The sequence below is a fragment of the Mesoplodon mirus genome (assembly GCF_964341445.2).
Source record: "Mesoplodon mirus genome assembly, chromosome: 12".
Taxonomy (NCBI): Eukaryota; Metazoa; Chordata; class Mammalia; order Artiodactyla; family Ziphiidae; genus Mesoplodon; species Mesoplodon mirus.
In genome coordinates, this window is record NC_138988.1 from 85,130,974 (window position 1) to 85,199,201 (window position 68,228).

At 42.1% G+C, this 68,228-nt stretch overlaps 1 long non-coding RNA gene and 1 pseudogene across 3 annotated transcripts; both read left to right on the plus strand.

The window, feature by feature from the left end:
• Positions 1–257: 257 nt before the first annotated feature.
• LOC309814127 lies at positions 258–16,075 on the plus strand. Of its 2 annotated transcripts, XR_014295623.1 has the most exons (5): positions 258–512; positions 891–983; positions 9,165–10,205; positions 10,539–10,611; positions 12,785–16,075. It is a non-coding gene; the product is annotated as an uncharacterized lncRNA (long non-coding RNA). The 2 variants fall into 2 exon arrangements; XR_014295624.1 differs by lacking the exon at positions 891–983.
• Positions 16,076–41,149: 25,074 nt separating this feature from the next.
• Positions 41,150–44,192, plus strand: LOC309813654 (POM121-like protein 2; annotated as a pseudogene). The gene has a single exon. The product of its transcript is annotated as a POM121-like protein 2 (transcript).
• Positions 44,193–68,228: the final 24,036 nt, after the last annotated feature.

Here is a 68,228-nt window from a genome sequence, read left to right on the forward strand (position 1 = left end):
TACGCAGGCGTTATTCTCTGCCAAGAAGACGAAGACATGGGAGGATAAACAAAACTGGATTGCTAGTAGGAAGACAGGCGGACTTAGAGTGCCAAGCTTGACCCTTGGTTTCTAGATCCAGATCAAAAACCGCTTCCTTGAGCGCTGGGACCAATCTGGCTGTTTCCATGGAGACGGCGGGAGGGGCTGGTTGCACAGGATTCCCGGCGCCTCTGTTGCGTCATTTCCCACCGCCAGCCCTTGGCTCCGTCGCCCCAGCCCGCGTTAGTTGGGAGGGTGAGTGTCTAGTGGGATCCTGAATAGTGTGTTCCGGAGTATTGGCTGACAGTACCCTTTGCCCTTTCGGAAAAGCTTTCTATGGAGATGCCCCATTGTCGGTTGTGAGGCTGCGGCACCACAACGCTCCGGACAGAGTCGTGGGAGTGTCTGGATGGATAGCTACGTATCCTGGCAACCGCCTGGCCTCCAGGTGAAGTCTCGAGTGCTATCGCCAATGCTGGGGTTTGTTCCAGGCAAGTGTGCACACCAAGGCCTTTCTTTAGCACTTGTCTGCCTTTTCCGTTCTGTTTTTCCTCGTAGGTTTCCCCATTGTGGGATCTGTGTTGCTCCCTGTTCAAGAGATCGGTTGGGACACACTCAGGATGACTGTTTCTGCCAGAGTGATTTTGGGGACTCATGCTTTTTCTTTAATAACAACGCCATGCACCTACTTTACATCCTTAAAATGGGCTTTATAAAAATCATTTGGCCATTCTTGTTACCTCCCGGAGTAAGTAGGACTTGGGGATGAAGGCTGCAGTATCCTTTCTCGAGCTGCAGAGTGAGGGTCCTCTCCATAGAGATTCATTTTTTTGTGTTGGACACTTCTCATTGTTTCTTTTAATCTCCAGGTCCCAGAGCCATAGAAATAAAGTGCTTCTTCATAGTGAAAGCATTTTTTCCCCAAATGGAATAGAAATCAGAGAGCAACACATATAGAAAGGGCAAGTATTTGTTTCGTGAAGCTTTTGTGTATTCAAGTGTGTGTAACGGGTTATAAAACGTATTACTGTGTGGTCAAAAGTAGACACTGACTTACAACGAACTATATGCCATATAGGAGGACAGAGGAGACACGTGAGACACAGAGAACTCCCTTTGTCAGGAGATAACCTTTGACTCGAGATTTTCAGATGGACAAAGTCCTCTGATGCTAAGGAATGCTCTGAATAGACTGCCGGGAAAGATTAGCATTTAGAAGGTGGCACAGTATCTGAGAATCAGAGAAGCTGTAGTGACTAGTGTTTTTCAAACTTTGGGACCATTGTGAGTTATGAAATCGATCCAGTGGCTTGCAAACAGCGTTTTAAAAAAGAAAGAAAGAAATAGAATAGCAAATATGTATACCAGAGTAGCTTATACACACAATAAGAGTAACAGCAAACATGTATAGTAGGAATAATTATTGTTTTGTGAAATTTTGGCTCAGACACACACCATACACACATAGAGGCAAGTTTGTAGTAGTTGCAAAGTAAAGTGTATTTCTGAATGGAAAGAAAGTACTTCACTAGTAGATGATTAAACTGAAATGCTTGAGGGTTATAGATGAGAATAAAGGGAAAGATGCTAGTATTCTCAGAATGAGTAAAACACAGCCATTTCAAGGATTGTGGTAGAAGTGAGGGACTCTGAAACTGAGATTCAAGGAAAGAAAAGTAACTCTGTCCTTAGGGATTGAAGATAGATACTGTTGGCTTGTGCTGGTAAGAGTGTATCATACTTTATTTCTTTTTCAACTCTTCTGTGTCGGTCACTCAGCCACTAAACCAGGAAAGGGAAAAAAAACTTAGAAGAATGTTAGAGATAATCATATATAATTTATAGGATTATTTTCCTTCTTTCTCCCCCCTCGCTTCTTTCTCTTTTTGCCCCCTTTGGCAGTATGTCTTAGGAGAAGGAAATTATCCTCCTTATTAACCTTATATTTTTAAAAAGTTATGGAAAGATCCAACCACACAAAAGTTTAGAACTTTGCACAATTAACCCCTTAATTTAAGTTGGTATGATGACTTTGGAAATAAGTTTGGTATTAACTAAGTTGAAGATATATATGTTATGAGCCCACAATTCCCTTCCCAGGTAAATTCTCAACAGTGACACATACACAAGTATCCTAAATCATGTACATGAATGTTCATAGCTGAATAATTTATAGTAGCAAAAACTGAAAATAACTCAAATATCCAAAAAAAAGGTACAATGGATAAATAAATTGTGGTATTGAATACTACATCCACCTTTTTGTGTTTTTTAACATGGACATTTTTAAAGAGTGAAGGTCAGTTGCTTTGTAGAATGTTCACAATTAAGATTTGGCTAGTTATTTTCTTATGATTAGATTATGATTAAGCATTGTTGGCATGAGTACCACATATGTATCTCCCATTGCATCACATCAGAAGGTACATTATGTCACTTTGTCCCACTATTGGTTAAGTTTGATCACTTAGGTTAAGGCGGTGTCTGCATAATGTTAAGGTACATTTCTCCCCTCTTATCAATATTTTTACGTCCTCAAACATTCTTTTAAAAATTCAACATGTTATATGCATTACTGTCATCATTCTTTTGATTCTCGAATTATCCAAATTTTTGCTAATGGGAAGACCTTTAAGTCAGCTTCTGTGTCTTTTTGCTGTATTTTCAGAGACCTTCCTTGTTTCCTGGCATAACTGCCTTTCTGCTCACTATGTATTCCCCACCTGAGACTTGGATCAACTACTTCTTCAGGGAGGCCCCTCCACTTTTTTTCAGTTTGTTTGTTTGAATTAGTCCCAAATGAGGTGCACACATTGTGCTTAAGTCTTTCTCTTTTTAAAAGATAAACTTTTAATTCTAAATATTTTTAGATCTATTTAAATTTAAATCTACAGAAAAGTTGTAAAGATAGTATAGAGAGTTCCTGAATACCCCTGATCTAGTTTCCCCTATTGTTAACATCTTATACTACTATGGTATTTTTATCGCAATTAAGAAACCAACACTGGTACATTACTATTAACTAAACACTACACTTTATTAGGATGTCACTGTTTTCCCCTCATGTTCTTTTTCTGTTCCAAGATTCTTTCCAGGATACCATGTTACATTTACATGTCATGTTTCCCTAGTCTCCTTTGATCTATGCATTTTCCTCAGGCTTTCCTTGTTTTTTTGTTTTTTTTTTCCTTGTTTTTTGGGCCTCTCACTGTTGTGGCCTCTCCCGTTGCGGAGCACAGGCTCCAGACGCACAGGCTCAGCAGCCATGGCTCACGGGCCCAGCCGCTCCGTGGCATGTGGGATCTTCCTGGACCGGGGCACGAACCCATGTCCCCTGCATCAGCAGGCGGACTCTCAACCACTGCGCCACCAGGGAAGCCCCTTTCCTTGTTTTTGATGACCTTGACCTGGTCAGGTATTTTGTGGAATGCCCCTCAATTGGGATTTTTCTAATTTTTTTTTCTCATGATTAGACTGGGGTTATAGGTTTAGGTACGAAAGACCACAGAAGAGAAGTCCCAATCTCATCACATCAAGGATACATCTCATATCAAGGATACATACTATTAACATGACTTATCACTGATGATATTATTCTTGATCACCTGACTGAGGTATTATTTACCAGGTTTCCCCACTGTAAAGTTACCTCTCCTTCCATATTCTATTCTTTGAAGCAAGTCACTAAGCATAGCCCATAGAAGGAGTGGGAGGAGGGGAAATTTACCTCCCCATCCTGCAGGGGAGAGTAGCTATATAAATTATTTGGAATTCTCTGTAAGGGAGATTAGTTTTTTATCCCCTATTTATTTATTCAATTATTTATATCAATATGGATCCATTGATATTTATTTTATACTTTATGTTATAATACAATAGCACACTATTTTATTGCTCAAATTATTTCAGCTTTGGCCATTGGGTGCTCTTAGGTTGGGTCCTATGTCCCTTTGACATTCCCCCTACCCATTTCCCCATTATTTTTTTTTAAGCATTTTCTTACTTTCTGTCAATACAAGATGCTCCAGGTTCATCTTGTATTTTCTCTGTCCCAGTCCTGGAGTCAACAATATAGGGTGTGCTCATTGTCACTGACGTGTCACTGCTTCTGGGCTCTCTCAGCTGCCAGTGTTAGACTATACTATATATGTATACTAACCAATATATCCATACATATCTATAATTATTTCTGTATCCATCCATATCTATATTAAGCTAAAGGTGAATACATGCTGATGTCTCTGACTCTAATCCAATACCACGTGTATCATTTTAACCTTCCCTCTAGCTTATTTGTAACTTCCCTGCCCAATAGTGAGAAACCTGGCACTCACAGTCTACCATCCATTTGCTTATCTTTTCAACTCCAGTGTACATGTACAGCTGTTGCAGAATTTGTTTCTCATATTCCCAAGAGAAACAAATATACCAACTAGAGTGCTGTGTGAAGTTAGTTCCTTTTGTCTGAGTCTTACAGTTTCCAGTCATTTCCAAAGATACTTAAATCATTCCCTTTATTCTCCATCCTCCTTAGTGAGGTCATGTCATACATTTGTAACACAATTAGAATCTTTTTTCACATCTTACAATCTATCCTAAGATCCCCCAATCTCCTGGTTGGGTTTTTAAAAATTCTAATTTATTAAAGTTCATTCTTTATGTTGTAAAGTTGTTGGTTTTAAAAACTGCATAGTTTTGTATATCCAAACTACAATATGATACAGGTTAGTTCCATCATCCTGAAAAATCTTCTGTGCTTCCCCTAGTCAAATACCTTCCCCTCCCCAAACTACTGGCAACCACTGATCTGTTTTCCATCCCTCTAGTTTTGCCTTTCTAATAGAACGTCATGAATGGAATCATGTAGTATGTAGCCTTTTCACTTTGCTTCTTTCACTTAGCAAAAAGGATTTAAGATTCATCCATGTTGTGTGAATTAATCTCTCATTCCTTTTTATTGTTGGATAGTATTGGATTCACAGTAGTTGGACATACACCATTTGTTTATTCATTTACCTGTTGAAGGACATCTTGATTGCTTTGAATTTTTGAAGATTATGCATAAAGCATTTATAAACATTTGCATGCAAGTTTTTGTGTGGGTTATGCCTCTCTTGTTTTATTGGGGTAAAATTCACATAACATAAAATTTAACCATTTAAGTGTATAATTCAGTTGTTTTTAGTATATTCACAATGTTGTGCAACCATCACAGCTATCTAATTCCAGAACATTTTCATCACCCCAAAGAAGCTTTGTACACACTGAGCAGTCACTCCTCATTCCACCCTTTCCCCAGCCCCTGACAAACACTGTTCTCTTTTGTCTATGAATTTGCCTATTCTGAACATTTCACATAAATAGAGTCATACAATATGTGGCTGTTTGTGTTTGGCTTCTTTCACTTTCAAGGTTCACACATGTAACATTTATTAGCACTTCATTTCTTTTTAAGGCTGAATAATGTTCCATTGTGTGTATATACCACATTTTGTTTATCCATTAATCTGTTGATGGGCATTTGAATTTTTCCCACTTTTTCCTATTATGAATAATGCCGCTATGGAAATTCATGTATAAGACTTTGTGTGAATGTGTTTTTGTTTATTTGTTTGCTTTTTTGTTTTTCAGTTTTCTTGGATTTATGCCTAAGAGTAGAACTGCTGGATCATATGGTACCTCTATATTTAAATTTTCAAGGAAATGTCAAACTTTTCCACAGCAGCTGCACCATTTTACATTTCCACCAGCAATGTGTAAGGGTTCCATTTCTCAACATCCTTATCAATATTTGTTGAAAATCAAATTGTTTTGAGTATAGTTGTCCTAGTGGGTGTGAAATGGTATCTTGTGGTTTTTATTCACATTTGCCTAATGACTAATGGTATTGAGCATTATTTTGTATGCTTATTGGCTATCTCCATGTCTTCCTTGACAATATGACTATTCAGATCCATTGCCTGTTTTAAAAATTGGGTTGTGTTTTTGTTGCTGGGTTGTAAGAGTTCTTTGTGTATTCTATATACTAGACCCTTGTCAGATATATTATTTGCAGATATTTTCACCCATTATGTGGGTTGTTTTCACTCTTTTCATAGTGTCCTTTGATCCACAAATTTTTAAATTTTGATGAAGTCCAACTTATCTATTTTTTTTTCTTTTGTTACTTGTGCTTTTGGTGCCATATTTAAGACAATTGCCTGATCCAGTGTCCCAAAGATTTATAGTTACATTTCCTTTTAAGAGTTTTAGTTCTTATATTTAGGTCTTTGATCAATTTTGAGTTAATTTTTGAACATGTGGGCATAGGGGTCCAAATTCATTCTTTTTGATGTGAATTTGTTGAAAAAATGATTCCCCAAAGTGACTCCCCATTGAATGGTCTTGAAGCCCTTGTCGAAAATCAATTGACCATAGTCACATAGGTTTATTGACTCTCACTTCTGTTCCACTGACTTGTGCTCATAGCACACTATTTTGATTAATGTAGCTGTGTAGTAAGTTTTGAAATCGGGAAATGTCAGTCTTATTTTGTTCTTTTCAAGATTGCTTTCCCTATTTGGTGTCCCTTGCAATTCCATATGAATTTTAGGATCAGCTTGTCCATATCTGCAAAGAAGGCAGCTAAGATTTTGAATCACTGAGTCTGTAGATCATTCAGGGAATATTGCCTTTAAAACAATATTAAGTGTTCCAGTGCATAAGCACCAGATATTTTCCCATTTACTTTGATCTTTTTTTTTCTTTTCTTTCTTTCTTTATTTTTGGCCGCATTGGGTCTTCGTTGCTGCTCAGGGGCTTTTCTCTAGTTGCGGCAAGTGGGGGCTACTCTTTGTTGAGGTGCGTGGTTTTCTCCTTGCAGTGGCTTCTCTTGTCGCAGAGCACAGGCTCTAGGCACACAGGCTTCAGTGCACACAGGCTTCAGTAGTTGTGGCACGCGGGCTCAGTAGTTGTGGCTCGCGGGCTCTAGAGTGCAGGCTCAGTAGTTGCGGCACGCGGGCTTAGTTGCTCCACGGCATGTGGGGTCTTCCCTGACTAGGGTTCGAACCAGTGTCTCCTGCATTGGCAGGTGGATTCTTTTTTTTTTTTTTTTTTTTTTTTTTTTTTGGTGGTACGCGGGCCTCTCACTGTTGTGGCCTCTCCCGTTGCGGAGCACAGGCTCCGGACGCGCAAGGCTCAGCGGCCATGGCTCACGGACCCAACCACTCCGCGGCATGTGGGATCTTCCCAGACCGGGACACGAACCCGTGTCCCCTGCATTGGCAGGCGGACTCTCAACCACTGCGCCACCAGGGAAGCCCGCAGGTGGATTCTTAACCACTGCGCCACCAGGGAAGCCCTACTTTGATCTTCTTTAATTTCTTTCAATAGTGTTTTATAGCTTTCATTGTAAACTTTGTGTACTTCTCTGGTTAAATTTATTCCTAAGTATTTTTTCTTTTTCATTCTATTATAAATAGAATTGTTTTCTCAATATTATTTTTGGATCATTCCTTGTTAGTATATAGAAATACAATGGAGTTTTGCAAATTGATCTTTCAATTTTATCTTATCCTGCAATTTTGTTGAACTCCTTTGTTGGAATAGTTTGTGTGTGTGTGTGTGTTGTGTGTGTGTGGATTCTTTAGATATAAGATTGTGTCATCTGTGAATAGAGATAGTTTTACTTGCTCCTTTCCAATCTGGATGCTTTTTTTTTTTTTTCCCTTTCTTTCTGAATTGCCTTGGCTAGAGCTTCCAGTACAGTGTTGAATAGAAGTGGCAAGAATGGACATCCTTGTCTTGTTTCTGATCTTAGGGGGGAAAGCTTTCTGTCTTTCACTGTTAAGCATGATGTTAGTTTTTGTTTTTTTTTCATAGATGCCCTTAATTAGGCTGAGGAAGTTCCCTTTTTTCCCTAGTTTGTTGTGTTTATATATATATATATATATATATATATATATATATATATATATATTCATTCATTCATTCATTCATTCATTCCTGAAAGGGTGTTGGATTTTTGTCAAATGCTTTTTCTACATCTATTAAGATGAACTAGTGGTTTTCCCCCTTCATTCTGTTAATAAGGTATATTACACTGATTTTTTATGTTGAATCATCCCGCATTCCTGGGATAAATTTCACTTGGCTGTGGTATATAATATTTTAAATATGCTACTGAATTCAAGTTACTAGTACTTTGTTGAAGATTTTGACATCTGGATTCATAAGGGATATTGTTAGGTAGTTTTGATTTTTTTGTGATGTCTTTTTCTGTCTTTAGTATTAGGGTAATATTGGCCTCATACAATGAATTAGTAAGTGTTCAGTCTTCTTATATTTTCTTTGAGTCATTCCTCCATGAACCCACCTGACAGGTAAAAACAAAAAAACCACAATTCTTTGTGGATGAGGTCTATTCTCTTCCCTCTGGTACTAGTACCTGTGCTGAAAATGGGGGCTATTATCTTCAAGGCCACTGCCAAACTAGGGAGTGTAGAATGGGACCAGTTAAAATGCCATGAAGCTCACTGTTCTTACTAAGATTCAGATGATTTTCCTTGATTATTAAGCATTCCAATGGCTGCTGCAAGTTTTGCTTAATTTCTAGAATTTTAAAACAGTTGATTCTGACAGTTTTTTCCAGAATTCCAATTGTTGCTTTTGTGGAGGGACAGACTTTTGGATTTCTTTACTCTGCCATTTTCTCACAATCTCCTTTCTTTTTTTCCCCATGCCATTTTGTTTGTTTGTTTTTTGTTGCTGTTGTTGTTGAAGAAACAGGGTCATTCATCATGTAGAATTTCCTACGTTTTGGATTTGGATAATTACATATTAGTGGTATCAATTAACAATTCTTTTTTAAACAATTCTATCTTCTGTAATCTCTACAAGCTGGTGGTTATATCTAAGGACTATATTTAGATTTAGATTCAATTTTCTGACAAGAATACTGATACCTGTGGCTTTGTCCTTCTTTTTTCAGGAGGCATATGATGGCTTGATGTCCCACTGTTTTGCTCGTCAATCTGATTTATATATAATAAAGGTTCCTGTCGACCTTCCCCCTAATAGTTTAACATCTTTTAAAAGTTTGGAATCCTGGTGTCCTCTACAGAGTACTGTTCAGTAAATGTTTGCAGTTGTGTTTCTGCCCACAGGTTTTCTGGATAGAGGCCTCAGCTTGGAACTTCACAGGTTGAAAGTACAGCTCAAATGCCTGAGATGGAGGTGAGCCTCCAAAGAAATTGCATCTTTGAAGAGAATTTGCAGTCTGAAGAGAAGCTTTAGCTTCCAGCTCCTTTCAGACATCTTCTGAACCCCTGTGTGGAGGAGAAGCTAGTTGTGCAGGATCAGTCAACAGACAAACTTGACCCAGAGGTCTTTAGAGCATTGGCACTGGCGAGATCAAAGAAATGGTGAAATTACTTGTGCTGAAACAGTTTCAGATCCTCCTGAACAAGGAGTTTAAAATTTGTCTCAGAACTCTGAAAATAATGAAGACTGTGTCTCTGGAGGATTTAACCCAAATGAGGAAGAAATAAGTATGGCTTATAGAAAAATTGTACTAATGGAATAAGCTTAGAAGAAGGCAGTCTGCAAAGTAAAAGTAGGAAACATAAGTTTTCCGTACCCATCTTTAGGCACAGAGTCAATCCTAGGTAATTTTATTTTCTATTACTGCACAAACTTTCCAACAAGAGTAAAAAGGGCAAAAATCAGCTAGAATCTTATAACACATCAAGTGTATTTTCCATGTTTCTTTCAACTCCCTGCCTAGATAAATGCATACTTTTTACTCAATTATAATTGTAGAATAGTCACAATAATTGTTTCAGACATTTTCATTCTATCACAAGCATTTTATATGTTGGCTGTGTAGTTTTCATAATTATTTTGATGGAGGTGGGCTGTTCCCTCGAGATGCCATTTTAATACTTTGTAAATTTTATTTCTTTTTATGGCATATTTAGATTGTTTTGAATTTTTGATATTTTAATGCTTTCTGCAGGGATCATCTTTTAACCTATGATTTGTTTTTGTTTTTAAAAGATTCTGTTTTTCAAAAAATGATTCTCTTATAACCAGTTATTAAGAGTACTATTACTGCATCAAAATGCTGCATGATTCTGTGGTATGAGGGGTCAAATTACTTTCCAAAAAGGATATAACACTTTATACTACATGAACACCTTACTGAGGTAAAGTTTCTCCTTAATATTTTCATCTTCCTGTTTGTGTCTGATTGTCACCTCCTAGTGTTCCCTGCCCAGGCATCCTATGTCCTCATGCTTCCCTCTCTGTTCCTGCCCCTGATAGCATCCAGATAACTGTTACCTGCAACCCACTCTAATAACAGAGATAGGAATTCCTTTCTCTGAAACTTAGGAATTGGGAGTTGTACCTGTCCTTTGCTTCTTTTGATAGCTTTCTTTGGAGAGAAGGTAGGGGCCACATCTGTTGTTCTGAGGGACTTGCTGGTCAGTAGTTTGTCTTCAGGACTCCATGTTCTTTTGACATCTCTGTCTTCCCAGGATTCTTCCTTCCCTCAAAATGGAGCCCAAAGGAGAGAGGCTGGCTACCATGCATCTAACTGCAGGACACCAGGTAAATATGAGTTTATTCCCATCAGAAATGCCATTCCAGTGTTCAGAGCATTAACACATTTTATCCTCTCACCTTAAAATTTATGTTCCCATATATATATTTCTGAAATCAAATCTAAAGTTATTTGACTTATTTTAGTAAATGGCAGGTTCTGTAGAAAAAGCTCCTTCTCAACAGTACCATTCTCTAGTAATCAGCTCTTCAAGTCATTGGTTTAGTTATCCATCCATTAAACATTTTGTGTTAGATTCCTGTTGCTGCATAACAAATTACCACACATTTGGCAGCTGAAAACAACACCCATTTATTATCTCACATTTTTGTAGGTCAGAAGTCAGAACAGGGCTCAACTGGGTTCTCTGTTCAGGGTTTAATACAGGCTGAAATCAGGATGTCAGCTGGAACCACAATCTCATCTGAGGCTTGAGATCCTCCTCTAAGCTCATTTAGTTTGATAGCAGAATTCAGTTCCTTATGTGTAGGACCCATTTTCTTGTTGACTGTTGGCTGGGCATTGTTCTCAGCAACTAGAGCTGTCCTTTGGTCCTAGCCACATGGCCCTATCACAGTGAGGTAGCTTGCTTCTTCACAGCCAGAAGGAGAATCTGTCCAGTCTGCTACCATAGAGTCTTATATAGTGTAACCTAATTAAGGAAATGACTACCCCACCATAGTCACAGGAGCTATGCATACTCAAAGGGAGGAGATTATACAGAGTTAATACCACAGGAGTGGGAATCTTGGAGCTATCTTAGAATTCTACTCAATGAAATATATGCAGAAGTGTCAGGTGGCAGCTTCTGGGAAACTTTCTGAAGAAATGGCTGATCTTTGCCCTTCTTTATCCCTTCTGTTCTCCTTATAATCTTGGAGTATGAGGTCAAGTTTATATATGATGGACAAGTAAGATGGAAGAGCCTGGGTCCCTGACACTTTGGAATGCCATGATTGCCCTCACCACCTACCTAGACTCGTGTGGTCCATGGTTATAAAATCCCACTGTGTGCAAAACAGTGTCACCTTGAGATTGTAGACAACAGATTGGGAGAACGTAGATGGCTGTGATGAGGAGAGACTGCCAGCCATGAAATTAGTCAGGAGACTCACATAATTTAGGCACGAAGACCTAGATTTTAAGCTCAGATGCCTTCCCACAGTTATTATACATATGCATGTTTCAAATGGGCTAGGGATTGGGGGAAAGAGAGCCTCCTTACCAAATAAAAAGAAACCCTGAAAATTTCTAAACTAATTAGCCAACTGTCTTCAAGCTTGAAACTTAGGTGGTCCTACAGAGCAGGAACAGATGCAGCATATCTCACTGTGGCTCACCACATTCCCCAGAATCCCCCAACAAAAGCCAGGTACCTGAAGATGACATTGTTTTGCACATGGTGTACCACATAATTTTATAGTAGGGGCATTTGTCACTATTCAGGAAGCCTGCTACTTTCATTTAAAGAAATGTTTACTCAGGGGGCTTCCCTGCTGGCGCAGTGGTTAAGAGTCTGCCTGCCGATGCAGGGGACACGGGTTCGTGCCTTGGTCTGGGAAGATCCCACATGCCGCGGAGCGGCTGGGCCTGTGAGCCATGGCCGCTGATCCTGTGCGTCCGGAGCCTGTGCTCCGCAATGTGAGAGGCCCGCGTACCACAAAAAAAAAAAAAAAAAAAAAAAAAATGTTTACTCAGATTGGGCTTTCCTGATTCTGGTATTGAAAACACCAGCAGGAAGTGATATTCTCACTCGACTGTAAAAAGTGAAATAAGTGCCCAAACATCTCTGAGTAATTGCTTTGCCTCCAGCTTTCCAGTATTCTCTCCCCCACCCCCCTACCCCCAACCCCAGTCATTTCCCTGCAAATGGCATGACCATTTTCCTTTTTTCTGGTCCATCTGTCTAACTTCTGATGATGCTTCCCACTGGATCACATCCTTTCCTTCTCTCACATTTTGAATTATGTATATAGATTGATGTGGCCCCCTTTCATACCATTCTTGTCCTATGTATATCTTTCTTCCTTCCTCATCCCTCTGTGATGTTAATTGCAAAGACATATTTCCGAGTGTAAGAGCCATATATATCTGTGGACATATTTTCATGATACCACTTCACCTTCACCAGTTTCCTGTCACTCAGCACAAGACACATGCATTTAAAAAATTTTCTTTCAGGCTGAGAAAATAATCTGGAGACCAAAAAGTCTATTGAAGTGGGAAGTGGGAAGTCCTTCATCCAGGATGTTTCTGAATAAGACCGCTTTGGGAGCAATAATGAAAAGACCTACCAAAGATGGTCCCTGAAACCTAGACTTGAGAGAAGATGGGGAATGTAAAGGATAGGTTGGAGAGCCAAGAGAGGGAGACCAGCAGAGTATAGGATCAAATGTCAGTTGCCAGCAAGAAAATACTCAACAAAGAGAGGGGCCAGGCAAAAAGAAAATTTGCAAGAGTATATCCTATTATACAACAAAAATTCCTATAGGAAAGAGACCATATAAGTGTGATATGACTGAAGGTATTTTCAAACAGAATACAGAACTAATGAAACATAAAATGTTCAGTGTAGAGAAACAATACAAATGTAAGGAATGTGGGAAAACTTTCAGTTACTATTTTTTTCTTAATAATCATCCAAAGAGTCACCCTTTATCTTCTCATTTTGGAGAGAAATCTTCTGAATGTAATAGTTGGAAAATCTTCAGTGAGAATGTAACCTTTACTCAGCATGAGAAAATCCGCAGTGGAGAGAAACCCTTCAAATGCAATGACTGTGTGAAAACTTGCAGCAAGAGTTCTCTTATTAAACATCAGAGAGTGACTCCTCTGGTGGGCCAGTGGTAAAGAATCTGCCTTACAATGCAGGGGATGCAGGTTCCATCCCTGGTCAGGGAACTAAGATCCCACATGCCCCGGGGCAACTAAGCCTGTGTGCCACAACTACTAAGCTCTTGCGCCTCAACTAGGTCCCACATGCCGCAAACTACTGAGCCCATGCAGTCTGGAACCTGCGTGCCACAACTACGGAGCCCATGTGCCCTGGAGCCTGCATGCCACAACTAAAGAAGAGAAAACCCGTACACTACAACTAGGGAGAAGCCCACGCACTGCAATGAAAGATCCCGCATGCCTCAGTGAAGATCCCGTATGCCACAACTAAGACCCAACACAGCCAAAAATAAATAAAATAAATAATAAATAAATAAGTCTTTAAAAAAAAAAACCCATACATCAGAGAACTCACACTGGTGAGAAACCCTATGAACATGATGAGTGTGGGAAGTCCTTCATCCAGAGCTCATCACTTACTAAACATAAAAGAATACACACTGGAGAGAAACCCTCTGAGTGCAAAGTTACAATGTAAGAAAGCCTTCTGGAATTGGTCAGCTCTTATTCAGCATCACAAATACACACTGGAGAGAAACCATATGAATGTAATGAGTGTGGGAAAGGCTTTGGCCAAAGATCATCCCTGACTCATTATCAGAGGACTCATAATGGAGAAAGTGTCTTTAAATGTGTTGATTGTGGGAAGCCTTGCAGAGCCTCAGAAGTTACTAAAGAACTCACACTGGAGAGAACCCGTACAGGTGTAATGCATGTGAGAGAGCCTTCAGCCAGAGTTCACACCTTACCATACATCAAGTAACCCACACCAGAGAGAAGCTTTATGAATGTGGGAAAGCCTTTAGCCAGAGTGCAGATCTTGCCAAACATCAGAAAACTCATACTGGAGAGGGACTCTGTACATGTAGCCAGTGTGGGAAAGCCTTCAGCCAGAGTTCACACCTTACCACACATCAGACAATACATACTGGAGAGAAACCCTATGAATGTGGTAAATGTGGTAGTCTTTAGCCAGAATGCAAGTCTCACCAAACACCAAAAGAATGCTCACTGGAGAAAGACCCTGTGAATGTAGTGAGTGTGAAAAGCCTTCAGCCATAGTTCAGTTCTTTTAAGCATCTGCCAACTCACACTGCCTAGAAATTTCGTGAATGTGATGAGTACTAATGGCTTCTGGTAAATATCAGTCATCACCAGATATCAAAGATTTTAACATAAGGAAAGTTTATGTAAGATTTGACATTTCATGAAAGGTCAGCAAGTTAATATTCTGAGCAAGAGAGCACTAAATAAATTTTGTGAGATATTATACTTGAGGACAGATATTGGTGGTTCTGATATTCCTTAGCAGCTTTTTCTTAGGGCTTTGTACAGTGACTCTGTAGTAAATGCTTGTATCATTAATAGATTTTTGGTCAGATTTGTTGTACTCCCATCCTCAGAAACTTTTTTAGGCTTTTAAAAATAGGAATGCCCCAACTGGAAATAGAATCACCCAAATAAAATTGAGAAACTGCTTTTAATTAGGAAGAGCATCTCAAATTCTGTATCTACAATTTCTATTCAGAGAAGCCAGGAATCCAGGTATCTATCACATGGGTCTTCTCCACCATAACAGAGACAATACCAGAGGACCTGCAGGAGCAAGAGGATACCTTTTAAATAACTGATCCCTTTAACAGAGCAATTCCGTCACTATGCTTCTCTTTACCTTCTCATCCCCAACACCACGAGGTTTTATCTAAGGAAAGACGCATGGACAGAGAGTGATTTTCAAGATTTATTTCACAAAAATAGATTCTACAGGATGTAAGCATGTACTCTTTGAAGTCTATCTTCTCCCCTTTGAACATACCAGTGAACAAGTAGAAGATTGGGAAAAACAAAGATGCTAAATCTCCAAGCCTATTTCTTATTACTTTGCACTTGTATTACAAAGCACCATGTCATTTTAAGAGATTCGGCCTTAGGTAGAAAGGTAAGATGATAATAAATCAGATTTCCCCTGAAATACCCACAACATAGAAGAATAAAACCAGAAATCACCTAAACATGATGGAACTGGGAGACTTGGTTTACTCCTGTTCCTTCTCAGAACTGGTCTGCTTCCTCCTTAAACTTTATTTCTATTTAGTTTTAGTTGACTGTTAATCAGTGTAAGTTCAAATACAAGTTAAAATATACTCTAGATTGTATGGCATTGCAACAATTACAATACAGCCAAACATTGACAACAGAAATAGCTTCAATATATTGTACAAAAATTATTTCTCTAAATCTTTAGGTCAATATTCAGTGATAATAAATGGAAAATACAAGTTAAACTTCAATTAACTTCAATTTAAGCTATCCATTGATGGGTTAATGACATTGTGGTTATTTTGGTACAGTTCTAACAACTGGTATTTTGGGCGGTTTGAGTATGTAAAAGTCAATAATGCTAGTTTTCATTTGCAAAATCAGTTAACAAATCTAAGACATAACTTCAAATAAAGTACTATATAAAATTCTCATTATAGAATCTATGATTCAACTGTATTTTTAATTTAAAAAATTCTGATTTCATATATTTAATGGGAAATTGTTAAAATGTTATATACAGGGATACTGACTGCAAAAGGGGCACTAGGGAACTTTCTGTAGAGAGAGATGGAGGTGGTGGCTACTCAAGTGTATACATTTGTCAAGTCATTTACCTGTATACTTAAGAATTATACATCAACAAATATTTGAAAAATTTTAATTTTAATAGCCCATTCAATAATTTCTGTTGTTTCTCTTTCAGGTAATATATTTTTTCTTTAAGATCTGTAACATTCTTAAAAAGTTTGTAAAACTGGGTCTTTATTTAAATTTGAAAATCTACAGGATCCAGATTCAAGTTCAGCAACATTCATTTCTCTTTTTCTCTCTACACACATGCACACATATATGTATATACATATTTCCATCTCTTGCTGCATCATTGAATATCATAAAATTTAATCATGCCCATTTTATTTTGACAATGATTTTCTAGTTTTTAATTTTCCCAGATAGTATTCCTTGTATTTTTCTTAGTTTGCTTTATTTGAATGTCCATGGCAGTTTTTACTGAGGTCCTAGATACTTAATTATGACATTTGACTCCCTCTTAACTGTTCCCAATTTCCTTGAGATGCTCCTGTGTCATTTGCTAGGCTGTGTTCTCAGCAACATTACATTACTAACTCATTTAATCATCACAACTGCCTTAGGAACCACTAAGGAACAATCTTCAAAATGTACTACAGGAGAACGCCATACCTTGTGAGGCTCTCAAATTCTGTCCATTCTTAATTAAAAGATATGAGAGACTTGCTTAGATATACGAATCTAGAAATGTAGAGAGCCAATCCCCTAAATCCACTGATGGTGGTTTTCTCAGGCTTGTCCATTTAGGAAGGAACTGAAGACATTTTAAGTGATGCAGACAAAACAACACTTATTCAGCACCAGGCAGTGTGCTTTTCTGTGCATTACTGATTTCTCACAATAACCGATATGCTTCTCAGTGTGAGGCCCCTTAACATTCATCACTGCTAGAATGAACAACAAAAAACATCAAGGCCATACCTTACCAAGGGATGGCACCTAATTTATTTTCCATTTTAAATATGAAGGTATTGGATCTCAGAGATATTGTCATGCATGGATAAATAGTATACAGAAGTCTATACAAAATCAGGCAGATGAGCTAGATTGTACACACAAACATACATATCCAGAAAGTACAGTGACGTAGAGTAGGAAAAGAACTGGACTGGGGTTAGGTAAGGACTCTAATCATAGTTTTGCCATTTGCTATTTGTGAAACGTTAAGCAGGTAACATCTTGGGGCTGTTTCTTTGCATTTGGAAAGTAGTTGGGCGCAAAACACAGCAATTAAGAATATGAGTTCTTGTAGCCAAGCCATATGGGTGACTTTGGGTGAGTTACTTAGCCTCTCTGAATCTGTTTCCTCATCTGTAATCTGTAAAATGAGGAAACAGATTACGTAAATCATTAATTATTTGATTACAATGTGCCAGTCTCTGAGCTTATGTTTTGAAGTAAAATGTGTTAAAATAAATCTGATAAGGACTACCAGAGATAGACTTATAGTCCAACAAAATTACATTTATTCACTTGCTACCACAAGGTCACCAGCAGAACCATGGAGCATCTCACGAAGGATGAACCAGGGTTATTGTAGCATTTTAACAGGCTCATTGCAAGGCAGGTTTGGATTAAAAAATGGACTCCGGGCCCTCTCTCTTTAGAAATCTCAAAGTTATGGTAAAGGCGATATGTTGTGTCTGAAAATGCTGTATCTGAAGCTCTGTACCTGGTTTGGAAGTAGAGATTGTATTTCTTTCAAAGAGGGCTCTGATCTTCCAGGCAAGAGTGAGACGTTCATTTTTCCTGATAGAATGTAAAATAGTTTGACAGTCTGTGATTTTAGCAAGCAACATTTCTCAGTCTTTTTTTTTTTTTAAGTGGGAGTAGCAAGGCAAAGATGGGGATGTCGCATTAGTAAGAAAGCAGTATTTAAAGAGGACCATTATGACACTTTACAGCTACAGTATGATTTGGGGGAAAGATTGTTTGCTATTAACTTTGCAGCAGGTTTTATCAGTGTCATCTGAGTCTGGTTAATGGCAGGGCTGATTTTTGCTTTTTCAGATGAGATAATATAAAGTGTAAGAGTGCCTGGCACACAGTATGTGCTTAATAATCACTGGCTATTGTTATTATAAAATAAAGGAGACTGCTTTTCCTATGACACTATAATTTTTAATTAGTGGTTTAATGTAAATCGTAAGAAGATAATAGGAACCTGTCTTTGTCCTTTGCTTACTAGAGAACAGTGAATGCTGTAATTTGGAAGAACTTTGTTTCATGCAAATTATTCACGTAAATCCCAGTGATCGTGGAGGTGTCACATAAATCAGGACCATACTGGGAAACCTCCAGGCAAGCGATGCTCTCCAGTGGCCACGCCTAGTTCTGCCCAATTAGGATTACAGGGGTCGAATCTAGCCACGCCCCTGCCCCTGAATCAGAGCTGCCGCAGTCTTGCTGGGAAATGTACTCCTTGGAGGGAGAACGGGTTCAAGGGACGGCTAGAGGCGCGCAAGCGTAGATCTGGGACGGGGGAACACTGTCGGTGCTCCCCGCTGCGAGCTGTCTGGGGTTCCCCTAGCTCGGGACAAGTGGGTCAAGCCTCGCAGAGTCTGAAGCTCCGCTGGGGGTAGGCCTTGCTCTTTCAGAAGTGGGGGCGGAGGTTCACCTTTTTACCTGTGGCTGTCGCTAACCCTTGAAGGGCCCCGGGGGAAACCAGGACGCTCCCTCTAGGCCATCGGACTTGCGGTGTGTCTCCGCGGAAACTCGAGCCAGCTCGGGGGCCGTGCAAGATCGGGGTTTCAGGAGCCCCGGGGTTGCGATGGCTTCTGGGCGTTGGAGCCTGGCGCTAAGGGGACCATCCAGAGAGTGACAGCAGCTGGCGGGCGCTGGTGATAAAATACTAGGCCCTGCCTGGCCTCCAGATGTCAGAAAGAGGTAGGTGCGCGAGAGGGAGGGGCAGAGGCGAATTCTCTAAGAGCCTCAAACTGGATAAGAGAAAGCCCCCTAGCCCGGACCAGGGACTCGTCTGGTGGAGGCCCAGGGTCACTAAGGAAACAGAACCAACGATAATACAGAGAACAGAGCCTTTGTGATGTCACAGCAGCCAGAGCACTGCAAGGTGGAGGCGACGACTTTGCATTAAAAGAGAGGTAAGAAATCGATGAGATCGAGTGTGAGAGTGATCTGGAGACTGAATTTGAGGAAAGATAACCTTCCTTTTCCTCACCTTGATGGGTGAGAGGAGAACACAGGGGCAGGAGCTTTGTGTGAGAAGGTGGGAAGAAAATTTCCGGGCCTGTGTGGTGGGGTCTGTATGAGAGGGGATGCTTGAAGCCTCGACCAAAATAAAATCACTCCTTGTGTTGCCTCGAGTGACCCCATTTTTCCACGCCAGTCTTTTATCCATCATGGCACAGAGAAGACGGCCTGCTTTAGTTAGTTTTGTAATTATCATATAGTAAAATCGATCTGAGAGGGGTGCATGGTTCTAACATAAATATAGGTTCCTGTAACCACCACCACAATCAGGAGCACTTTCACTCCAAACCCTTCCTTGTGCTCTCCCTTATTTTCACACTCTTCCTCCACCATTAACCCCTGGAAGTCACTGATTATTCACCATCTCTGTAGTTTTATCTTTTCCAGAATGTCTTGAATGGAATCATACATTACGTAACATTTTGAGACTGGCTTCCGTCATTCAGCACAATGCCTTTTAGGTTCATCCATCTTGTGTGTGTCAGTTCCTTCTTGTTGCTCAGTAATATTCCACTGAATAGATATGCCACAGTTTTGGTTTTTTTAAAATCCATTCACCTGTTGATGGACATTTGAATTTTTCCAGTTTTTGGTAATTATGAATGATGCTGCCCTAAGTGTTCATGTACAGGTTTTTGTGTGAAAATAGTTTTCATTAAGCCTGGTGTTTGAAGGCAAACAAGTCTGAATTTGAATCTAGCTTTGAGACGTATTGACTGTATGGTGACTTTGCACAAGTTATTTAACTTTGATGAGTACTTTCATCAGGGTGTTGTGAGGTTAAATGATGCAATATATGTCAGTGGCTCTCAACTCTTCTAGACTGAACAGTCCCTTTTTATAAAAAATATTTTGTAATGCTTTCATTTCTATCCTGAAATAAAGTTTATTAAATTAGTAAAATTAACCTACATACTTTTAAAAGCTATATAGTGCTCCAACTCTAAAATAGAGGAGAAATAAAAAAGGAACACACTGCATCTCAGGCCGATAAAATATCCAAATGTTAAGTAAAATTCAGAAAAAGTACCTTGATTTAGACTGTAGTTACCTTTACAGAAAAATCATTGTATATTAGCACTGAAAAAACAAACAAAAAACTCTGTAGTCGTGTGTAAAAAAGAGTTAGGTTCTAGGCTCTGCTAATTGTCAACAGATTTACACCCATGTGAATGTCCTGCAGGACATTTGAAAATTGTATGGGACTATCCTATGCTGAAGGGCATCTAGCATCCTGGCTCTTACACATTAAATGCTAGTAGGGGCCCTTTCCTCCAGTCATTATAAGGGCCAGTTCCTGCTCATTGAGATCCTGAATTATGTGAAATATTCAGTATATTTACTAGCTCATGGCAGCTGCAAGCAGCAACGTTCTGAACCTCCAAGAGGAAATTCTCATTGCTTGGTAATTTGGGGACTGGCTCAACAATTTCACCTTCTTCTAAACCAGTGCTTCTCAAACTTGAGTGTGCATCAGAATCACCGGGAGGATTTGTTAAAACACAGATTACTAAGACCATTGCCAGTTTTTATTCAGTAGGTCTGGGATGGGACTTAAGAATTTGCATTTCTGGCAAGTTCCAAAGTGATTTCCAGACTGCTGGTCTAGGGACCACATTTTGAGAAGCAGTGTTCCAAACCTCTCCCTTCAAATGTTCAAATTTAGTGGCCCTTTAAATTTTTTTAATCTTGCTTAATCCTACAAAATTCTATAAGACAAGGGGAGCAGATACTGTTAACCCTATTATTTTGTTACTGAAGAAACCAAGACTCAAATTGACTTGCTTAATACTTTTACAGCATTTTACTCAGATATTAGAATCCAGGGTCCTTTATCCCCAGCTGAGTGTTTTTTTCCATTAAATAACACTGCCTGTGATAATAAAGCCAGTATGTCCTATACTGTAAGAATTTAACAAGCAAGTTCTCCCATAGCCTTGAAGAATAAGGGAGATGGCATTCCAGTTGTCCCTCAGTATCCACAAGGGATTGGTTCTAGGACCCCCTTGTATACCAAAATCTTGGTATACTCAAGTATCTTCTGTAAAATTGTTCAGTACAGTTGGCCCTCAGTAACCGTGGATTCTGCACACATGGATTAAACTAACCTCAGATCCCGGGGGCTGGCTGTATTTTACACCACATAATGATCCATTCCTTATTTCTTACACTCTCCTAGCTTACTACTCTCTCCAGGTACACTGGCCTCCCATTCTTCCCATAGCATCCTGAAGTTATTCCCACCTCAGGATTCTGATGCAGAGATCTTGTACTTGCTGTTCTCTGGGTCTGTCCTCAGATATCTTCATGGCTCACTCCCTCTTTTTACTCAGGTCTGATCAAATGTTTCCTCCCATAAAAATTTTCCTTGGCCATCCTATCTACAATAAAGATCCTCTTTATTCCTTATCCCCTTACCTTACTCTTTTGATAGCATTTTTCACTACCTGAGCTTGTATATGTATCTTTATCTATCTATGTATCTATCTATCTATCTGTCTATTTATGCTGCCCCTTTTTTGTGTGTGAACATAAGTTTTCAATTCATTTGAGTAAATATCAAGGAGCACAATTACTGGATCATACGGTAAGGGTATGTTTAGTTTTGTAAGAAACTGTCAAACTGTCTTCCAAAGTGGCTGTACGTTTTGCATTCCCACCAGCAGTGAATGGAGTTTCTATTACTCCACATCTTCCCCAGAATTTGTTTTTGTAAGTGTTCCAGATTTTGGCAATTCTGGTAGATGTGTAGTGTTATCTATTTGTTTTAATTTGCATTTCCCTGATGACATACCATGGTGGAACATTTTTCATATGCTTATTTGCCATTTGTGTATCTTTGGGGAGGTGTCTGTTAAAATCTTGTGTCCATTTTTTTAACAGAGTTGTCTTCTTATTGCTGAGTTCTGAGTTCTTTGTATATTTTGGATAACAGTCTTTTATTAGATGTGTCTTTTGAAAATATTTTCTTCTAGTCTGTGGCTTGTCTTCTAATTCTCTTCATATTGTCTTTTGCAGAGCAGATGTTTTTAATTTTAATGAAGTCCAGCTTAATAATTATTTCTTTCATGGATCATTTTGTATCTAAAAAGGCATCATCATACCCAATATTATCTAGGTTTTCTCCAATGTTACCTCATAAGAGTTTTATAGTTTTGTATTTTACATTTGTGTCTATGATCCATTCTGAGTTTTTGTGAAGGATGTAAAGTCTGTGTCTAGGTTAATTTTTTTTTCATGTGGCTATCCAGTTGTTCCAGTGCTATTTGTTGAGAATTCATCTCTGCTCCATTGTGTTGCATTTGCCCCTTTGTCAAAGATCAGTTGACTATATTTATGTGGGTCTATTTCTGGGCTCTTTATTCTGTTCCATCGATCTATTTGTCTATTCTTTTACCAATTATTTTACCATGCTGTCTTGATTACTGTAGTTCTATAGTAAGTCTTGAAGTTGGGTATTGTCAATCCTCCAACTTAGTTCTTCACTTTCAATATTGTGTTGGTTTTTCTGGGTCTTGTCCCTTTCCATATAAGCTTTAGAATCAGTTTGTTTATATTCATAATATAAGTTGGAATTTTGATTAGGATTGCACTGAATCTATAAATCAAGTTGAAAAGAACTGACATCTTGACAATACTGAGTCTTCTTATCCATGAGTATGGTATATCTCTCCATTTATTTATTTATTTGATTTCATTCACCAAAATTTTGTAGTTTTCCTCATATAGGTCTTATATATTTTTGTTAGATTTATACCAAAGTATTTTATTCTTTTCAGTGCTAATATAAATGGTATTGTGTTTTTAATTTCAAACTCCACTTGCTCACTGTTTGTATATAGGAAAGCAATTGGCTTTTGTGTATGAACTTTGTATCTTGCAATCCTGCTATAATCTCTTATGAGTTCTAAGAGTTTTTGTTGATTCTTTTGGATTTTTTACAAAGATGATCATGTTATCTGTGAATGAAGACAGTTTTATTTCTTCTTTTCCAGTCTGTATACCATTATTTCCTTTTCTTGTCTTATCGCATTAACAAAGACTTCTAGTACATTTTTGAAAAAGAGAGGTGAGAGTGGACATCTTGTCCTTGTAACTCATCATAGTGGAAAAGCTTCAAGCCTCTCACTATTAAGTATGATGTTAGCTGAAGATTTTTAAAAAATAGTCTTAGCAAGTTGAGAAGGCTCTCCTCCATTCCTAGTTTATTGAGAGTTTTTATCATGAATTTTGTTGGATTTTTTTCAAGTGCTTTTTCTGCATCTATTGATGTGATCATATAATTTCTCTTTTTTAGTCTGTTGATGTAATGGATGACATTAATTGAAACTAGCCTCACATAGCTACTTTCTAAGTTTCTAAGTGCTTTACATATTAATGTATTTACATATTTGTTACATATTAATTTATCTAATCCTTGTGATAAGCCTGAGTTGTAGGACTTGTTATTGTCCCTAAAATATGGGCTTCTTATTTAGTTGTGTTTTGATTTTTGTATGAAAGTAATAAATAAGTTTCAAATAAAAGATTGGACAGATATAAATAAAAAGGAAGTTAAGCTGCAAGTTAATTTCAAAATAGACTTTAGGTGGGGGGAGGGGGGTTCCCTGGTGTCCTAGTGGTTAGGATTCTGGGCTTTCATTGCCATTCCCAAAATTCAGTCCCTGGTCAGGGAACTGAGATCCCACAAGCTGCCCAGTGCAGGGGGAAAAAAAATATATATATATATATATATATATATATATATATAATTATTAAAAATGTAAGACATATTAACAAGCATGCAATGATCATATGCCTTTCATACTACTGGACAAAATCAAACAAGCAAAAAATAAAGATGAGGAATGTCTTGATAATTCATTAAAGTTGATTTTGTACCTCTAAAAATGGAAAATACATTTTCTACTATAAAGTCCAGTAAGAATTATGAAGTTAATCATGTATATTAGGCAACCAAGAAAGCCCTAATAAAGTTGCAGATTTTCAAGTTCAGTTATCTAAATCTCATCCTCATTTTAGTCTTAGCCTCTTTATTTATGTACTTCCATCTACTGTACATCCTTTCTTTTATACCAATCCTCATGGCAGATATTTACAGAGTTCCACAGGATAATACACAAAAGAACATTGTTTATGCTAATAGTTATATATTTAGTTGAATTATGTATAATATTCATAATCTTGATATAAAATTTCCCTTAAAATGCAAGTAATTTTTGAAGCAAGTCAATTAATATTAAAAATGGTTGTTAATGTTGCTCTTTTAATGATCACACAATCACTTCTTGACTATAATTTCTGTTTATCTTTCACCACTGTATTGCAAATATGCTTATGAAGGGCATTTCTCCTTTTCTTTCAGAAAGAATCTGATTATCTTTTCCTAGCCCTCTTTTATTTTCTCCGATAAAATTGATTGAGTTCACTGTCCTTTATGAAACCATCTTTTCATGCTGTGCATGTCAGTGTAAAGCTCTGACTCACCTAAATTTCCAGCTACTCCATGGGTTCCTTCATGGTTTCTGAAGGAAACTGAAGGAACTGAACTGTAAACTGAAATTTGTTTCAGTTTACAGGTTGAATATCCCTCTTAGCATTTATGCCTGTAATTATTTTAAAAGGAGATACTATCAAACATTATTCTTCCAAGTATTAGGATGGTGGCTTTATCTCAACTTTTGCTCTAAGTAGTTTCTAGGGCTTAGTTTAAAAAAAAAGTGGGCAGACTAATTTTTAAAAGCTGCTATCATTGTGGCATTCTCATTTAAAACCACCAAACGTTCCTCATGCATATTCTGTATGACAGATACTGTGTTAGGAATTGACAATTCAAAGGTTAAAGACTTTAGTTTATGATCTCCAGAAGCTCAAAGTCTAGTAAAAAAGACTGATGAGTTCTGTGGTGGAGAATATGCTGACACAACATGGGGACCAGTCGTGAAGAAGGTGGACTCTCACCCAGCTGACTGGTTTGGGTCCTGGCTCTGCCACTAACTAGCTCTGTAGCCTTGAGCAAATGTCTAATCTCTCTAAACCAGCACTGATCAATAGAAATACAATACAAGCCACATATATAATTTAAAATTTTCTAATAGGTTTTTTGGTTTTGGTTTTGTTTCTGATGCACCGCACGACATATGAGATCTTAGTTTTCTGACCAGGGATTGAACCTGCACCCCCTGCATTGGAAGCACAGAGTCTTAACCACTGGACAACCAGGGAAGTCCTACTATAGAAGAGCAATGCCATGAATGTGGTACACATGGAAAAATGTTCAAACAAAGCTCAGATTTAATTATATAAAGTAAATGTGATGTAAAGAAACCTTATAAATATAGTGAAAGTGGGAAAACCTTCAGAGAGTACACTACTCTCATTCAACATCAAACAAGTCATACTGGAGAACGACCCTATATATGTAATGAATGTGAAAAGAGATTTAACCAGAGTTCCCATTTAACAAACCATGAGAAGACTCATACTGGAGAAAAGCCCTACAAATGCAATGAATGTAGGAAGGCCTTCAGTTATTGCTCAGTCCTTATTCAACATCAGAGAATTCATAGTGGGGAAAGACCTTACGAGTGTACTGAATGTGGCAAGACATTCAGTCGTAGTACATAGCTTACTCAGCATCAAAGAATTCATACTAGTGAGAAACCATATAAATGTCTTGAACGTGGACAGGCTTTTAGCCAGAGCACACATCTTACTCTACAACAAAGAATTCATACTGGAGAGAAACCTTATGAATGCAACGAATGTGGTAAAACCTTTAGTCAGAGTGCACATCTTACTCAACATCAAAGAATTCATATAGGAGAAAAGCCCTATGAATGTAACGAATGGGAAAGCCTTCAGTGATCACTCAGCTCTTACTCGACATCATATTGTCCATACTGGAGAGAAACTTTTTGAATGTAATGACTGTGGGAAAGCTTTCAGTTACTGTTCAGACCTCATTCAACATCAGAGAATGCATACTGGAGAGAAACCATACAAATGCAATGAATGTGAGAATGCCTTTAATGGTTGTTCAGCCCTTATTCAGCATCAAAGGACTCACACTGGAGAGAAGCCTTATGAGTATAATGAATGTGGGAAAACCTTAGGTAACTACTCAGCTTTTATTTGACATCAAAGAACTCATACTGGAGAGAAGCCATATGAATGTAAGGAATGTGGGAAAGCCTTCAGCAGAAGTATGTACCTTACTCAACATCAGAGAAGTCATAGAGGAGAGAAACCATATAAATGTAATGAATGTGGGAAAACTTTTACCCAGAGTTCATTCCTTACACAACACTGAGGGTTCATACTGGAGAAAAACCTTACAAATGTAATGAATGTGGGAAAGCTTTTAGTGACCGCTCAGGGCATGTTCAGCATCAGAGAACCCACACTGGAGAGAAGTGCTATGAGTGTAACGATTGTGGGAAAGCTTTCAGTTTCTGTTCAGCCCTTATTCAGCACAAGAGAATTCATACTGGAGAGAAGCCCTTTAAATGCAATGACTGTGGAAAAGCCTTCAGTGATTGGTCAGCACTTATTCAATATCAGAGAACTCACACTGGAGAGAAACCTTATAAATGTAATGTATGTGGAAAAGCCTTCAGTCAGAGTACAAACCTCACAAATCACCAGAAAACTGATACCATTGAAAAATCTTATAAATGCAATGAATGTGGAAAAGCCATTAGTTACTGTTCAGGCCTTATTCAACATCAGATCATTCATACTGCAGTGAAACCTTATGAATGCAATAAATGTGGCAAAGCCTTCAGCCAGAAGACAGACCTTAAAAAACATCAGAAAACTCATAGTAAAGAAAAACTCTACAAATGTAATGAATGTGGGAAAGCCTTTAGCCAGAACACTTATCTTACAAAACACCAGAATATTCATAGTGGAGAGAAGGCAAATATACATACTGAATATAGGAAAACCTTTAGACAAAACTCTTCTTTTGTTCAACATGAAAAGCTTCACACTGGAGAGAAATCCTCTGAATGCCTTGGGAACTTGGCTAGTATGGAGACCTTCACCAGGGAAACAGAAAGAAAATCCTGAAAACTGTCAACTTCAGGACTTCCCTGGTGGTGCAATGGTTAAGAATCTGCCCGCCAATGCAGGGGACACATGTTTGATCCCTGGTCCAGGAAGATTCCATATGCCACGGAGCAGCTAAGCCTGTGTGCCACAACTACTGAGCCTGTGCTCTAGAGCCTGCGAGCCACAACTACTGAGCCCATATGCCACAACTACTGAAGCCTGCACATCTAGAGCCTGTGCTCTGCAGCAAGAGAAGCCACTGCAATGAGAAGCCCATGTACCACAACAAATAGTAGCCCCCACTCACCGCAGCTAGAGAAGCCCAAGCACAGCAACAAAGACCCAACGCAGCCAAAAACAAAACAAACCAAAAAACCTGTCAACTTCCTAGAGTGACCACATAGTTCAGTGGAAAGAGCACATGTCTGGGTTTTGGAAGTCCTGGATTCTAATCTCAGCTCTATTACTAACTAGGTCTATTCGTTATTTTGAGGTAAGTTGCTTTACCTCTTTAAACTTTGATTTACTCACCTGAAAATTTGGAAGGCCTGATTAATTTATATTTAAGGTCCACATTTATTGTTTTTATTACTAATGCAGGCTTCTGTAGATGTGGTTCTTAAATTGTGACTTATTTACTCTACATCAAGTGTGGTTCAGTGAAGATACAGACCATATGCCATATATGCTATATATTACCCTTGTATTTTTTTCTCCAAAATGCAACATATTATGAATATTGAAGAATATTCAGATCAAATAGTATAAATTCCTTGACTTATTTCAGTAGGAACATTGGGATCTTTTCTTAAGGATATGATGTTGGATAAAACCTCAGCAAAGAATGAATCAAACTGTTGGTATATAAAGCTAGCTTTCAGGACTTTCCTGGTGGTGCAGTGGTTAAGAATATGCCTGCCAATGCAGGGAACACAGGTTCCATCCCTGGTCTGGGAAGTTCCCACATGCCGCAGAGCAACTAAGCCCGTGTGCCACAACTACTGACCCTGTGCTCTAGACCCTGAGAGCCACGACTACTGAAGCCCATGTGCCTAGAGCCTGTGCTCTGAAACAAGAGAAGCCACTGCAAAGAGAAGCCCACGCACCACAATGAAGAGTAGCCCCCACTCACCACAACTAGAGAAAGCCCACGCACAGCAACAAAGACCCAACACAGCCAAAAATAAATAAATACATTTATTTAAAAAATAATAAAATAAAGCTAGCTTTCCTAGAATTTATTCAAACTTAATCTTGCAATGTACCTTTCTCAACTTTCTCTACTAAATTGAGTAGTGTTGCCATCATCTCCCAGATGAAAAGGAAGTAGAAACATGTCTTGGGCAGATTACCAAGAAAAGATGAAATTGGGAAGTTCATTTGTTATTTACACACCTAAATATGTAAGGGTCATCTGAATGAGAATAAATTTTGAGTTTCAGACCATCTAGAAAAGTCCGTTGGTCTGTTGTCTGACTTCTTCCTGTGGTTATAGAGACAATGGCCTGAAAATATGAAGATTTACCTCAGAATCCTGTGATTTTAAATTCACTACCTAGGGACAGAAAAAATCAATTTATGGAACTTATCCAGTCATTGTTTTGGAGAGTAGTCCAGACTTTCAAAGTTTGGTGTTTGTTTTGGTGTCCAAGAAGACTGTTCACCCCAAGCATAAACTGTAATGGACTTGCTACAAAAGCTCTGGGAAAACCTGGACTTAAGGCGGCAGTGTTTAAGCTTTTCTGAATTTATGTATCCTTTTAAGAACCTATGAAAGTCGCAGACTTTCTCACCAGAAAAATGCATGACACGTTCACACAATTTTGTAAGCAGTTACAAAATAAAGTTAATAGTATTACAAATACATATACACTATACTAACAATAATTTGAAAATGTAATGGAAAAGAGATTTTATTCACAATAGCTATAGAAACAAAAAATATTTAGGAATGAATTTAGTAAGAAATAGGCAAAACCAAAAAAAAAATTGAGCAATCTGCACATTCTCTTGAGAAATAGCTCATTTGAGGGAATTGGTATGGAAAATGGTTAAGGGCACCAATTTCTCAACCTATCAGTTGTGTAACTTTTGGTCAGAGAATATAACCTCTCAGAGTTAGTTCCTTCATCTGTAAAATAATGACAAGGTTACCTGTCAAGAGTTACCTTAGGGATTAAATGAGATGATATATAAATGTGCCAGACACTTCGTGGGAAGTTTACTATTGTAATTATATAACATATATAATATTACATGTTATTAGTTATATAATATAACATACTGTAATATATAGTATATAATATACTACAATATACCATAATAGTTATTACAGTAAGCTATTATACTGTACATATTATATAATAACTTATGTGAACTATTTTGTTATGCTGTGACCTCAATGATGGCATAAATTATAAATTATTTAGTCAGTCAAAAAGTGGTAGGCTCAGGGCTTCCCTGGTGGCGCAGTGGTTGAGAGTCCGCCTGCCGATGCAGGGGACACGGGTTCGTGCCCCGGTCCGGGAAGATCCCACACGCCGCGGAGCGGCTGGGCCCGTGAGCCATGGCCGCTGAGCCTGCGCGTCCGGAGCCTGTGCTCTGCAACGGGAGAGGCCACAACAGTGAGAGGCCCGCATACCACAAAAAAAAAAGTGGTAGGCTCAGAAGTAGTAGGAGATATCCTTTCTATTGAACAATAATAATAGTACCTAATGGCCCTGAAACCAAAATTGACTGGAAATGTAACTTGCCGAAGAACATTTTTTAAAGTCAGGTTTATTGGGGGTATACTTGAATCAATAATTTAAAATCTTCCCACAAAAAAGGCTCTAGACATTGATAGATTTACCAGCGGATTCTGTCAAACAGTAAAGAAAGAACTGTTCCATGCTTCCAGAGGGTAAGAGAGTCTGCTCTTCCCAACTCATTCTGTGTCTAGCATAGCCTTCATACAAAAGTCTGAAAAGGACAATATTTAGAAAGGAAAATTCCAAGCCAGTCTCATTCATGATCATAGATGCAAAACTCTTGAACAAACTATTGACCCACTGTCTATCCACGTAAGTGTGAAAGATAATACAGCACTACCAAGTTGGATTTATCCAAAGAATGAAAGTTGGCTGAAGATTATAGAATCAATCCACATTAATTCATCCCACTGAAAGATCAAAGAAGGGAATTCCCTGGCAGTCCAGTGGTTAGGACTCCACACTGCCATTGCAGGTGGCTCAGGTTCAATCCCTAGTAGGGGAACTAGGATCCCACAAGCTGCACAGCTATTAAAAAAAAGGAATATTAACATTATTTTAAAAAATCAAAGGAGAAACACATATGATCATCTCAATGGATGCAGAAAAGGTTTTGATAAAATTCAACACACATTCACCAGTAATAATAATACTTCTAAGCAAGCTAAAAATAGAGAACTTATTTTGTTTGAAAAAGAACATGTATAAAAAGCTAAGGGCAACATCACACTTATGGTGAAATTCTGAAAGCTATCTCAGCTATCTCAGAGTAGTAAGGCCACTACCACTCAATGCTGTACTGTAGGTCCTAGCCAGTGCTGCAAAGCAAGACAAACAAAAGAGAGAATTGTAATGAAGAGATAAAATTCTTATTATTTAGAGTTATTACTTCAGTATGCAGAAAATTTTAAAGCCTCATAAATAATTAAAAGCAGTAAGAGATTTAGCAAGATTGCTGGATACAAAATAAATTGCTTTTCTATGAATTCTAACATTAAACTTAAAATGGCATTAATATCAAATACACAGGAATAAATTTAAGAAACAATGTAAAATTCTTCATAGGAAAAATAAAACTCTATTGAGTGGCATTAAATAAGACCTAGATAACTGAAGTTACATATTATGTTTATGGATTGTAAAATGATACAATATTGTAAAGATATTTACTCTTCTAAAATTGATTAATAGATTAATGTAATTCCAATTAAAATCTCAACATTTTGTTGAACTTAATAAGATCTTTCTAAATATTTGGGAATGCAAAGAGCCAAGAACAGCTAAAAAAGTCAAGAAAAAGGAAGAAGAAGAGAAAGAGGAGGAAGGGGACACTTTCTCAACCATACCCAAAAACTTCCTTTAAAGCCTTATCAACTCAGACACAGTGGTATTGGTGCAAGGATAGACAAATGGACCAATGGAACAGAAAAGAAAGAGCACATCTGGTATGTAACAAATAGGACCCTGTAGAAGAGTAAGGAAAGGAAGGACTTTTCAATAAATTGTGCTGGCATAATTAGATCTCTATATGGAAAATATACACCATACATAAAAATTAATTCAGCTGCATTAATTAATTTGCTGAAATGTAAAAGGCAAAAGTATAAAGCATTTAGAAGAGAATATTTCAAAATACCGGAGGACTTTGGGATAGGAGAGGTTTCTAAAGGAATAAGACACAACAGCACTAAATATAAGGGGAAATTTGATAAATTTAAGTGAAATGAAGAACTCTGTTCATCCAAAAAAAAACTATAAAATAATTAAACACAGAATGGGAGAAGATATTTCCAATATAAATTACAAACAGGACTAGCATGAAAATATGGTATAAAGAACTTTATGAGTCCATGACTCTATGAAGTCTATGACTTCTTGAGAGAGTGAGCCAGGCAGAAGGTGTTTGTCTTTTATATAGCTTGAGATGTCAAACACAGCGTCACTTCGGCTTCATTCTGTTTCTTAGAAGCGAGTCACTAAGCCCAGCCCATAGCCAAGGAGAAGGCAATCAGACTCCACCTTTTGATAAGAGGAGTGTCAAAGAATTTATGGAAATATATATAATTTTAAAACCACAGCAGCCAACTTTATTGGAAATTAGTAAAATGCAAGTTATCCTATAATAAAATACTACTGATCTTCCACCAGAATTACTAAAATTAATATGACAAGGAGTACTATTTGACAAGGATGTGATGTAATAAGAACTTTCATCACCACTATTGTCTAAACTGATACAACTACTTTAGAAAACAGTTGGACTCTATCTAGTAAGTTGAAGATACACATACCCTATTATCCTAGACATATACCAAGAGAAATATGTGCACAAGGTGATTTGTATAAGAATGTTCATAGTAGTATTGTTTGTATAGCCAAGAATTGGAAACAACCTGAATGAACCTTTACAGTAAATTGGATACATAATGTTGAATACTATTCAACAATTGACAATGAACAGATCAGAGTTACACAAAAAAATATGGATGAATCTTACAAGCATAATTTTGTGAAAAGAAGACACAAAGGAAACACTTAGTATGATTATACTTATATAAATTTAAAAACCACAAAATTATGATACATTGTTTAGGGATGTATGTGTAGATGGTAAAATGTATTAAGAATGTAAAAAATGATTACCATAAAAGTCAGGATTGTGGTTTTCTGGGGGGATAAGAAGAGTGTGGAAGGCAGGGTGAGTGGAAGGGACATACTGAGGGCTTCTGGAGTGCAGCAATGTTCTGTTTTTTTTTTTTTTTTTTGCTCCTGAGTAATGGTTAAATGGGTGTTCAATTTATAATTAATTGTTAAGTTGCAGAAATAACGTTTTATTTACTTCTCTGTATGTTTATTTTGCACCAAAATGTAAAATTAAGCAAAGACAAACAAGGAAGCTTTCTATGTTATCAATGTGTAAAGATTTCCAAAATATATTGTGAGGTATCAAAAGCAACACCCAGAACATATGAATCTATATATTTACATGCAAGTGGACAAAGAAACTCCAGAAGGTTAAGTAACAAATTAATAATAGTAGAAACCTATGGATGATGGAGAAAAAAGAAGCAACCAGATAGGTGAGTAACAGGGATGGGAAGGAAATTTTCAACTGTATAACTATTTATACATTTTTGAACTCTATGAGTGTATTAGCTTTTCAAAGTACAAAACAACCAAATAAATAAAATTTCTTAGAAGCACTATTCAGAAACCTTATAGGAAAATGTATCCTCTTTAGAACAGATTCCCACTCCCTTGGAGCCTCATGTGTTATCTTCATCTAGCCTTAGCTCCAGTAGCTCAGGAATCAGGGTTTATTCCTGGACAGTTGAAGGTCTGGAAAGTGGAACAACTAGTGATTACAAAGATGAACATCTGCAGCTCTCCAGATGGGGTTAGAAGTCTTAGGTGCTTAGTCCTAACTGCAGGGTCAAGCTTTAAGTCCCTGCACAAGCACTGACTAGCAATGGTGGGTCACATAATTAAACAGAAGACCCACGGTTAGCAACTCAGTCAGGTTTGTACACACACCCACAACAGGGAGCTATATGAATGGAATTCAGAACCTTTACCTATGAACAGACCACTCCTGTCCCCTTTCAGGGTTAAACACTTGAAATTTGCTTGTACATCCACCTGTGGAAAAACTCATTTATTGTACCCTGGTAGACCATTCATTCAACATGTATTCAACAAATTGTTAATGAGTAGCTGCTATTTAACGTGTACTCCTCGATATACTGGGACTAAACCTGTGAACAAAATGGGCAAAACTCTATCCTCAGGGAGTTTGCATTGTAATGGGAAATGCAGACCAATGAATAAGTAAAATGTATAGTGCAGTAGATGGTGATAAGTATGAATGAAAAAATATAGCAAAAAGATAATAGGGATGGCTTCTTTTTTATTTTCATTGTCTTGTAATTTTAAATGTGTTGAACAGGTAAGCCTGCACTGAGAAAGTGATATCTGAGCAGACCTGAAGGATATGAGGAAATGGGTTAGGCACGTATTTGGGAAAGGGTGTTTCCAGGCAGAGGAAGCAGCCTGTGCAAAGGACTGAGGCAGGAGTATGTCTGACTTGTCTGAGGAAGAGCAAGGAACCAGAGAGGCCGGTGGAGGGGAGGAGGGGAGGGCTCTTGCAGGCCACTAGAAGCACTTTGGTTTCTTTACTGAACAGGAGGGAAACTCTTGGAGAGTTTCAAACCCTTGGGAAATTTTGCACTACTTCTGTTTGTAGAATAGACAGGAAAGGGGCAAGGTTAATTGAAACCATGGGACCAGTGACGGGTCCATTGCAAAAACTGAGGCGATGGACCCGAGAAACACCTGAGGATCTACATACTGGAAATATTACCAATGGCCAGCTGTGGTCACAAGCACTATTTGCCACAGGGCAGGCTAAGATTCTTTTCTGTTTTAAGTGAAACGAGGACTGTTAGGACTTCACCTCAAATTGTTTCTTGTTGCCAGGTAGAACTGGCCTGAAAAGACAGAAGCAAATTTCCAGAGTAAAGAACTCCCTCTTTATTCACAACAGGAGCAACTTCACATAAAACCTGAGGTGCTCAATCAGTAAAATGCCTTTAAAATGGTTTTGTAGAAAGCAAACAAAAATTAATGTAAAATTGTGTCAAAGGAAGAAAAGGAGAGGGGAGGAGGTGGGGATTAACATATACATGCTACTTTATATAAAATAAATAATCAACAAGGACCTACTGTATAGCACAGGGATCTCTACTCAGTACTCCGTAATAACCTATGTGGGAGAAGAATCTGAAAGAAGAGTAGATATATGTATATGTATGACTGAACCACTTTGCTGTATACCTGAAACTAACACATTGTAAATCAACTGTACTCTAATATAAAATTTTTAAAAAGTTTAAATTAGGTGAGAGATTGATAGACCTTCTAATATGATAGCAAAGGAAATAGTAAAACCTGGTTTAATTATGGATATATTTTGAAGGTGGAGCTGATGAGACGTAAGATCTGAGCAAAAACAAAGATTCACAGATAACTGCACAGATGGAGTAGTTGTTTACTGAGATGTGGGGAGATTGGGAAGGGGAAAGTTTGGGGTGAAGATTAGGAATTCAGTCTTTGGCAATGTTAAGTATAAAGTACTTGTCGAGAAGGCAGCTGCATATGTTAATTTGGAGTTTGAAGGAGCAGTCCAAGGTGGAAAGACATATGCATATACGTGGTCTTTAAGGACTGAGCCCTGAGCATGCAAATGTAAGATTCATACAAGAGATAGTTATAATACAACATGTAATAAGGACTATTAATAGGATTGAAATAACTTCAGGGATCCTGGGTGTATTCTAGGAGTTTCTAAACCAGTCTTGAGGAGTCAGCAAAAGCTTCGGGGAAGAGGTAGTGGGTAAGGTCTGAACTGAGATCCAAAGGACAAGTAGGAACTGGCAAATGGGAAAGGGAGAAGGATTTCCAGGGGATATGCATCCTCGACGTCCAAAAGCAAAAGAGGACGCGAAACAGTCAGGAATTCCCCTGCCCCTTTCCACTCCAACTTCTCTGTCACATTTACCCTCCTGCCAGAGGAGGGACTATAGACGTTTGGAGGGAAGTTGAATTGGAGAGTTTTAACATTTGGATTTGGTGGGCAATATTTTTGTGGCTTCTAGTTACTGCCGTGTGGAGTGAAGTTCTTATTCGGCATCTAGCAGTGCAATTTCTGGAAGGTAGCACGCAGAGGCAGCCGCGAACAACAGGAGCCTTGGTGTGCAGAGGCTTCCAAAAGCCCTATTCCGAGACCAACTCCGAAAACAAAAATCCTGTTTTCAGACACAGGAACTCCTGTCCCTGTCAAAACGGATCCAAACGTTATCCAATCGGAAATGGAATGCTGAAAATCTGGCTCCCTTGCAGGCAAAGAAAAACCTCTTGAGATTTTGGACAGTTTCTTCTCAAGCGAGGGTTTCCTCAAGGCTTTGCCCCGCCGGCTCCTCCTCGGTTCCCCCTGCAGCTCCTCCTGTGAGCCCAGACAAGCGTCTGAAGAAGCGAGTTCAGAGACTGAATATTTGGCGGATTGGAAACGGGCAGACTTGGAGGTGCTGCTGGAACCCTGTGGTTCTCAGGGGGACCGAAAAGAGGCCGAGTAAAGGGAGGAGTGAGCTGAGCTAGTGGGGAGGAAGAAAAAGACGGGGGGGAAACGAAAAGAAAAGAAGCCATTCTTGTGTTTGAAAACCCAGTTGTGATAACGGAGCTGAATATCGACGAGGGAACATCCGTTTATAAGCAGAGTGGACCAGCTGAAGTGTGTTGGACAGGAAACCCAGAGATCGATGCGTCGGAACCAACCTTGGCTGCAAGTTTTATAGCAACTCCATTGTTAAGCTGTATTCAAACAGTTGAACTAAATCTTCCTCTAGATCTTACATCATATTTCACCTTTCCTAAGGTATTTACGTTTCAAAAGTCACCTCTCAGAGGATTAGCCTGCCATAGCAGTGTGGCACGTAAGTCCCACGTTCTCACCTTTCATGGAAAAATCTCGCCCTTCTGCTTGATAAATCAAGACATTTCTGATAAATTAAGACTCATTTGGTTGTGGCACAGTGCCCCGGGGTGTAAATATACTCTCCTCTCGGATTCCCATCACGGGAACAATGGGAAGAACTGAATCCTTCAGTAGACGTGGTCTTGTACACGATTTCATGGAGGAGGGAGGAGGACAAATTCCACATTTATTTCCATTATGTCCTCCATTAAAGGGTCTTTAAATTATTATCTGTTTATTATGCTTTGATTAATTATGTGCAGATAGATGCAGATATAGCACAATCCACAAGAAGTATTTTTAATACAGATTTGGGTTCAAAAGAAAAACATCAGATTTCAATGTTTATACCTGGATGTGGTACAGAGAAGCATGGTAGGAAAATCAAGAAGATACTAAATATAAAAAGATGTTGTATTGGAATAAAATTCTATGGGAGACACGGGATGGAAATAACGAATTCAAGGAAATAAAACATCAAAGGAAAATCTTTCACAGAAGTTTAACAAGGGCTTTCTCTTCTCTCTCCTTCTCAAGAGACGTTGGTAAGTATTAAATTACTATAGTTTTAAGATTCCTTTGATATAAGTTACTCTATCCTTCAGAAAAATTGCACCTTATGAAGAAAAATGTTACATGTCCACTGAAGAAAAATGTGAGGGGGAATATCGAATTTATCAAAATTCTGTTGGGGGTTAAGAATGCCCCCAAAGCAATTGAACTGTACAAAGGAAACCTAATAAAAAAGGTGCCCTCGGAGCCTGGGTAGCTCAGTTGGTAGAGCGTCAGACTTTTAATCTGAGGGTCCAGGGTTCAAGTCCCTGTCCAGGTGCTCTAGACCTGTGTTTCCTTGAGCCGCTAGTACTTAAGCTTCTCTCCAAGCGGAAGATTTGGGTTAAACTTTGACTTTTACCAACCTACAGTGCGAAAAAGACAAGAAGTCAGTTACCTTCAGCCTTAACTAGTAGTTGAGGTTTGATATTCTGTTCCAAACAAAAGATGATTTTAGCAGTTTCTAATAAGAGAGACTTCCTGAGGAACACAGTACAAAACCCTTACAGCCCATGAAATATAAGAAAGCTATCCCTCTAGACTAGGGTGCTTTAGAAAAGGAACTGGAAACTATATGTGTTGGGTAAAGTATTCTCTGAGTCAGGACCTTTAGATTTTCAGTTATTCACTCTCACAACTGAGCTACTTGGCAGATGGGAAAGCCCTCCACTAAACCGTGGTAATGTCACATTCTAATGATAAACCCAAATGGTAGGGAGTTATTTCACAAATACTGCAGTATGATCTTTAGGTGAAATGCTCACCCTACCCAGAAATATTGGCATACTTTACCATACGTTTCTGCAATTTTGTCCTGTTGTGCGTTGGTGGTGCAATATATATACGTACATTTGTTTGCATATTGTATTGCGTTGTGACTTAAAATGTATTTCGACACTGAGTTGCAGTCAGAAAAGTTTTGAAAAAAGACTTTCTTGAGAGGGTACAATTTGAAGATGGCAGCATCTCCTTGAGATGAGAAATATCTGGGGGTGGGAGGTCGGGGTAAGAGCCCCAAAGGAATAATGGAATTTCGCTTTCCTTGGCTGGGCTAGCTGCATAGCTGGTCTCAGTGCGCGTGGCTGCGGACCCGAGGAGGGTCCTCTGCTGGTGCGAGCTGCTAAGCTCGCTACTCCACCATCGCTCCTTAAGTTTTATTGTGGACGGGCACATGGAGTACAAGGAGAAAAAACAAACAAAAACACACTAGCATACAAGCCTCGGCCTAGCCATGTGACTGAAGGAACACTCTTCGCTCACTATCCAAAAGCTTCCAGCACTAAAGAGAAAAGATTTACAACCTTCCAGACGTGCCCCTTCTAGCGTCATCGCACAGGCAGCTGCAAATGAGAGCTGTGTTCAGGAACTTCCCACAGGTTCTGCTCTCTAATATAAGCCTCGGGAAAAGGAAGGTCCTATCTTATTAAAAAATTTATTTGTTTGTTGAGTCCAAACGGCCCCAAACGAGATACAATCGAAATTGTGACCCCCGTGTAATAATTTGAGAAACAAACTGGGTTAATTCTATTTCAGGCGCACCGTACTGAAAATCTTGCGCCCTTGCGAGCAAACAAAAGGGCTCTCTTTTATTCAAAGTGTCATCTATAAGATTTTTCGACAGGTAACAGAGGAGATGGTTAACACGTTTCCTTTCCGGTGGCAGCAGAGTTGGCTCCACGACTTCCGATCTTCTCCCCGAGAAGGGTCCACCCAGAGTTTTGCTCCGCAGGCTCTTCCTCCGCTCCAAGAGGCTAGCGGCTCCAGGGAGTGGGCAGGGGTGCTGGGGAGGGGGTTCAATGACGAGCTTGGGCACTCTTGGGCAGGTTGGAAAATTGCAGACCCGAAGGTGATGACCCGAGGTCATCTGGTTGCGGAAGAGCTGACCTACGTGCCTCGAGAGAGAGGGGCGACGAAAACCATCAGAAAGAAAGGAAATCGAAAAAAATGTTCAGCGCAGAAACGGTGACATAATCATTGAAGGGAACAACAGTGGCTTTTCACAGGGGCATTTTTTGACGCGGGTTAAGCAGAGTGGCGCAGCGGAAGCGTGCTGGGCCCATAACCCAGAGGTCGATGGATCGAAACCATCCTCTGCTAGAGAGCTTTTTCCGTCCTTGGCTAAAACTTTACTCCAATTCGGCTACAAGCACTCACAAACACCGAATCCATTTCTACCTCTTCCATGTTCAACCAGGTAACATTCACGAGTTTGAGAATCCTCTACTTTGCCTTCTTGCTTCCCACCTTTCTTTGAAATCCCGCCATTCTCTCACTCGGCAATTCCAAAACCCTTCTACCTATCTGAAAGTGACACACTGCCCCGAATTGTCAAATTCCTTCCATCCCTGGTGTCCAGTAGAGGAGCAATGGAAATATTCCTTCAGCGGAGGCGGTCTTATATCAATATATTGTATGCGACCTCTTGGAGAAAGACGTGATAAATTCCATATTTACTTCTGTTACAACTTCCAGTAAAGGGCCTTTCAAATTTGTTACCTACTTACGATGTTTTCATTGTTTGCATTCTGTTAGTAAATGCAAATATAAATGAAACCAAAAGAATTAATTATAACAGATTTGTGGTTCCGTCACATATCAAAATTTCAGATTTCAGTGTTTATACCTATATTTGGTGCAGACTAGTATAGTAGGACGATCGAATAAAGACTTTAAGCGTAAGCATACATTATATTGGCATAAATTCTGTGGAAATACAAATTCAAGGAGAAAGAGATTGATGACGTGGGAGATGTCTGGACCCATTTTTGGACAGTGTGGGTTTTGAATGGAACTCGTTCTCCGAGTTCCTTAACTTAACAACCTTAAAATGACCTTTCCTGAAAGAATCGTATTGAATCCGTGCCATTTTTATTGTTATTGGGAGGAATGGTATTAGAAATCTTAAAACGTTATTCGTTTTTCAATTTCTCGGAATGTTAGTGCCCTAGTTCACTCTGGCTAAGCCAAAATATTCAGCCTCAAATTCAATCTCCCACTTCTTTGCTCCCCTCCTGGAGCTCCGACCCCACCCGGCTAGGTGAGGATAGCGATTGGAGAGGGTGGCCGGGGCGAAGGGGCGGGGGAGGTTGCTGAGCGAGGGACAAAGCCGGGTGCCTGCGGAGGCGCTCAGGCTCTCGGTCGGTAGACGAGAAATCCCTTTGGCCCCCTCCGGAGCCTCGCGACCCCGCCAGAGTGCCATCGTACCTGCATACTCAAAGTGCGAACAATCGAGGGCGACACACATTCAGCCTCGGGGAGGCGAATGGAGAAGGAAGGAAGGAAAAGGAAAAGGCAAAGGAAAGGAAGAAGGGCGGGAATCCCCAAGCAGCAAATCCGGCCTCCGTTATTCCCCGCTGCTGGCGCCACGAACGCCGTCTGGGCTGCCCAGGTCCACGCGCCCGGGTCTCCGGTCCCGCGCTCCCGCCAGCGCCCCGCCCCCCGACCCCAACCTCCACCGACTCACCCTGAGGGGCTCGGACTGCCCTCCCTACTCCGACGCCGGGGGCGGGCGGGCGGAAGGATCGGTGACGAGGCCGAGAGCAGGAGTCTGGAGACACGGCGCCTGCTCGACTCTAACTCTGGGACTCCGGCCGCGCGCTTCCTCTCCAATCCCTGTCCTCGTGCCGCGCGCTGCAACCCGGAAAGGAGAGGAGAGAGGCCAGAGCGGCCAGCTTAGGCCTCAAACTAGCAGAGCAGGCTACGGGGGCTGCCGAGGTCCCGCGTGTCCTCTGTTTCCACCGGCCGCTCGCTTTCGGTTGCAGGACCTGGAGGGTGAGGAGATTCCCGAGACCCTTTCACCTTCCTCGCGCAGGGATCCCAACCGTCACCGGAACACTTCGACTGCGGCTGAGTCACCAGGCGTCAGAAACCTCGGGAGCCCAAACCCGAAGTCAAAGGCACCGACCCCGCCTCACTGCCCACATGGGCACTTACGTGGGCAAGCTGGGACTCTCGCCGTCGTCCCCAGCAGGGGGGCGCACAGACTTGTCGGAGAGGTCCTTGAACCGCCGGCCAGCTCAGCCCCTTCATCAGGTCCCCCGGGTTCAGCACGTCCATCGTGACCACCCTGCCCCTCGGCACAGACCTGCGAGGAGGCTGCCGAACTGGGATCCTACCAGTCCCAACGCGTGCGTGCTCAGTGAGGCTTGGAGGCGCTTTCCCATGAACAGGTCCCGGAATTCCATCATGGGGCCTCGTCCCTCATGGTGGGAAAGTTACTTCAAGCGGAGTATCTGGTCTCTCCCGGCACCCCAGGGCAACATGGAGCCCGGTGACCATCAGGCTCGCTCCTCGTGAGCGGACAGCGCCCCCCTCCACTGCCCCAGCAGAGGTAACGAACTCTGCAGGGGTCTCACCTTCTGAGAAGCCCCCAGACCCATGTGCGAAGGAGACAGTGCTGAGGGCCCTCAGAGCGTGCAAGAAGGGGAAAGTGAGGTGGGAAGAACCACTGTTCCATGAGAGCTTGGACAGTAAGAGAAGGATTCCAGAGACCAGACCATCTGCGATTAAGCCTCTGATGCAAAATGGAGTCCGCACTTCTTTTGTGCCCAGGCCTGAGCCTCTGAAGAGAAGCCTCGACTGCTGGGGCTCAGATCACAGCTTGAATAACAGGCCCAGCTGCTCCTCCATGGACTCCTTGGCCAGCACACACACAGGTGGCCCCCTTAGCTCCCAAAGAAATGCTATTGCAAGCTCTTACAGCTCTTCTAGAGATTTCTCTGAGCCTTGGAAGAGAAGTATTCCCAGTACATCACTCCAGATACCAGAGTGGCCAATAAAAAGGAAAGAACATTGGTGATCCGTCTCAGTCTCCAGTCCCACTGGTATCAGATGAGTCCCCAGAAACATCTGGCAGCTCTGGGCAGCAAAATCAGATTCCCCTGCTTCTATCAAGCCCTGGGAGGCTGCTGTCCCCGACTCCACCTCCTCAGCTTGGTTATGCAGTCCCCGAAGACCTGGCCTTAGGGAAGAAAGCTGGACTCCAACGGAGCAAACAAAGCCAGAGAAGATACGACTGAGGTCACCACAGACTCTGTCCCTGACACTTGGTCTGCTATTCAGCCTCTCCTGTCCCAGGGCACTGATCCTCAGTTGGAAAGCTTACATAAAACGCAGAAGTCTCCAAGTCCACTGGCCTTCCCACAACCTACCGGAGAGGCAATCAGTGTGGCCCACTCGCCTCTGAAGACAGCGAGCCTGCTGGGTGCTCACAGTCAGAGCCCCTTTCAGGCACCTCTTCAGACTCAAAACCCACAACTACATTCATCCTTCTGACCCTTGTTTCTCCCACAGCACCAGTCACCGACACCTTCAACCTCTCAGGCTGCCATACCCCAAGACTCACCTGCCATTATCCCTGCAGCACCCACTATGCAAAGCACTTTGTTTGGATTGATCAGCAGCCCAGCTCCCCATCTTCCTGCATCTGCACCTCCTGTTGCAACTTCTGCTGACCGCATGTCAAAACCCATTTTGGGGCTCCCAGCCAATAGTGAAATAGGAGGCTCCTCATATTCCAGAATTTCAAGCACAGCTGCAGCATCTTCACCTCCGGGTATCTCAACTCCCACCTTCAAGCCTGTCTTTGGCAGCATAAGACCACTTAAAACTATGCCCGTGAGAGCTCCTTTCTCTTTCAAGCAGACCTCTCCTCCACCTACTCCTGCTTCTACCCGTCTCTTCCAAGGCCTGGTCAAGGCTACAACTGTAGTCATGTCCACCACCCCAGCCAGCACATCCAAAGGCTCCTTTAAGCCACCTTTGGGATTTGGTGTAGTGAATGTTACCAGTACCATGGGCAGCACTTGCTCTATCCCTTCCACTTGCCCCCCTTTCCCACTCGGGGCTGCCTGTGCCTTCAGGGCCAGCTTCTCCCCAGCTGCAGGCTTCACTTTCCCACTGTGCCAGTGTCCAACCATTCCTACTGTGCACACAGTCACCATCTTTAGCCAGGTTCTTCCCAGTGCTGTCCAGATATCCCCTACGAGGAGCACTGCCAATTTTAGCACTGTGGGTAGCCCTCTGGCATCTTCAGCCCTAGTAACCACCAACCAGCCTGCATTGTCATCCAGGATCTCCAGTTCGACCTCAGCATTCACAATTCCATTGGAGTCATGCTCAAGGCCACCTTTCCCACTATCCCTGGGAGCCACTCCCCAACCTGCATTTGGGGCTGCATATGTGCAGAAGCAAGAAGCCCCACAACCGGCCCTTGGCCCAAGCTTCCGTAGCTCTTCCATTATTGGAAACTCAACAGTGGCCTCCTCAATCCCAACACCGATTCCAGCCCAACCATCCTTCAGGGGTACCATGCAGTCGGCCTTTGGGGGTGTGGCACCATCAGCCTCCACCTTTCACATCCCTGCCAGCTTCCGGCCGGCCTTTGACAGCACTCCAGTAGGTTCCCTTTGGTCAAGCTAATAAGAATGGTTTGGGAGTTGTCACCCCAACCCACCGGAGTGGGGCTTGTGGCTCAGTGTTTGGCAGCACAGCCCCACGACCATTTGACTTTGGGGGATTAGTGAGCCCTATGGGCTGTGAGGAGACTGGGATCAGCGTCACTGCCCCAGACGTGAGCTCCAGTTCTGGAGCATTCAGCACTGGAGCAGTGCCAAGTGGGAGCACTAGCACCATCACACCCTTGGGGAAAGGCTGGGGCCCAAACAACCGGGGCTGGACCAGCCAGGGCACACCTTTTGCCTTGGGGAAGGCCAGCATTTCTGCAAGACAAACTATGTTTGGAGACCCCTGCATGGCCCCCTTTGCTCAGAGCACCCCTGTCACTGGATCATTTAAGGCAGGCAGCAGCCTTGGCTTTGGGATGCCCTCTCCACCGCCCCAGGGCTCTGTTGGGAGGAGACCTTTCAGATCATCAGCCCCTTCATTTTCCATTGGTGCAAAATCAAAAACCCCAAAGAATAGGGAGCAAGGGCATTCCCGAAGGCATCATGCCCACAAGAAATAACTTGTGTTCCTTGCCATTCGTACCCTGATTTTGACCTCAGCATAGTGAAGCGCCTCAGTCACTTCTAATTCTCTACAGCAAAAATACCCCAGATCTAAGCTGAGAGCTTTACACATTCACCTTGTGGTCCTAATCTACATTCTAGAGGAAAATGAAGGACTAAAGTATCTAGTGGTGATAGCAGAATGAAACTGAGTGGAACCAAAGCTTTGGAATTGAACAGAGCCTTGCCTTCCCCTCCCTATCCACTCCTTTCTGTGTCAAGGGTGAGCTCAGTCAGGACACTGCCTTCTGCTTTTTTCTCTGAGAACAGACATACCAGGGAGGCAAAAAGTACAACCCATACTCTCTTGCATCTTTGGGAGGAGGAATAGATTCTCTCTAAATCTTAGCCTGCTTTTATTTGGCTCAAAGAAGTGGTTCCTTTATTTGGTCTCCTAGGGAGGCCAATTGCTCATTTCTTGCCATTTTGTTCCTCACTTTGTTCTTGGAGAAGATTTTTTTTAGTTTAATTTTTTTATTTTAGAGAAGCTTTTAATGCAATTTGACCTTGAAGCCAACTTTTTCTTGAGGATCAATGGTCTACCCATGAGAGCATCCATGGGAGGGCCAGGGGAGGAAAAACACAGAGTGGTGCAACCTTGCTTCTTTTCTTTACACCATAGGTCATAATTCCTCCATAATTACGAGTGAGAAATGCTCAATTAGGGAACCAAATCTTCTACTTTTCTTTTAATTTGTACCTTATAAAATCACCCTCTACCTCACATTTCTCCCAGATAGGGTGGGTAGGGCAGGAAAACTCTTGGGCCTGAGACCAAAGGGAGAAAGGGAGGAAGAGCAGATACCTAAGCTGACCTCTGTACTGTAACCAATGGGAGGTCTATGAGTAGCTATGACATATTCCTTAGCACGTAGCATCCTGATGGAAAAAAAGAAAAGGCAAGAATGACTCCCTGCATACATCTATCTCCTGTTTTATGGATACCTTGGAAGAGACCTAACTGGAAAAATAAGCAATCTTAAGTTGGTTGATAAAATAAAAATAAATTGTTGAAATGAGTGTATGATACAGGAATTGCTATAAAACTCATATCTATTCAGAGGCAGAAGGATATTAAGAAACTTGCCCAAGCTCAACCAGTTAGTAAAGGTTAGATTTGGGATTTCAACCCTATTGGCTCCAAAGTGTGTGTTCGCTTCTCCCTCACTACAGCAAATCACCAAAGTCAGAACTCTAACCCAGGTATATATGACTCTAAATATCCATGCTGTTTCTTTCTTTCTTTTTTTTTTTTTCATGCTGTTTCTATTTTGAAAGGCATTCCACAACCCAAGACTGCCATCTTACAGAGGGGGGCAAGAGGAAAAGTATTAGACAATTTCTACAGTCTTTACATGATAATTTAACATTTCTACAGTGATGACTATATACCTTGTATCGTGCTTTGCACCAGCCATTCAGAGGTGAAGGAAAACTTCTGCTTTGGAGATCACAGTTTAGTGGGGAGACTGGTAAGTAAGCCAGTGATTCCATAACAAGCGACAGGTACTAAGGGAATGGAAGCAGGGCAGAAGGTCATCTTATCTAAGTCCTGAAACTTGAACACACGGTATGTGTTCTCCAGTTCTAGCAACTGGAGAAGGGTATTTCAGGCTAAAGGCAAAACACGTGCACAGGAGGGTCTGGAAGACAGAATGCATCTATCTGGATCACTTTCAAGGAGTCAGACATGGTTTGGGAGAAGAAGGGGCAGATCATGGATATGCTTATAAACCATGTCGTGCAATGTGCACAGCGTTCCAAATGCAATGGAGAGTCATGGAAAGATTTTAAGTAGGAAAGAGACAAGCTTGGGTTTAGATTGCTCTAGCTGTCATGTGAGGGAGGAGTCAAATGGGGACAGGCTGGAGGCTTGGAAATGTGTGGGAGGCTGCGGAGACACCAACAAAGATGAAAGATACAGTACATTCAAGCTAGGTAATTAATTACCTGGTTAACGGGGATTGTTAACCAGGTAGTTAACAGTGGGCGTGGGGAGGCAGTAGAGAGAGGAGGGATTAAGAAGCAGGACTTGGTGACAGGTTGCACCGTGTGGGCAGAGGAGATGGGCGGAATAAGGGTAAGGGGGAGTTGGAGAAGACCGACCCTTAGCCATCTGACTTGGAGGATGGAAAATGCGATTTTGGCAGAATACATGGAATTTTGTATAGACTGAGTGTGAAATGACTATGGAATATGAAGGAAATAGTTGTCATATTCAATCATTCATTCACTCAAAAACTACTGGGCATCTGATACTGGTTACTAGGCACTCTTCTAATATTTGGGATGTTCTCAGTGACAGATAAAATTCCTGTTCTTGTGGAGTTTATGTTCTAGTAGGGGGTGTGATTAAAAAATAAACAATAAACATAATAAGAAATAACTACCATGTGAAAGAGATTGTAAACGGCATGGCAAAAATATGGAGCAGGCTAGGTGGATTAAGATGGCGCTACAGTTTCATCTGAGCTCTTATGAGAGGTTGACATCTGAGCAAAGACTTGAACTCCCTGACAGACTTAGCCATGCCAGAGTATGAGGGAAGAGGATTCCAGGCAAAGAGAAAACCTGGTGGAAGTCCCCAGGAGTGAGATGTGGAACAAGTAGAGGCTTTGGGACAAATAAATGACATGACTTGACTCACTTTTAGGATTGTTCTGGCTGCTGGCTGAGCTGGGACGGTAGAGGAGTGAAAGCGGGGAGACTGGGAGGAGGGTTCTGCAGGAATCCAGGTGGGATTCAATGGTGGCCCAGACGAGGACGCTTACAACGCAAGCGGTGAGAAGTGGTCAGATTTCTCTATATATATTAACCGATTTGCTCTTAAAGGGGTTGTGAGGTGTGAGAGGAAGAGAGGAATCCGGAATAAAGCAAAGGTTTTTGGTTAGAGCAAATGAATGTATGGAGTGTCTGGTGAGGGCTAGGGAAAGATTGGAGCGTTGTCAATGTACCTTAGAATATCGAAATCTTGGGAAAAGGTGAGATCCCTTACGGGGAGGGTATAGAATATGAAAAAGAGGGCTAAATTCGTCGTTTTAGAACGGCAGGAAGCTAATGAAATTTTCAAGTGCAGTTGGTCCTAGTAGCTAAACTCTTCAAAAAATAAAAGAAACTGCTTCATCTCATACAATTAACAAAAATGAATTCCAGATGGATTAAGGACTCGGATAGTATGAAATAAAATTATTTTAAAAATAATTTATTTTTATAAATTATTTTAAATAGGTGGGAGGAAGGAAGCCTCCCTCGGGGACTTTGAATCTGATCTTTTGGGGGGGGGGCTCAGAGTCGTCAGTTGGAGAGAGGCCCCCAAGAAGTAGAGTTCAATTAGGCTAAATGTTTTGTTCTGTGAATGTTTTGTTCCTGTGAAACAGGAAGAATGTGGAGATTTAAAAAATTAACGTTACTTTTCGGTTGTTTCAGTTCTTTGTGTTCCCTTTCCTTCTCCTCCCTCACCGCCTTCCCCCGCCCCATCCCCCGTCCCGAGAATTTGAAGAAACCATTTTGTTTCCCTTTTATTTAATTGCCTACAGATACCAGCGACCAGTTTGTTGGCAAGCTACCTCAGTTGGTTAGAGCGTGGTGCTAATAACGCTAAGTTCGCGCGTTCGATCCCCGTACAGGCCAATTTGTACGACAAGGCTTTCCTCTTACATTTCTACACAGATGACAGTTCTTCCAGTCTCAGGTCCACTGCGATGTCACAATTAATGTCAGGGAGACAGACGAACCTCGCGCTGAGAACTTAAAAGAAATTTAAACACACATCTTTGATTTTCCCCAAGGTTGAAGTCCTCCTTTGAATCCCATCAACAGGGTGAAAGGATAGTAGTGAGTGACTAGCAAGGGAAATAGAGCCGCTTTGGGCATATTATTTTTCCACTGGGTCACTGATTCTTGCAAAGAAACTGACCCTATTGGATTATTTTCATCCAAAAATGCCCTGGGAAACCATCCACACTTTCTACACTTCCACACTTGGATCTTAACTAGTTCAGCGAAAGGTGAAACAAGATTTTTTTATATAATGTGTGGGAAAAAGAGAATTATTAATATCAACACAGTAGGAAAGAAACAGCTTTGCCAATTGTCTCTTTATAACAGGGAAAGAGCTCCCGATGACCAACGCTGGAACAGTTTGAATAACAGATAGTGTGGTTTTGGATTATAATCCAAAGTATACAATACATATTCATGAGTCCATACTGATATAAATAAATCAATCAAAGAATACAGGAGAAGGGAAACCTTTTCCTTACAGAAGAATTCCGACTAATATAAGTAAATACTACCCCCCCCACACACACACACAGGAGATGAAGCTTAATCCCCTCCCTTCCGGAATATGGGCCATACTGAGTGACTACCTTCTGAACAGTAGAGTAGGAAGTAGGAAAAAAATAGGAACTTCACAAGGGAGAAAAATGGCAAACACTACCTTAAAAATGATCAAGGTCAGCGTCACCAATGGTAAGCTATGCTCCTATCATGTCACATCTGTTATGATGCGATGGGACACGTACTTTATCTTTGTGGTCTCCCACAAAAACCTATAACCCCAAACCAATCATGTAAAAAATATCAGACAAACCCAGATTGGAAAACAGTCAAGTATGCTACAGAAATACTTCATCAACACTGAGAAACCATCACAGAGTAGAGGAGGCTGAATACAATGTAGGATCCTGGAAACAAAAGAGACATTAGTGTAAAAAGTAGTGCGATGTAGTCAAAGTCAGGAATTTAGTTATTAATAAAGTACCCACGTTGGTTTCTTAGTTTTAACAAAGGTACCATGATAATGGAAGAAGCTAATATTAAGGGAAACTAGGTAATGGGTATAAGGCAATTCTCTGTATTGTCTTTGCAACTTTTCTAAAATTATTCCAAAATAAAAATTTAATTTTAAAAATTACAATAAGAAACATGTCTCTTTGCCACCACTGAAGTCAGTGTTGAGGCAAACGCCTGGTTGACAGTAGTTCCATGATAGGTAGTTGTTCAAAGCTAAAGGAATGTGATATTGATGTCTTATTTTGGCGAGGGACGTGGCAGAGATATTTCTATGGTTATCTGTGCTAGATGATGTATACTTGTCCTGCCAGATCCTCTCCTAGAGTCCCATTTCGCACACTGAAATGCAAACCAGACCAATGAGATTTGTCTTTAGCCTGTAAAAGACATCTGAAATGGAGCCATCTGGTTTATGTTGAACTTGAAGTTCGGTGGGTTTCTCTCACAAAGTTTCACATCACACCCAAAGTGTTTTCTTTCCTATCTTGGGCCTAAAATGTTTCCATTTGGGCCAATAAACATCTAAACCACTTCTCTTTGTTACATCCTGCCCCACAAAACTGGGTTTATCTATCACACCGTGACCCCATTATAAAATCCAAGTTTTTCAGAAAGAGCAGTGGCCAGTTCAATGTTCTTTGGTGGATTCTTCACAGAGCTCAGACTTCTCCCAGGTAGTATTAATCACGCCTTCTTTTTTGTTCTTCAAGACTTCATAGATTACTTTAATGCTGGGTGGATTTGTGTGTGTGTGTGTGTGTGTGTGTGTGTGTTTTAAGTTTTAGGCATCTCTGATGTGCATAAATGCAGGTGGTTCCTAATTTAACTTAGTCTTCCCATTAATACACATAATACCTGATACTTAAAATACAATAGGAGAGGTGTATTGCATTGGGCAGAAAATTTTAAATCTTACAGATTTGATTACAACGAAGGAGTTCTTCAAATAGAAATGAGTGGAAAATGTGACCTACCTTTACAGAAGTACTTGAGCAGCTAGAGCTGTTGAAATAAACAGCAAAAGGAAACAAATTGCCTGCTATTGCAAGAGATACAGGCAGTTTCCTTACACTATTCTCTATCAGCTCAGGAAGCAATGTTGTGTACCTGGCCTAGATATAACACGCTTGTAGAAGTCTTATAGATTGAGGCTAGTCATAACCTACACAATCTGCCTGCACTCCCCAAAGAATCTGAGTAAATGAAAACAAGAAGTAGAGATTTTACATTATTTTCTCAAGGTCACAAATATAATGACAGGTTTGGAACAAAGAATCAATGGAGCCTGACATCACAGTTTGTGCTCTGAAGCATCATCCCATACTGCCTCTCATTCTCAAAGGAGAGGACAACTCTCTGATATTTATGCATTGATTGTTTATTTCAGGAACTAGGACCAGTTAAGAACTTTATGACATTTTTAAGTAAGACATGTCTACCTAAGTTTTATATTGTCTATATCTCTGTTTCAAACATCGTTCTTAACATGCATGCATCTGCTGAATTCTTACCTTCTTTTTTCCTTTTGCTTGCCTTTACCTGCCACATAGCTCCAAAATCAATATTGGGAAGCACATTTCTCTTTTGTAAGATATTGCTTTTTCACAGTAAGAGTAGCAAATGGTGTGGTGAAGTCCTTCAAAGTGCTCCAGTTCATGTTATGTTTCAAGACCGATAAGCACCATCATTTCCCAATTGCAGACTTGAAACTGAGAAATATCTCCTATAACGAAGTTGTAAAAGCTCCTAGAAGTGAAATGGTTTGGCTACGTATTTCAAGGGTCCAGAGGCTCAGAAAGTTTTGCTTGTCTTGACACAACATGTAAACTTCTGTGCATATTTCAGGCGAGAGGAAGTAAAAGAACTTGATACAAATTCTAAGAAGTAGTCCCAAGACTATCATTAATCAAAAATTCTTGAGAAATGCACTGGGGAAACAAGAAAGTGACATCGGCTTCAAATACTATAAGAATCAGCGCGGTGTTATGGTTGGCTCCGTGGCTTAGTTGGTGAAAGCGCCTGTCTAGTAAACAGGAGATCCTGGGTTCGAGTCCCAGTGGGGCCTAAGGCGGTCAACGTTTTAAACATGGCAAACAAAAATTGGAATTAACTGGAGTTTACATGCCTTAAAGTCCTAGGAGGAAATGGGGACAGCAATAGTCCCCTTGCTTAAAAAACAAATATAATATCAACAACTCTCCCAAAGAGCGTTGAAAGGTGCGAAGAACCCAGAATACTTGCCCTGAAATCATGAGATGAAGATTGGAATTGCCTAGAGGGATTGCTTCTTGCTCTTTCCTTTACCTTTCAGATCAGGTGTCAGACATTGCCAGTTCGGTTTTGTGTGATCTCTTCAATTATTTTTGCCTCCTAGAACTTTTAACACAACGCAGACGTTTGTTTTTCTTGATTGATTCATTGAACGGTCAACCTCTCCCCTCAGATCCCCCCAATTTTGCGCCAGAGAGCTTTTTGGCACATTAAATAGCGCCTTAGAGCCATGCTTCTCAAAATTTTGTGAGCATGTGAATGACCTGGTGTGGTCCACTACAATGAGGGTGTTAGATTACTACATCTGCAACAGGGCCTGAAAGTCACCATTTCTACAGTCTCCCAGATGAGTGACGTCTCTACACTACTGTTACGTGGACCATACAGTGTGAGGCAAGGCTACTGAATTAGTGATCTAGTTTCGATGGGTGTGCTTTCAAGTTCTGCACTTTCATTTGTTTACAGCTATTTTCCACACCGATTACTGAGTCTGGAGTTGTTTTTACTCATTTGCCTTTAGTCAAATCTAATCCAAAACAAATAAAAGAACAAGGGAAAAATTCTAATATAAATTAGAGTAGTGTAAATCAAGTAGTGTTATAACCTTTTCCTCTTTTCTTTTTAGTCTATTTTTACTGGAGTATATAGTTGCTTTACAATGTTGTGTCTGTTTCCGCTGTACAGCTAAGTGAATCAGTTATACGTACACATGTATCCCCTCTTTTTTAGATTTCCTTCCCATTTAGGTCACCACAAGCACTGAGTAGAGTTCCCTGTGCTATGTGGTAGGTTCTCATTAGTTATCTCTTTTATACATAGCCGTGTATATAGGTCAATCCCAATCTCCCAATTCATCTCACTCCCCCTTCCCCCCTTGGTATCCATCACTTTGTTCCCTACATCTTTGTCTCTATTTCTGCCTTGCAAATAAGTTCATCTGTACCAGAAAATGAGTGATCATTTATCTCTGTGGTTTCATTTGGCAATTTTAAAAATAATTAACTGATTTCGTGCAATCTTATTATAATACTCAGTGCATGTGCCCTTTGCTACCTCAGGCTTGCATACTTTTTCAGGACATCTGGTAGGGTCAGGATTGGCCACGTTGGGGGCCACTCACTGACTGCCTTACAATAAACTTCTAATCAAATTATTGGAAAATAATAAATCATCATTTATGCTGCCAACTCGATATCAGGGGAAAAAACGGACTCCAATCTTGCTAGCTGGGAAATACTGTCTCTCTTCTCTGTTTCCTGCAACCTTGTGACCAATCCAAGTTTGAGTTGTTGAGAGCAGGAGTTTGCAGCTTTGCTCTTTGTCAGACGTGCTGTTGCAGAGCTGTCCTATGACGAATTTCTCACAGAGAATTCGAGGAAAGACCATGGTTTTGCTGCTGAGCACCTTCCTGATCCTTGAGGTAAAAGCTGGGAAGTGGACAAACACAGTGACGAAGGTCAGGTGAGGTGAGAAGAAAAATAAAAAGTATAGGCCAGTACGCCAGCTTTTGCACAGATTGACGTCGCTCAGAGCACAGGCGTTCCAGGCCAGTGTGAGTGACACTGGATAAGAAGTTGACTGACGACTCCCACCTCAACCTACTCGGCACAAAGTCCGGTCCCATGAATTCCCAAACACCACTCCTTTTGTCACTTCCTCCTGGGGCACAGCCCACCCCGCCCCCGCTCAGCAGTCTCCTCCGGACAAGCATGCCCTCTCGGAAGTTTGGGGGTCTTCAGGGCTCTGTGTGTTATGTCCTGGGTCCTACGATGAGCAAGAGACATGGAAATGAAAGTCACAAGGTACTATCGGGTAGTTCCTTGTAATCACATGCTCTAGGAGCCTGAGATTACCCTGCCTGATGTTGGGGAAGGAATTTGGACTCTGCTTTTGAGTTACGTTTGGTTATGAGTCGTAGAGTTCCTATATTCTTATTTTAACACGTTTTTAAAAAGGAGGGAAAGCGAAGTGAGTGAGTGATAATACACTAAAAGAGAAATACTCAAAAATATTAGACTTGGGGAGCACCAAGGAAATGTCGTTCTATTGGACTTGTAAAATCCAACGTGCATGTGACGTTTCCGTGGTGTAGTGGTCAGCACGTTCGCCTTACACGCGAAAGGTCCCCGGTTCGAGACCGGGCGGAAACAGTTATTTGCCTAGGCTTTTGCCACTTTACCCACAAGTACGACTACTTCCTTACTACCTTGCTGCCCTCTCTAAGGTGCCCGACCTCAAAACAAAGGGTTTCCAACCTATCCTCACAGCAGCAGTGCTCACACCTGCATCTTGTTAAAGTACTTACTGCATTTTAACATTTCTGTAGGTTCCTCGGACTCCAACACCTTTTACAATGTGTGAATTATGAGTATGTCCTTCCAGTCTGTGCCTAGTGTTTTTCTCTGCGAACGGACTCTCGAGGAAAAACGTGTTCAGTTTTTTTTTTTTTTTTTTTTTTTTGCGGGTGGTGGTGGTGGTGGTGGTACAGTGTAGCAATCTTTCTTGTATGCTTAGTGCTTATTATGTCCTGTCTAACATACAGTTGCTCATCCCAAAGGCATGGAGTATTTTGCTAGATTTTCTTCAACAGACTTTACCGTTTTCACTTTCACTGTAGAGGCAAATGATTTGAAATGCAAGCAAATGGCCAGGAAGCAGCTGAGGTATGCTTACCGCAATTAGAAATGAATAAGTGAATGAATGCCATCAGACAAACAAGGATGTGAATCAAACAAACGAAAAACAAAAGGTGATGTTTCCAGATGTCTTCCATCTCTGGCATTTTCTTTTATCCTTGCCAGAAATATTTTCAGAAACCTTCAATATAAAATTTGTGTGTGGAGAAGGTGGAGAGCAATGGAGGAGGGGGTGGAGGAAATGAATCAGAAACGTTTCCCGTCCCCAGAAACTACACGGAGATTTTGTGCCCGGCAGAGGCCGTTGCTTAACCTCACTGTCCTTTCCTTTCTCTCCTAGTTCCCGGGGTCCGCGTTCGTACCCCCGTCAATACCCTCGGCGACTCGGCCTGCAGTCCGCCTTGATCCGGGTCTCTCTGCTCAGGTGTTTCCACAACGCGGTCAAGGCCAAGCCGCCCCTTCTCCGGAAGCCCAGGCTGCGCGCCGGGATCCGTAGGCCGACTCGCCTCAGCCACCTAGGCTTGCCTGGGAGGGGTGGCCGCTGGCTGCCACGAGTTGTCCTTTGGGCGCAGAGACCTGTCGCTTACGTGGGTTCAAAAAGCAGTTGCATTTAGGCACAGAACAGTCCCGGCCGGGCTCGGAAAGGGGTTAGGGTGGGTTTACCGGCGTGTGTGTTTAGAGACAAGTCTGTGGGACAGACGTACGCGGAATGGGGCGCGGGGGCCCTCGCAGGCAGGTTATCGAGGCCGGCAGGGGCTCCTCTCGGACACTTCCGGGGCTCGGCATCCCGCTCAACTCAAGGTGCCTGCCCGGCGGGCGGAGATGGTCCGCGTTGCCACCAGGAAGCCCGCCTCTTCCCGGAGTCAGGACCATGAACAGCGCACTCTGGATTTGCCGGGCTGTGTGAGGGATTTCTCAGAAGAGAGAAAGGGCAGGGGGAAATGTTCTGATAGTATATTGAGCTGATGGTGTGTGTGTTCTAGGCACCGATTTTTTTTTTTATTTACAAAAACACGTGAAGTACCGCATACAGTATTTCTACTTGATGGTTATGGAAGAAATGTTCACATATTAAGGTGTGGGGAAGTCATTATGGCTTACATATGAGTTAACTAAAACTTAACCCTGACTAGAGCAGCCTGTTTTGCGACCTATTAAACATACCTTTTACATCTGCTTTAACCATTAAAAACAAACAAACAAACATACCGTTTCAGCTGCTTTAACCATTTAACTTTTACCATTACCAGAAGTAAAAATGTCTGTTTTAAAGATGAAGATTAAACGCCTCCCTTCCTGGGACGCCAGTGCCACTAGTACTTCCTCTTTACAGGGACCCTGGCTCTTGTCCCTCGTGGACTAAGGGGAGTCACATGATCTGAATGCCTGGGAGTTTTCTCAAATGTTTGGGGGAATTTTAGCTGGCTTTTGCTTAGATTAGGTCCGACTAGATCTCAGATTCTGTGAACTTTGAGAGGACAAAAGTATGACAGACAGAAAGCAGTGTTTCTAAAAGAGTTGCCTATCACCTAAACATCTGATGGCTATTTTATGATGTGGCCCTGAAGATTATGGCCTGAAATCCTCTCCATGGCCACTCCTATGTCTTCAGCTTCATTTCGTACCTCACTGCCCCCTCTCTCCCGACCACACTGTCCTACCTGCCAGCAGTCCCTCTTGTTTCCCAGGGATGTGTGCACATATCATTCGTTCTGCCCCCAATACTTCTGTATACCTAGCGAACATCTCCTCAACCTTGAAACTTGACCTCCACCATTACTCCTTCAGATAAAACTTTCTAAGTAAATCTTCACATTTCTGTTAGCACTGTACACCTCTCTTTTATCGCAAAAGCCAGTTAGGTGAACGATGGCAAAGCTGGGATGAGAAGGCACTGCACTCCGGATTCCAAGTTTGTGCCGTCAAGAACATTGCCATACCGTGTCTCTCTCTCAACATCCAAGATCCTTCTCTCGAGGCAGTTGTACATTTTGAGGCGTCTCTTTTGTCCAATTTGAAAACTAAAATAAACATACAACCAAATTGTCTAAAAAGAGCATGTCTGTCTGTTTGAAATGTATGTGGTATTAAATCAGTTCCTAAATTCCCACATTCTATGTCAAATTTGGTTTCTGGAATGTGTGTACCTTTACTGAATGACTGAATTCTTGCCTCTTTTTGCCTTTACCGTTGACTTTTGCATGCCTTTATCCGATGCACGGTTTATCACAGAGTTTGCCCATGATTCTCCCTCTTAGTGAGGCTTACTCTTTTCACAGTAAGAGGAAAAGATGTGATTCTTCCAGCCGAATGCATTTCCAAACCAAATAAATGTGCACTATTTTGTAACACTTAATTAAAGAGAATACAGGGCAGTCATTAGTCATCCGCGCACACATCATCAGGGTCCAATAGAAGTACATAAGAATATATGACGCGGGTGGAAGCATGGCAGATTAACAGATTGATTGCAAAAATTAGCAAAGAGCACTCGCAGGCGAAAACTTGCTTTCAGGGAATGGCATTCTTGCTATCACGTATGGAATGTTCTAAGGGTTACAATTCTTATGATTTTAAATATGGAAATTGAAAACAACGTTGTATTATATACACTCACCGCAAATTACATGAATCTGTCGGAGTCAACGGTTTTGCGGTTATTTCTATCCTCATTCCGGAACCAGCGACTTCGGAGGTTTCATTTAATTAAGTAGGCATACTCAAGCGCTCGTTTTGCGTGGGGGCCAGTGGCGCAATGGATAACGCGTCTGACTACGGATCAGAAGAGTCTAGGTTCGACTCCTGGCTGGCTCGGGACCCTTTTGACACCCAATCGCCTTGCAATTGACACGCCCACCAAGTCTTCAAACTTTCTCGGATCACAGTGACGTGCTGGGAAAAGCTCCCTCACCTTCCTTCTTGTTGCCCCACAGGGCAATCAATCCCGCCTCTTGCGCAACTCGGAAGGACCCTTCAAAGGCGATCACAGGAACGTTCACAATCTAACGTTTCCTGGTTTCAATCTCATACCGCAAATATGGACAAAGGTTCAATCTCACACGGCAAATATGGACAAAGGATCACACAGAGACACCTATACACAGATTCAAATCAAAGAGGCTTTAAGAAAAAGGAAGAGGAGGAGGAAGAACAAGAAGAAAGAAAGAAACAACGTGGATCTACGAGTGTCTTCACCAATATCAGCCTCACTAAATTACCCCTCAACCCCTTCCGAATACAAAGACAAGAGGCTTTGACTGAGGTAATGGTAAATCCAGAAAGGCCCGGCTTGTGCGGACCGGATATCGGAGCTGGTCCTGACCACCGCGCGCTCAACATTCCAGGACGCACTTTGCTTCCCAGCACCGCGACTTCCAGAAGAGCGCTGGTTCGACAGTTCCAAAACGGTGTGTGGGGGGGGGGTGTACCGTGAGTGACGTGTTGATTTTTTTTTTTTTTTTTCCTTTTACTTTTTTAAGTAACCTGTGCTTTCCAAGTACTCAGAGACGTGTAACCACCTTGCCTTGGATGGTAAGGAGTAAAAGCACCCGTGGCCCGTACGGGGATCGAACCCGCGACCTCGGCGTTATTAGCACCGCGCTCTAACCAACTGAGCTAACCGGCCGCACCGCAACAGCCCCTTTCACTTAAAACTTTTAACCACCATTTCCCGCAGTACCTCTTCGGGCAAAGACAAACGTTTACTTTTCACGGTCCTCGGATACCTAGCTGCTCCATGTGTAACCCACCAAAGATCTGCTGTGCCCTCTACACAGAAAGCCAAACTCGGACAGCAGCGCTTTGTCCAAAAGGAAGCCTTGGGTTGCACGGCGCCGAGCAAGGGACTGCGAGACAAGTCTCACGTCCGCTCCGCCTTCGTCTTTGAGATACGGCTGTTTTTAAAGGGGAAGAACAAAGAAACTGGCATTGACCACCGACTTCTGACATTTCGGAATCATTGCTTCAGGAGTCAGGGTGTTTCCGGTTTACCGTTCTCTGGCCAGGGGGTCCACGGCTCCGGGATCTCTTAGCTCAACTTGCCCTGCAGAAACAAACTGACTTTGGACGTTAGTGATGATATCCATAACAGCAATTTTACTACATTAACGATGTTATCAACAACAGCAATTTTAGTCTGACTCTGGTTGATTAGTGCTCAACTGGCACAGAATTGAGGTCAGAGGGGACAAGAAAGGACGGCCTGGCAGACCAGTGGGCATTTCCCCCTCTCCGTCCCTCGGTTTCTGTCGGTCAAACACTGCTCCGGCACAGAATGGGCAGCTGCCAGAGTTCAAGGGCACCGAATCCCGGCTACTTTTCTGCGATCATGTTCTGGCACCTAAGAGATGGTGATCACAGAACTTCCTAAGGTCACATAACCCACATAGGACAGAATCGAGCAATTTTCAGAAATCTGCTGTACCCGGACGCTGCCTAAAACGTCTGTCCTGCCTTTGGAAAGGACTCCTTCGCTTAAGGGTAGTATTTGCCTGGTGTGACTCCTTGACTTTAGTATTATTGGTTTTAATACAAAAGCGCAGTGACCCCGATCATTTCCTGGAAGAGAGAAGCAATTCAACGTGGCCGAACCTGGGCTAGCCAGAAAGTCTCTTCTCTCTTAGACACACCAGCGCGGGGATGGGAGGTGGGGGGAAATAAGCACGCGTAGGGGGAGGCGCAGTTTCCGTAGTGTAGGGGTTATCACGTTCGCCTCACACGCGAAAGGTCCCCGGTTCGAGACCGGGCGGAAACATCTCGCCTCTGCGGAGTTTGCTTTTTGAAGCATCCTCCTGAACCTCTCAGGAACCTTCCGAGTAAACCAGGTAGGTGAGGCGGCTCCCGAACGCCGACCAAGTCTCACCCGGAAACCTGGGAGACTCCGCGAGCATCGACAATCGGACCCGTCGGAATATCCTTCAGGCACCATATTCCATCTTGTATGACAGAGCCTGCACTCACTCCTAGTTCAGGGGCTGATTGCCAGTCATTTACACAACAGCACATACTTCCATGGATTCCCCCGGCCGTTGGCCGCAGCTTCCTCCAAAAACGTCGGCTTCCTCTTTCACGTCCAGGAGTACGACTGAAAACCAGTGTGCCTTCTTTCCGTTTGCTTTTCTTTCAAGAGAAAGCGTCTCATTCTGTTTATTTTGGGTGGAAAGCAACAACAGCAACCAAATTCTCCTGAGAGAAGCTACACTTGGAACTTAACCTTTTAAAGGGGTTGGGGGATGGGGGCGGGGAGGGAGAGAGGGCGCAAGAGGAGCGAAAGAAGAGGACAAGGCGTAGGTGCTCGCTGGCCGGTTAGCTCAGTTGGTTAGAGCGTGGTGCTAATAACGCCAAGGTCGCGGGTTCGATCCCCGTACTGGCCAGTCTCTTCGATCACTTCCGCAGGGACCCTCAGCTCCCTAACCCTCGTGGGAAGGAACTTGCTTCTCCACACCTGCGGAGAGTGTGGAGTCCTCTCTGTAGTAACACGTTCCAAGCCCACGGTCCCTCGCGTACCTTTTATCCACTCCTTACCCAACTCGGCTCTCGGCCTACTACAACTTCAACGTTCTTCCCGGCGGGCAGTGTTCTCTTTCCTCCGGGACCAGTGGCTGAGGACAGAGAGACGTGCAGGGCCAGAGGACACAAGAGTGGGAGCTCGACCTAACACGAAAAATCGGCGGGAAAAAGTGGAAAAGATCACTGGCAACCTTTTGTTACAAGCTTATTCGCTTTTAAATTCTCTTTCCAAACTAGTTGCGCAATCAACGTCCTTTCTCAAATCCTCAAGAGATACAAAGGAAATAGGCGCTCTTCAAAGGTCGTTCTTTCCACGTCCCTGACGACTCTTTCAGAGGAACTGACAGCCGAGATTGCCCTGTGAGGAAGGACCACGCCAGGTGCACTGGTTCAAGATACTTCCTCTTCCCTCCATGTCGGCAGCACTTTGAACACTTTGAGCAAAAAACACAAAACACAGACTTTTCTTTTCTTTCTTTTCTTTTAAGGACAGGAATCGAATCTGGATTCCTTAGACAGACGTGCATCTCATATCGTTGCTTCTGACTCGAAAGGACAGTTCAGTATCATGGTAACTTCTCTGATCTTTGTGGGAAGTCCTTCCCCAGACTTGTACAGTTTCCCTACCTGCGTGCGCTGACCAGTGCTAAGCTCCACGTGGAGTGCTTTCTGGAGGTTTCTCTTCTCACGGCTCTCTCCTCTCCGGTACTCTGTGCTGCCAGCTTTAGCTGCCTTGGTCTCCTGGACTATCCGCGCCATCACTTCAACTCAGGGAGTTCACCAGCCTCCGCCTGGGTTTCTGTTCCACGCACTGGGGCCTGGAAACTCTCTCAAGGCAGTAAGGACTAGGCTGCAATCCTAAATCTCACCTCATCCCCAGAAAAATCGCTCATTCCTTTCTTTCTGTCAGGGAGTACCATCCTTCTTTGCCTGATGTTTGATGTCGTGAAAACTGTTTCGTCTATTTTGTCAGGTTTTGCTTCTTTCAAGCAGGAGGGTGTATCTGATCCTTGAGATTTCGTCTTAACTGGAAACAGGACTTTCTGCCCTTTGGAAGACGAAGGGGCAAAGCTGAGGCCTCTCCGGTGTGTGCTGCGGGTTGCAGGCTCCGAGTGAGCAGAGCGGGGCGGGCTGCTTAGCGCAGCGGCCTGTCTCAGGGCAGTTGGCATTGCCTACCTGGGAAACGTGGGGCCTCGTGTTGCGTGTGGCAAGCAGTGTGCACAGGTATTGCACTGGGGCTCCAGGCTGCAACTGGGCCAACCTGTCTGGAGGGCTCAGGCTACAGGCCTCAGCGTCGGTCAGATGGTCTCCTCTGGTGTGTGAGTGTGATGTGTGTGTGTGTTGGTGGGCGGGGGGCGGGGGGGGCGGGTTTGGGCCAGGGCTGTTTGCGGGAGAGGAGGGCTCTTGTGTGAGAGCAGGGCTGAGTCCAGGAGTGCTGAGGGGCCGATGCCGCCAAAACGGGCATTCGAATCTCTGTCCGGCTGGCAGGCCGAAGGTGGGAGTTTTCTGATGAGGGGGTGGGAGCCTTGGAGGGTGTGGGATCCGGGCACTCTTTGCTTATCGCCGCGCCGCTGTCGCCCGTGGGGCATCGGGACACCTACGTGCTCCGTCAGTGCCTCACCGTGGGTGAATTACGGTCGTCCTCTTGGTGGCCTGGTGATGACTGCCACTTCCTTAGCACAGCCTCAGAGGCTGAGACTGGATGAATCAGTGGGAACCGCCCAGCACCTGAGTCCACCGGGATGGCCCCGCTCCGTCCTTCCTTCCCTTGCTGCCTCTAGTCCGCTTCCTCTCTCTCTCTCTCCCCACACACACCCCCGTCTCTCCTTTCCATTGGGTTACTACTTCTCTGTGGTACCCTTTTCCCAATATTTTATTGAAGTATATTTTTAAATGAAAAGAGTTTCTGTGTAGTTTGAGCTGATAAACTTTACCGATGTATCCTACTCCCATGTGACCACCACCCAGATGGAGACCGAGAACATTCCCATTAGTCCAGAAAATCGCCTTATGCCCGCTTACCAGTCAATATTGCATCCTGCAAGCTAATCGCTGTCTGATTTCTAGCACCAGACAGTTTGCCTGCTCTTGAACTTCATAGAAGTGGAATCATATAGCATATCCTACTGTGAGGCATTTTGGGGGTCCAGCGTGATATTTTTGAGAGTGATCTGAGTCCTTACACGTGCAAGAAGTCACAGAACTTTGTTCCTCTTATTGCTGGGAAGTTTATTCTTTCGATTTTATAAACAAACCAAAATGTATCTGTATATACAAGGACACATGACATAGCTCATGATGTTCATAGTGGGAAAAAAGGAGCCCTGTGGGACGGCCTGTCAGCAGAGTGGCGCAGCGGGAGCGTGCTGGGCCCATAACCCAGAGGTCGATGGATCGAAACCATCCTCTGCTAAGCTTCTTTCTTCTAACGCCCAGTTCTTTTCTCCTGGATCGCAGGCACAACATAGCACGAAGAAATGTCGTCAACTTACAGATGCACCTTCTTCTTCCACCACCTCTAGAATCCATTGCCACCCCCTACCTAATCACTGTAAACCAGTTAGCGTTTTCCTTTCCCCTCCTTTTCCTTTCCTTTCCTTTTCTTTTTTTCTTTTTTCTTTTGCCTGTTGGGTGGTGGGGGTGGGGGGGGGGGGACGGGAGTGGGAAACACAATCCACCCTCCTCACTCATTTCAAAAGAGAGGCGAATCTCTAGCCCTTCTCACTCGAGCATAGTTTTTAAAAATACCGTTCATTTCCAATGGATCAGTATCATTTCTTCCAGGAAATAAAATACACACTTCACTCCAGTTACGGTTTTATATTTTCTTTACACTCGAAAGAAAACATTTTTTCTTGATTTCTGCCCGATGACTATGTTGCATTTTTACTTGGGCTCGAGTCTCCTACCCTTTGTCGCCTCTTTTTTCACTCCTACGCATGATTTATCAAATTTAGATCAAGTTAATGCGAATGTTTTGTGAATCCTTTTTGAAAGCAATACATGTTGCAATTACCATGAAGACACCATTCGCGTGCACTCTATGGGAAAAACAGAAGCAAAGGAGTTAAATGTGAAATGGCGGGAGAAAATCAAATGAATGTGTTAAAATAAAAAGATCTGTGCATCACTATCTAACTGTCAAGCTCGGGGGTGGGGGGGAACACACACACGGAAGTCTTAGGGAAAAAAATTTTTTTCCGTTTTCTGAGGAAAACTTTTTAGTGAAAGTACTCTTTAATGAGTCCTTACATCATGACAAGGAAGTATAAATTCCTCCAAACAGGAAGCACCCTAGATAATGAGAATTTTAAAAAATCAAATGGAAAAATAGAAAGAAGGTGAAGATGGGGGTAGAGGGACCTCTTCTCTTCCTTTACTTGTTGCTTTGAAGGTGTTCTTATTTGGACGTCCACTAAACCAACACTCTTCAACTTATTTTGCCTGCTTACCCTCTAAATTGTTCAGAGGAGGGAATAGCCAGGTTCTGACCAAAACTCTGGGTCCTTTGGCTCTGCAACTTGTGCCACCTTGTTGAGATGGAAGGGAGGGTTTACGCCTTCAAGACACCTTTCCTAGGGGTCCCCAAGAGGTCGAGGCCACATCACTTCCATGTGTGAGATGTGATGAGATAAGCAGTAAATCACACGCTAAGAGTAGAGAGCAATTGCGCTCAGCCAGCCAAGCAAGAACACTCGAGTGTCTGGGAAGGACGTGAAATACCTGACCAAAGCGAGTGGGAGGTGGGAGGAACTGAAGCAGGAATCCTGCACGCGCTGCTTTTGGCGTTTGCACCAGGACATTTTCTTGTTCTGGAAAAGCGAGCAAATGAAGTGAATTATAGACTTCGTCCCTGTTGACCGCGGAATTTACTCCACGCGACCCAGACATTTCCTAGCGAGGGTTCCCTGAGGACTTTGCTGGGCGCGCTGCTCCTGGGTTTTCTCTGCGGTTCCTGGTCTGGCCCAGAGCTCGGACCCTCTTCTGCCTGTTCGGAAAGAGTGGTCGTCCTAGGAATTGCTGGGGTCGTTTAGTTTTGAAGAGAGCCCGGGATGGAAGAGGCGAGGAGAAAAGAAATGTGAACAGGAAAACTCAGCTCTAGTGTTTAAGGAAGATGGGAAAAGCGAGAGCACTGTACCCCAGAGCAACTCAGCTACAGCGTTGCTACTCTGGAGATGGCCAGATCCAGTAGGAGACAGTGAAACATTTTCCTAAAATGTATCTTCCTGATCGCGCGCTGGCTCCCGATGGATGTGAACGGATTCTACTTTCACATTCCCTTGCAAATCATGCCACTCTATTACTTTTTATACAACATTTTACTGTGGCACGTTAATTCGGGGTAAAAATATTCCCTGTTGACAAAAAAAAATGGGAATATTGGTGTCTCCAAAGTCTCACCTGTAAACAAGACACAGGGCTGCGTCTCCTTTGTGTATTTTATACAATTTCACAGAGGAGAAAGTGAAAAATTCTTCATCTACTTCCAATTACGAACACTACAGTTTTAACGAAAGGGACCATACATATATATCACAGAAAGTTAGTGCTTTAATATTTTTACACTTCTTCAGACTTGTAAAAAAAATTTTCTCCTTGACTCTGTCAAATAGAAATCCATATTTTGTAAAAATAATTTTTATGTAGTTACTAGACCCCTGCTCACTATCACTCCTACTTATTGCCACCGTTCGTTAAATTTAGATGAACAGTGGAAATATATTGAAGATTCTACTTTGAATAATGCACCTTAAATAATCATAAAGCACCTTTTGTAAGCCACACACTTATTCAAAACTAATGGTCTTTCTTGCTAATTTTCACCGAATTCTTCTTATTCCAGCCATAAGAAGTTTTCATCCACAAACGCATGAATTGATGGGAAAAAATATTCTCTGCCTTTTTAAAAGATGTCTTACCAATGCAATTCTACTTGACATATGTAACAACTTCCTTAAAATTAGCTATTAATATTTTTACTGAATGTTCTTACTAAATGTGAAGGTAATTCAAGTCAGAAAAAAAACACTTAAACACAGATTTATAGTCACTGGAAATAACTGAAATTTAGATTCCAGTTAATGTAAATAAATACGTTCTATTGCATAGTGGCATGATTGGGTAATTGAGCATAAAAATACATAGTATTAGGATAAAATTCTGTGGCAGAAATGGAATGAGAATATGTTTGTGAGATAAAACATATTCTCGAAATTTTTTCAACTGTAAAACCTCAGTAAGAAGGGCTTTTCGACAGAGGATGAGGGGTGGGGGGGGGGGAGAGGAAAGGAAGAGGGAGAGGAGGGAGACGGGGAGGAGAGCTGTAAGGCCCAAACTGAGATCTGAGGAACGTGTAGAGAATGAAGACAGGTGAAGTGAGGGCAGAGGTGGGGACTAGAGTGCTGCCGGTGAAGAATGAGAAGATTATGGAGCTTGGGGAGAATAGAAAAAATTTTGTCTTGACTGGAAGGCAATGCGAGTACTGAGGAGGCATGACAATTAAGGGTAGAGACATGAGCAGGTTAAAAGATTATCGAAGTGTGAAAGGCTCCCAGGAGGAAGGGGGAAAGAACTGGTTCTGTGTGAAAATTCTCTTAAAATGACTGCACTTTGAAGAATGGTGCTGTACAGAAAGATGAAAAAGTAAGGTTTGTCAAAAGCAAGGATTTTTAAAAGTACTCAAAAGTGCTGTGGGACGAGGTGGCCGAGTGGTTAAGGTGATGGACTGCTAATCCATTGTGCTCTGCACGCGTGGGTTCGAATCCCATCCTCGTCGACTTTTCCAGTGGTGGGGACTGTGACATCTGCTCTTTTATCTATCTTGACAAAAGAATTGTGCATTGCACAAGTTTCCTGCTTCAGTTCCTCCCACCTCCCACTCGCTTTGGTCAGGTATTTCACGTCCTTCCCAGACACTCGAGTGTTCTTGCTTGGCTGGCTGAGCGCAATTGCTCTCTACTCTTAGCGTGTGATTTACTGCTTATCTCATCACATCTCACACATGGAAGTGATGTGGCCTCGACCTCTTGGGGACCCCTAGGAAAGGTGTCTTGAAGGCGTAAACCCTCCCTTCCATCTCAACAAGGTGGCACAAGTTGCAGAGCCAAAGGACCCAGAGTTTTGGTCAGAACCTGGCTATTCCCTCCTCTGAACAATTTAGAGGGTAAGCAGGCAAAATAAGTTGAAGAGTGTTGGTTTAGTGGACGTCCAAATAAGAACACCTTCAAAGCAACAAGTAAAGGAAGAGAAGAGGTCCCTCTACCCCCATCTTCACCTTCTTTCTATTTTTCCATTTGATTTTTTAAAATTCTCATTATCTAGGGTGCTTCCTGTTTGGAGGAATTTATACTTCCTTGTCATGATGTAAGGACTCATTAAAGAGTACTTTCACTAAAAAGTTTTCCTCAGAAAACGGAAAAAAATTTTTTTCCCTAAGACTTCCGTGTGTGTGTTCCCCCCCACCCCCGAGCTTGACAGTTAGATAGTGATGCACAGATCTTTTTATTTTAACACATTCATTTGATTTTCTCCCGCCATTTCACATTTAACTCCTTTGCTTCTGTTTTTCCCATAGAGTGCACGCGAATGGTGTCTTCATGGTAATTGCAACATGTATTGCTTTCAAAAAGGATTCACAAAACATTCGCATTAACTTGATCTAAATTTGATAAATCATGCGTAGGAGTGAAAAAAGAGGCGACAAAGGGTAGGAGACTCGAGCCCAAGTAAAAATGCAACATAGTCATCGGGCAGAAATCAAGAAAAAATGTTTTCTTTCGAGTGTAAAGAAAATATAAAACCGTAACTGGAGTGAAGTGTGTATTTTATTTCCTGGAAGAAATGATACTGATCCATTGGAAATGAACGGTATTTTTAAAAACTATGCTCGAGTGAGAAGGGCTAGAGATTCGCCTCTCTTTTGAAATGAGTGAGGAGGGTGGATTGTGTTTCCCACTCCCGTCCCCCCCCCCCACCCCCACCACCCAACAGGCAAAAGAAAAAAGAAAAAAAGAAAAGGAAAGGAAAGGAAAAGGAGGGGAAAGGAAAACGCTAACTGGTTTACAGTGATTAGGTAGGGGGTGGCAATGGATTCTAGAGGTGGTGGAAGAAGAAGGTGCATCTGTAAGTTGACGACATTTCTTCGTGCTATGTTGTGCCTGCGATCCAGGAGAAAAGAACTGGGCGTTAGAAGAAAGAAGCTTAGCAGAGGATGGTTTCGATCCATCGACCTCTGGGTTATGGGCCCAGCACGCTCCCGCTGCGCCACTCTGCTGACAGGCCGTCCCACAGGGCTCCTTTTTTCCCACTATGAACATCATGAGCTATGTCATGTGTCCTTGTATATACAGATACATTTTGGTTTGTTTATAAAATCGAAAGAATAAACTTCCCAGCAATAAGAGGAACAAAGTTCTGTGACTTCTTGCACGTGTAAGGACTCAGATCACTCTCAAAAATATCACGCTGGACCCCCAAAATGCCTCACAGTAGGATATGCTATATGATTCCACTTCTATGAAGTTCAAGAGCAGGCAAACTGTCTGGTGCTAGAAATCAGACAGCGATTAGCTTGCAGGATGCAATATTGACTGGTAAGCGGGCATAAGGCGATTTTCTGGACTAATGGGAATGTTCTCGGTCTCCATCTGGGTGGTGGTCACATGGGAGTAGGATACATCGGTAAAGTTTATCAGCTCAAACTACACAGAAACTCTTTTCATTTAAAAATATACTTCAATAAAATATTGGGAAAAGGGTACCACAGAGAAGTAGTAACCCAATGGAAAGGAGAGACGGGGGTGTGTGTGGGGAGAGAGAGAGAGAGGAAGCGGACTAGAGGCAGCAAGGGAAGGAAGGACGGAGCGGGGCCATCCCGGTGGACTCAGGTGCTGGGCGGTTCCCACTGATTCATCCAGTCTCAGCCTCTGAGGCTGTGCTAAGGAAGTGGCAGTCATCACCAGGCCACCAAGAGGACGACCGTAATTCACCCACGGTGAGGCACTGACGGAGCACGTAGGTGTCCCGATGCCCCACGGGCGACAGCGGCGCGGCGATAAGCAAAGAGTGCCCGGATCCCACACCCTCCAAGGCTCCCACCCCCTCATCAGAAAACTCCCACCTTCGGCCTGCCAGCCGGACAGAGATTCGAATGCCCGTTTTGGCGGCATCGGCCCCTCAGCACTCCTGGACTCAGCCCTGCTCTCACACAAGAGCCCTCCTCTCCCGCAAACAGCCCTGGCCCAAACCCGCCCCCCCCGCCCCCCGCCCACCAACACACACACACATCACACTCACACACCAGAGGAGACCATCTGACCGACGCTGAGGCCTGTAGCCTGAGCCCTCCAGACAGGTTGGCCCAGTTGCAGCCTGGAGCCCCAGTGCAATACCTGTGCACACTGCTTGCCACACGCAACACGAGGCCCCACGTTTCCCAGGTAGGCAATGCCAACTGCCCTGAGACAGGCCGCTGCGCTAAGCAGCCCGCCCCGCTCTGCTCACTCGGAGCCTGCAACCCGCAGCACACACCGGAGAGGCCTCAGCTTTGCCCCTTCGTCTTCCAAAGGGCAGAAAGTCCTGTTTCCAGTTAAGACGAAATCTCAAGGATCAGATACACCCTCCTGCTTGAAAGAAGCAAAACCTGACAAAATAGACGAAACAGTTTTCACGACATCAAACATCAGGCAAAGAAGGATGGTACTCCCTGACAGAAAGAAAGGAATGAGCGATTTTCTGGGGATGAGGTGAGATTTAGGATTGCAGCCTAGTCCTTACTGCCTT